The sequence below is a fragment of the Quercus suber genome, unplaced genomic scaffold, assembly GCF_002906115.3.
Source record: "Quercus suber isolate HL8 unplaced genomic scaffold, Cork oak 2.0 scaffold_745, whole genome shotgun sequence".
In the NCBI taxonomy this organism is placed as follows: domain Eukaryota; kingdom Viridiplantae; phylum Streptophyta; class Magnoliopsida; order Fagales; family Fagaceae; genus Quercus; species Quercus suber.
The window spans coordinates 1-71,112 of NW_027070182.1; the positions used below are offsets into that span (position 1 = coordinate 1).

Sequence of the window (71,112 nt, forward strand, 5' to 3'; positions counted from 1 at the left end):
CTAATTGAAACTGTTTCCCAGCACATTGCTTTTGTCAGTTCCTTCATGGCTGCAAATATTACCCACAAAATGCACAAGTGGTTAGATTCAATCAACCAACTCAATCTTTGTCAAGGCTTTAAGACATTAGATTTATGTGTAACCTACCACTCCATATTCCAGCGTCCTCAGCGTTCTTCTGATAAACTGGAGTAGCAGACCACACAAAGAAACCACCAGGTCGCAACACACGATTTAGTTCCAAAAGAAGTTTACCACCTGCATATGGCAATTAGAAGTTTAATTTCCAAAACAAGAGAAATTGCGAAATGGACCCCAGTGGATCAACCGCAATCTATCAATGCCGAGTTCAAGACCCATAACATCAAAATATTCGTTTTCAACAAGATTACAAATTTAGTAAGGGAGAAACACCATTAAGATAAATCTCAAGCTTAATTCAATCACCACTCTCAAACTTAAGCCACCGGAATACCTTCTATGTGCCACGGAACTCTACAACGCGCACAGTGAACAACATCAAAAACCCTGCTGGGGTAGGGAAGTCTCTTTGTGCCCATTACAGCAGATATTGCAGGAATTCCCCTTTCAAGTGCGAATTGCACTTGGGCTTCATGCTCATCCTTTGGAGCAAATGACATAGTAAGCACATCTTTATCAAAGAGAAAGCCTCCAAAGCTAGCAACCCCACATCCCACATCCAATATTACACGAGAGCGTTTTCCCCAGGCAATATCAGGCACAGCCTGCATAAATCAAGATATTGATATTGAGCAAAATTTGTTCAACAATGTCAAGGAAAAGTGTACTAGTCATTTTTCTTCTTCACCTAATAAAATTTACTCAAAGCTTAACTGTCATCCTCATTGAGAATTTGAGATTAAAAAATGCATTGCGCAGATCATATGATGAATATCAACAACCGATCAACCCCCCCCCCCCTCAACAAAAGGAAACAAAAACAATCAGTATTACACTAGAGTGTTTCACCCAGGCAATATCAGGCACAAGCACAACCTGTATCATGCTATTGATGTTGATATTGTGTTTATCAAACAGATGGATATCATCATAACAATAAAAATTTAAGAGGTAGGTAGCAGAAAGATCATGTCTAGTTAAGCAATTATCAAATAATCAATTATAATGTCAGCTGTATTGAATTTTATATATATATATATGATCCAGAACCAGTTGCATATAGATGATAATCAGAGTCGCAAATATAATTAGGAATCATTGTAAAGCATTACATGTTTAGTCTATTTAGGTATTCTTAAGGGAGTGCAGAATCCACCTTTTACATCTTTTAGTGAGGGATGCCTGCTATAAAGTTTCGGATGCCTGCTATAAAGTTTCTAGCTACAAGAATCTCCTAATTAACAGATGGAAGTACTAATGGGAAGGAGTTGTATGAGACTTAAGTTGGGTTTCAAACATGATAATATTTCTGAAAGAAGCAACATGTGCCCATCAACTGCCAAAGAACATTAACAATTTTTATAAAATCATAACCAAAAATGTCCACACATACACACGATTTTCATTGGTGTCCAGAGTTCCAAATGATCCATTAAAAGATGAATGAAACAAAAGTTCTTACAGCTTGTTTGGGAGGAATTAAACGAGTGAAATGGATTTTTAAGGAACAGTTCATTTATTCTCCTATGTGGGAGTTTTGTAGGAAGGAATGGAATAGCTAGGCGGAAATGCTACTTACTTTCCATTCCCTCCTAAGCATTCCTCATAAAATTGGAAGGAACACTCATAATTTTAATGAAATGAAAGTGGAAGGAACACTCATTCCTTAATGAAATGGATGTGAAATATTGATTTTGTCCCTTTCTAAGAAAAGACAAATAAGAGGTGAAGGGTAAAATACTAAAATTACATATTTCTTTTCTTTCCGTTTCTCTCTTTTATTAACTCCCCAACACACTAGAGAAAACACACCATATCCCAATCCATTCTTTTACGATCTACCCATTCCATTCTATATAAACTCCCAAACATAGTTTTATACTAACATCTACCATTACATGAATTAAAATTTAAAAAAATTAAATAAATAAATAAATTTTTTTTAAAGGAAGAAGATTATAATAACAAAGTCATATTTTAATCTTCTGTAGTATGTATCGAATGATATTCCAGTAACACAAGGACAGCCACTTCCACCCCTCTCCGACAAAGAGGGGATTAAGAAGAGAGACAATAAAATGAAACCAGCTGTTGAATCCAAATCAATAGTATAAAGTTAAGGAAGCAAGAATGGGCAGAATGAGTTTATGAGGATCAAATCACTTACACCCTCTATGAATTCAATGTAATGAAGAGCACCATGCTTAAATTGGGTCCCGCCACCAGGGAAAGTAAGATATTCACCACTCACTTTCACCCAATTCTGATGGCCCTTAATTTCCGCAAGCTTAGTGTGGGGAACATTATAGTACCAGATCTGCAGGAATGCACTTTATTAGTTCATCCTAAAAATAGAAAGCAAAAAGTACAAATGCACTTGCATATCAATTTATTGAATACCTTTTCCCTGCTTTTAGGCCACTCAATTGAACGTTTATATCCTTCGGGAAGAGAAACAAGGCAGGTGGGGGCTTGTTCAGGACAGTGCCTCTCTCTATGTTCATAATGCTTAGTACTTCTAAGACTCCTTATTGCTTGCAAATTGTCAAGGCAGGGGATGTAATCAGACCCAGCAGTGACATTGCAGACTTTCCAACTATAACCAGTCTGTTCTGTAGGAGCTTGAGCCTCCTTTTCATTCTTTGACTCCGTTGCTTGAGTTGACCAAGCCCCATTTTGAGTGGTAGTTTCATTCAAAAGCTCTGTCTGAGCCCCAGAAGGAAATACCTCATTTGGACTCTGGTTTTTGGGCTGTTCATTTTCCTTTTTCTCACCTGAGTTCTCATTTGACTCCTTGTTATCATTTTGCTCCACCTTCTCCTCTATCTGACCATTCACCTTCTCTCCATCCTTTGCTTCGCCCGAGTTCTCTGATTTCTTCTCAGTCTCATTTGAATCAGATTTCAGCTCGACCTCTTTGGACTGGGATTTTTTCTCACCAGAACCCTCTTCAGAATCACCTTGTCCGTCAGAACCATTCTCACCTCCATCTTTTTTGGTTTCGCCCCCATCTGAATTCTTCTCTTCATTATCTTTTGTTTTATTTTCTCCATTTCCTGTTTCAGTGTTTGAAACATCGTCTGGCTTGTTATCGTCATTTGTTTCAGGCTTTTCCTCTGGCTTCTCTTCAGACCTTTCCCCAGGTTTCTCCTCAGTGTTTTCCTCAGACTTCTCTTCTATCTTCTCTTCAATCTTTTCCTCAGGCTTATCTTCTATCTTCTCTTCAATCTTTTCCTCAGGCTTCTCTTCTTGGGTTTCTTGTGAATTAGAGCTATTCTCAGAATTCACAGTACCATCCCCTTTTGTCGCATCTTCAGGCAAATCACCTGGATTATCCTCAAATTGCTTAGTATTACCCTCATTGCTCTTGTTCACTGCTTCACTCACCTCATTCTTACTCTCCTGGGGCACATCCACATTTTGAACAGGAACCACCGACGAGGATGTCATCATCCAAACCCCAACCAAGCAAAGCCCCACAAAAATGACAATCGTCACCGTCGAGCAGTAACTCGACGACGAGGATCTCCTATTGTCTACTCTACTATACTTCCCTAAAGCCATTTTCTCTCACCACAACTACTTCTGCAAAAAATTTAACACCTGTAAATGGGAAACAAAATCAAACCCATCTCACATAAACCAAAGAGAAAACAGAACACCACAGATCCAACAGAATTGCCTTACCATTGATCTAATTAGTTCACAACATTAATAGCAAAATCAATACAGACAGGTCCAAAGTTTGTAATAACAAAACCCCATTAAATGCATTACCAAATTCAAACATTTAATGAAGACATATCAACAGAAAAAGACAAAGACACACGCCAATACCAATTACACAATCAAAATGGTAGCTGTTAATCAATAAGATTCAAAAAACTCGAAGCTCAATACATGCAGCTTATTCAGAATCATATAAAAATAATAATATACCAAGAGATGGCACCTAAATAGATCTACAACGATCTTAGCAAAAAATCGCAATAGCAAGACACTGAAACATTCTCTACCACCCAAAAATTAATATAAAAAAAAAAATTGAAAATTTGGAATGAGAAACAGACAGAAGCAACGAGATTGCATTAGATCTGGGTGAGAATTGTGGAAATGAACAAGATTAAAGAATGAAAATGAGAAAATCTAGCTGAGAAATGTGAGCATGCAAACAAAGGAAATGCAAAAATAAAAAGCTGAATCGGATGAGAGACGTAATTATGTAAAGATTAATGTGGATTTTAGAGTTATACCTTATGGGACCCAAAAAAAAAATCAAAAATTGAAGCAGATCTGAGTGGAAGCAGATGAGCTTGAAGCTAGTCCTCCATTTCCATTATTCCTAGATAGAGAGAGGAATAAATGGTTGCTTGTAAGGAATGAAAGAAAGAGAAAAGGAAAAAAGAGAGAATTTATAGAGATAGAGTGGCTTGGTATTGAATTAAATATTTTATTCAGTTTTATTATTATTATTTATTATTATTGTGATTGTTGAATTTGAGAGAGAGAGAGAGAGCCACAAGAGAAGCGTGAAATCAGTGGGAGATTGGAAAGAGGAGAAATAGCTTAGATTGAAAGGAAAAAACAAGTCAAAAGGATTTATTAAAGACAAGAAGAGGGATCATAGGATAGCCTAATCGACTGCCTTAAATTCGTAGTGAATTCGCGAACTAGCCGCTACTTATGCTTTTCTCTGTTCTTTGTCGGATTCTAACAATACGACTTCCAAACATATTTTTAGGATCCTTTTGTTTCTTTTACAAGTATTTCTAATTTCTTTGTAAGAATATATTTTTGTATTGATTTATTGGATTTGAAAAAATATATAAAAATCAGTACAAATATGGTTATTTTTATAGAATTGTAAATAAGTTAATTTTTAGATGTATAAATTAAAAAATTAGGTCTCTTTTCAATTAAGATAACTAGAAGTTGGTTGTGTTTCTTTGATAAATTAGGGGGGGTTTGGATTCCGCGTTTGCGTTTCAGCAAACGCGTTTTCTCCCCTTTTTTTTTTTTTTTTTTTTTTTGCCGCATTTTTTTACTTTTGGGAGACAAAAAAGCTGTGCATGAACAGTGCGTGCACTGTTCACGCACTGTTCATGCACTGTTCATATAATAAAAAATATTAAAAGTGGGTCCCATAGTACTATTTACACATTTAAAAATTATTTTGCTACAGTGTTTTCAGTTTTCAGTTTTCAGTTTTCAGTTTCAGCAACAATAAGTTCAATCCAAACACACCCTTAATCTAGTTCATTTATATTAATAAAAATGGATGAGAGTTTTTGGTTTTCTTAGTAAAAACTAAAAATACAGTTCTTCTTAAAAAAATTATAAAACCTTTTTTTATTGATTTATTGGAGTTAAAAATACATTCATTTGAAATACGGTTATTCTTATTCTTAAATAGGTTTTTCTTTTTGGGGGTGACAATAATTTTAGTGCTGACAACTCAAGTCACACAAACAATAACTCTAGGGTTGTTTAGTAAACCCAAACCACTTGTACAAATGAATTAGACCTGAGTTGACCGTCACCCAATCCGACTACTCTAGCGGTCAATGCTAGGTGTCTTCCTCCAAAAACCAACACCAGCAAGTTGAATGGTGGGTCTCTTCCTCCAAAACTCAAATCACTTGAACCGATCGATGAACCAAGCATTTTCCGACAAGATTTGCTAGTTTCAACAAGATCTCTGCCATGTTTGGCAAGACCTCAGCTAGATCCAATAAGATTTTCAACCAAATTTGGCAAAATCTCACTAGATTTGGTGAGATTTTTTCCAAATCTAGCATCTCACCAAATTTTCACCAGTTTTCGCTATTATATCGCTTGATCTTTGCCATTTTCCAGATCTCCGATGTTGAACAACCCGACCGCCAGCTGTTGAAAACCTAATCTGCCTAATTTGATCATCCTCTTTGGTCGACAATGGGTTGAGATTTGCTTTACCCAATTAGGTCGGGTCGGGTGCGGGTTGAGCCCAAACCCAATCCAACTCAACCCTCGGACATCCCTAAATAACTCAATAGCATTTATTATTTACATCAAATCCAATGGCAATTTTTGCCACATTTCATTATAACACAAGTTTTTTTTTTTTCCTCTTTTCAAATTTTTTTATTTTTTGTCATAAATTTTCTCACATGCACAAATAACTCATGTCTGTTTTTGTAATTATTAAAAAACTTATATCGTACTCTCAAAAAGTACAGAAGATGTTATAAAAGAGTGCTAAGGATAAAATAACTCAAACTCAGTACAAAAAGATAGCCATAAAGTAATTGCTTAACCACATTGTAAGACTTTTAATGGATGCTTTTAAAACACAAATTTGTGGATCTTATCGATTTTATACGATACATCAGTATATGCATGTAATGAATTTCGAGTGTAATGGTAAATCACCACCTTTAAATAGTAGCACTCAAACACCAGTGAACAAGCGAGTGAAGCGACCCCACCAAATTTGTATGAAAACAGTGGGAAATTTTAAAACGTTGTAGTTCATATATACTTGAAGCCCCATATATGTAAATTAATCTTTTTGTTAAGAAATTAACGTTATACATACATGATACTAAATCTATTGTCTAGGGTTAGACAATGATCGATGTTGACATAATTTCGTGAAGATTATAGATGTGTTACCATGTAATTAATTATGTTATGCAGTGTAGGCAGTTCATAATGATGTGCAAGGGATAATGATAGCAATGGTATAACAGCTACAATGAGAGAAACATGTAACATAAAGGTTCACCTACCATTGAAAACAAGAAACTCACGCAAACCCACTCTGTGGTCAATTTTACTAAAGAAGAAAGAAATCAACACTGATATCTAGCTAGCTTTGAAAACGGCATGGCAGCGACTCTAACTAGACTTGTAGGGATATTTATGTTGTTTTTGGTCCAAGCTATAGTATCGATTTCACTAATTCTTACCCTCCACAGAATACGATATATGTTACATTAGCCTAATCATTAGAATTGACTGTTCATCTATCACTAAAAGGTGACAAATATTTTGGGGAATTGTTAAGATTGTCTTTTGGCCTTTTGGAATCTGTAGTCTCGCAGAGGAGTGAACTCTAGTGATAGGGGTAGCGTTGGGGGTGTTTGGTATGTGTTTGAAAATATGTGTTTTATTATTTGAAAATATGTGTGGAAATATGTGTGAATAAAAAAGTGTAAGAAAATGCGTATAATATTGTTTAAAAATTAAAAATATATGTTTAAACATGTCTACCAAACAACAATTATTATAGTTCAAACTGACATTTTATCGTGTTTTTAATGGCTACATCTACAATTCAATTAATTCTTTCTATTATAATCATCAATTTTTTTATTGAAAAAAATTACAGAGGGAGCTTGATTTCCTTGGTTTTAAACAATAATATTCATTTGGAATTTTTTTTTTTTAAGATTTTCTATCTTATCGTGGTGTATAACTGTACATATTATACATCGATAAGTGGGGTGAGAGATTGGGAGAATTCAAAATTTGAATATCTTTGTTAAAAACACAAGAAAGTGCCGACGAATTGAGCTACAAGGTTTTTTTAACTTACTGTATTATTTGTTATAACATAACTTTTAGAGAAATGCTATATGTCAACAACATTTTCAATATAAATCCTAAATAGTAAGTTGTTATGGGCTGTTATTGGTGAAATAAAAGAGTAATTTTAGTGGTAAGTTTAAATTTGAACCAATAACAACTAACTACCTATAATGTGATTCTCAAAAAAAAAAAAAAAAACTACCTATAATGTGTTGTAAAAATATTGTATAAATGTTGTGAATATAACATTTCTCTAACTTTTAAAGTTATAATGTATTTTCATACTCCACGTAATCATGCGTAACAAGTGGCTTGATATATACTCTAATGTGATTTTACATCATTCTAGGTGAAAATTTTGTAAAACTCTTTTTGATATATTTTCGATTAACAAAAACAGAAAAATACCAATGTTCGTGATCTAATAATATATTGCCTTTTTTTTAAGACCTAATCAAACACCATGAGTAGTTAAGCATCATCATGATTTATCCAATAAAAAAAAAAATCATCATGATTCATGACAATATATACGCGGTTAATCAAAAGAAAACAAAAAAGGGGTTCTCAAAATCAGTCAATTTGTTTTTGTTTTATACTAACCTTTTTCTTTTATCTTAAAATATAAATTTTTAGACTTTTAATTGGTGCCTTTGGTCATGGTAATGAATGTCGGTGCAATGATACAGAATTAACCGCTTTAAAAAAATAAATAAATAAATAAATAAATAATAAGAAAAAAGGCACTAGGAAAAGCCATGTGCCCTCTAATCAAACAAACACCGACTAATTAATTCATGGCCCATTTTCTAGAAAAATCAATTGAAAATAAAATCATCATCTTGGACTTTTATTAAGAGAGAATGTAAAATGGGCGACAGCAGCACTGGTGGGTCCCATGATTTGTGATTATCCAAAAAAAATTCTAAACTGGGTCCCACATATCTTTACATTCCATTATGATCTCACGGCGGTGATAGGTCAGCTCTGCTGTATACAATCAAAACTCAAACGTGCCGGCCACTGCCTGCTACTACTTAAATGCAGGATCCAGATCCAACACTGCATGTATATTTTACTCTTTCTGTCTAAGAGTGTCTTTAGAAACGGTTTATTATGTTAAAATTAAAAATTTATTATTAAAAGTATTATAAATAAATGTGAAAATTAACTGAAATAGTACAATGAGACTTATAAATAGTAACAAAAATAAGCTAAACAGTGAAATAATTTTTATTTTTCATTAATATCCAAACAGATGCTAAGTCCAGATCCAGAGATGTTAGGAATAACAACAGAGGTAATCTATATATATAATAATTGGTGAAGCAGAGTGAGTGTGAAATTGAATTCCAAATTAGAACTCTAATTGTGTGCCATGTGTACACACCAAATTAGAATTCTAATTTTGTGCCATGTGTCTAGAATCTGAAATTGAAGTTGAATTTTGCATCATGTCGCTAAATGTATGTGGACTCATTCTCATTAAAACCACTTTTATGTATCGAGTCAAATGAGTTACTGTGCTAATTAAGTTTTTTTTTTTTTTTTTTTTTAATTTTGCAGTTAAATGTGAAAACCAAAGATATTAATATCGGTGATAAGAACTTGGTTTGGGTAAATTGAAGTTGAATTTTGCATTATGTGGCTAAATGTATGTGGGCTCATTCTTATTAAAACCACTTTTATGTATCGGGTCAAGTGAGTTACTGTGCTAATTAAGTTTTTTCTTGATTTTGCAGTCAAATGTGAAAACTAAAGAGATTAATATCGGTGATAAGAACTTGGTTTTGGTACATTGCATAATTTCAAAAAAAAAATAGCAAAGCCAGAGTTTGCATTTTTGTTATAAATTGCTTACAAAGTTTGCATCTTTACATTTCACTGAGTTTCGGATTAAAGTGCTTTCTTCTTAGTTCTGATACTGAGTTTTGTTTACTATTCAATTACAAAGTTTGCATCTTTACATTTGTTATAAATTGCTAATATATGATTAGATGCACATTATGCCTAAAATTCATTATCCTTATATTTGGCTTTTTGTTCAGGTTTGATACCTATAACAATGAAGAAAGCACTGTTGTGGACCGATGGATGATATTTTTTGCAGCTACAAAGGAACTTAGTGATCAATGGAATCTCACGCTAATTGGAGAGGACCCGACTGTAGATGTCTGGATGGCAGATGTGAATCACTATGTTCTTAGTTCTGATACTGAGTTTTGTTTACTATTCACTTACAAAGTTTGCATCTTTACATTTGTTATAAATTGTTAATATGTGATTAGATGCACATTATGCCTAAAATTCATTATCCTTATATTTGGCTTTTTGTTCAGGTTTGATACCTATAACAATGAAGAAAGCACTGTTGTGGACCGATGGATGATACTTTTTGCAGCTGCAAAGGAATTTAGTGATCAATGGAATCTCACGCTAATTGGAGAGGACCCGGCTGTAGATGTCTGGATGGCAGCTGTGAATCACTATGTTTTTAAAATTTTCAGTGAAAGTAAAGGTTATGAACAATATAAATTTTCCGGATAGAGATTTATTATTCTATATTTACACAAATTTGGTCGCCTTCTTGGAGTGGATCACTCCACCCTGTCTCTCTACTATAATTTTTTATTCAGATTGTTACAATTTAATCTGAAATTTTATTTGAATTTTCCTATTATTGTTACTATCATATATTATCATTCCAATTGTTCAATTAGAATCTGAAATTGGAGTCCAATTTTACTATACACGTGTACAATCTAATTATTTTTAATTTTGCTGTCATGTGCAGAAACCAATGAGATGAAATTAATAACACATTAAACACTCATGCTTTGGGAATCGATAGTACCAATCTAAATCCATTGGACCTGCTTCATGATAATACAACTATGAAGGATGTATGAAAACACGCACAAACTCATCTCTATATAAAAAGAGATTGGAGAGAATTTCTTTTATCAGCCATGAAACTTCAGAGGTTTTTTCTTCACACAAATGCCCATCATGTTACAAAATGACCCATCGTAAAACTACAAAATGAGTACAACTTTGAGGTTTTTTTTTTTTTTTTTTTCATTTTAAATTTTTTAAGCTACAACAATTTCAATCACCAATAAAGATTGAAAATTCAAAAGTGTGAATGGATCTTTTGGATAAACATTGTCACCAAGGTTCATCTTCCTGTGTAAAATATATATACTGCTAAGTTTTGTTAATGAAATTTTCTGGTTAATAATATGAATTTAGACTTAACTGAGTCTTTTAAACATGAATAAGTTCATGATTAATAATATATCCATTCTCGTGCGGTAGCACAAGGCAACATACTAGTAAAATATAAGAAATGCTAGTAAATGCCCTTAGGACAATGGTCATTTTAAGAAGAAGAAAAAAATTAATGTTTTGAGAGTTTTTTTTTTAATTTCCCATAAAAGTGATGTCAAAACTTTCATAAAATGGATTTTTAATCATTACCTTAAGGGAACTTGTTAGCATGACCCATATAATATTAATAAAAATACGTTGCACAACATTTTTACAATAAATCCTAAATTATAGAATGTTTCTTGTTTTTAATCTAATTCATTACTAATATCATTTTTTTAACCATTACATCCTTTGTTATAAAATTGTTAAGTAAATGTTTTGAATTAATAGAAATCACCCTATATTGTAACTCTGGAAGAACCATCATGTTGTGCAGATAGCACCCCAGGACTCAAATCAATAACAGTAAACAAGCAGAAATTAAATAACAAGCGCATACAAAGAACACAAGAATTTACGAGGTTCAGCAAACTGCTTACCTCCACAGCAACGATGGAGAAAATTCACTATAAAAAAAATAGGGAGATACAATAGAACACAAGAACACTTTCAAGAAACCCAAATCTCAATTTCACCCTAACACTCTCTCACAAAAACAATAAGAATAGAAGCCGGTTGCCTCTCTTTTCTCTATTTTCTCTCATGTGCCTGCTGCTCACTAGGTTAATTGGAATAATCTCTATTGCTCCTTTAACACAAACCTAATATATATATATATATATGTGTCATTGGTCGGCTGTTATTAGGAATTGTATTCCTAGTTGTATTTGGTCATACTTGACCAACATACAAATAGTGGGCTTGGGCTTCAGTGGCAATTCAAGCCACCCACGTCAACACATCAACTATGAGGTTTTTGATCCTAGGCTGAAACTTACATCAAAATCCCAAGAGATGGACATGCATACTTATCATAGCCAGCAAAGCAAAAATAATAATAAAATTGTCAAAAATTTGCACATAAATTTAGAACAAGCCCAACTAAGATTCTATCTTCCTACCTTAACTAAAATACAAGTTTTGCAACTGATAAAGGGAAGACACAATATATCTTAGATGCATATATATCAAATATGTTGTCCTTATTAGAGAGACAATTCGTAAAGAGTAATTAGTAATCAATATCAATATTTGGGACGGGATTTCAGGTAGTTCAATCAGTAAAATCTTTATTCATCGAGTAAGAAATTTGTGGTTCAAATCTCACTCATATATAAAAAATAAAAAATAATTAATGTCTTAACTTGATGATAAAAAACAATAATCATGTAGAAGTGGTTGCCATAAGTTTATCGAAAATCAAAACACAAACATACATCACAATCAGAATAAGCATAATTTTGGAAAATTTTAACATAAAAGTCACTTTAAAAAAAAAAAAAAAAAAAAAAACTTGCAAGTTATCTTTTCAAACCTACCTATCGTACTCTCTTTTTCACCAAACCACCAACACAAATCATCACTTTCATGCCATTACTTAGGGGTGTGCATGGGTCAGGTTAAGTGGATTTTTTTACCCTAACCCACCATAGTAGGTTAAAAAAAAATTCAACCCAACCCACATAAGTTGGGTTGGGTCGGGTCGGGTTGAACCCATGAATTGAACAATTTTTTTATTACTGTTATTATTAAATTGAGCATAAAAAAATATAAATATAAATATATTAAAAAGCTCAAAAATTAATATCAATGTAATTCCTTAAAGGCAAACAACACTAAAGACTAAACAACAATAGTAAAAACAATAGGGGGTGGGCCAGACAAAGACAAACCTGCAAAGCAAGATAGAGTGAAAGGGACATAGCAAGTCGGCAAGAGAAAATATTATAGAGTAAGAAATAGACCTATAAGTTAAGACAAAGCAAAAACATTTAAAAATCAACCAAAAGAAAACTAAGAAATCAACAGAGCAAAAGCTAAATATTGATCCACCACGACAAGAGAGATAAGTAGATAGAGCAAGAGAGAAGAGAGAGAGAAGCTAGAAAAAGAGAAATAGAGTAAGAGAAAGAAACCCAAGTATCTGCACCTAACACTGGAAAAGAGAACCACCAAGGTAAGAAAGAGACTTGTGGTTGAGACAACGCAAAATCATTTAAAAATCAGTAAAAAGAAAACTAAGAAATCAAGAAAGCAAAAAATAAATATTGATCCACCACGAGAAGAGAGAGAGAGAGAGAATATTGAGAAACTTTACCTAACACCTGAAGAGAGAGCTACCACCGGAAAGATAAAACCACCACCAAGGTGGTGATGATAGCTAATGGATGGCAGTGGCTCAGCAGAGGAAGAAAGGGTTAGAGTTTAAAAGAGAGTGAAGTGGGATAGGAGAGTGGGAGGTAGCACATTAAGAGAAAATGTTCTAGGGTTTGTGTGAACTAATTGGCGATAGGAAGAGTTGGTTATTTAAAAAAAATGATTAATTATATAATATATTTTAAATATATGGGTGGGTTGGGGCGAGTTTGGCAGGTATGAAATTTTATAACTTGAACCCAACCCGACCAGCTATCAAAATTTTTTTTGTAACCCAACCTAACCCACCAAGCCCTAAAAACCAAGCTAACCCAGCGGGTTGGGTTGAGTCGGGTTGGTGGGCTGGCTGCACACCCCTACGGTGTTACCCAAAGCCACAACTGACAACCACATTGCCACTAATTGCTACCACCACCCACGATGACCATAAACATATGCATTCTTCCTCAACCACAAAAAAACCTAATTGGAGATCACATTAGGCAAAATCAACATGGTGAAAATTACAATGGGGCAAAGGCAGAGTAGGCAAGACCACCACCATCTCCAAATTGGGCTTCTCCCTTGCTTGCTTCAACCTTTTCCTCATCACAATCAACGTTGATGTACATAGCTTGTTGCAATGTCAACCTCTTCCATGCTTTGAAAACTATATTGATTACACAATCATCAAGGTCTTTAACGAAGATCATTGCCTCAACTAAGCTCTTGTTTATGACAAGCCCAACTGTAAAAAAGAGTTGTATTCACACACACACACACACACACACAAATAAACAAACATTTAAAGTGTTTTTGCTAAGCTATAGTACATGCCAAATTTTGCTTGCTATCATAGCTCGTTGTGGGGTTTTTACTGGCGTAGAGCATAGTTGTCAATTCCATTACATTTTTGTCAAAATGAGTGGAATATTTGATACCAGTATTAGAACTAGTATCCTAAACACCTTCATTCCATCTTGTTTCAAATTCTAGTGTGTTTTGGTGCATTCTGATAATTTTGGTTTGTTTTGGCCAATTTTGAGAAAAATTGAGATTTTATATGGGATGATAATCATCTCTTGTTTAACATTTTTCTTGGTTTTTCCACTTGTCAAATGCCACATGGAAAATGCTAAAATCACAAATTATTTTTACAAATTTTTGATGTGGTGAATGGTTATTGTAAGTAAAAAAATGATGTTAGTAGTGGATCTAGATGAGAACCAATAAGGATTTGTTATATCAATAATTTGTAAAATTGTTTATGGTTGTAGCATTACTCAATGCCACATTACTTTTCTTTATATATTTTTTTCTCTCTCTCTCTCTCTAAATATTTTCCCCCATTTCCTCCACTTTTCACTCTATTTCTTATTTTCTAAGTGATTCTAGGACCACAAACTAATTTCACAACTCTGATGTGACAGACTATGAGTAGTTTATAACTTACACATGAACCCATTAATTTTTTCTTCACTATTTACACATTGCCACATCACAGCTATGACAAAAAAGTTGTGTAATAATTTATGGTACTATATTTTTTTTTCTTTCTATTTTTCTTATTATATATAAGCAAATAGTATGTGAATACAAATTTTTATGCTAAATTTTTAAATTGATACGATGTTAAAATAATTTATTAATAGATTTTGAATTGATATGATACGAGCTTGATATTAAAAAACGGAGAGTTGTGAAAGAGATGAATTGGTATAATGTATAGAATAAAAGTATACCACATACTCAGCTCAAAACTTATAGTTGATAATAAGTACGTTTTGAAAGCCTCAAAAATCCAACTTTATAGCCTTTATAACTTATTTTATCAGCCCCATCCTGAAACAAACATTTTATCCTCAGTTCAGTCTAATATACATCAACTTTAGTGTAATATTTGAAAACAAATGATTTTAATGTCTTTAATCACAAGGGTTCTTATATCATCTTTTTTCCCTTCTATTTTTCTTCTCAATCCAAACATGCCAGGGAGTTAGGCCTACGGTATAAGACCACTCCCTCTCTTTGTCTTTGGTTGCATCCCATCCCCCTATTTAGAAGTTTTTATATACATATTTTTTTAAGTACATAAATTCGGCAGGTTTCATTTTAGACGTGGCTAGCTAGATGCACATGTACCAACCCACCCAAGGAAAAAAACACAGAAAAAACAGAAGCATGTTGCATATTGAACCGCATCTACACGAATTTTGGCATAGCTGATTCATTGTTTATTGATTAGTACCAGAAAAATTCCTTTCTTATGGTCACAGATTCATCATCTTTTTTTTTTTTTTTTTAAATAGTTAATAAGAAGTCAAATTCATCAATTTGGCCACTATCACATCATCAAGATTGCTAAAGCTTAGGGGAATGGTTGTGAGTTGTGACGAATGACTTGGGGAGATTGATTGGTGCCTTTGTGATTGTGAGATGTGAATAAAATAATTCTATTGTATATACCTTTATTTATTATTTAAACAACAAGATCGATCCAACAGTTGGTCTTATTATTAATTTACTACAATCCGTGCAAGGCTTATTACAGTAGCAATTGACACTGTATAATAAAAGTGTACATACATAACGGAATTTAAAATCAAAGTTCTCCCTTTTTACCTCATAAAAAAAGGGTCTTCTTTTTCCTATATAATAGAGCTTTAAAATCAAATTCCTTTCTACTTTTATAACTAAAAGCCCAAAAAAAAAAAAAAAAAGAATAAGGAAAAGCTATAAATTTTAGGACAAGGATTAAAAAAAACAGAAAAAAGGAAAGGAATGGGGATTGAGTTTAGATAGAAGTAAGTGTTTGCCTTTAATGTTGGGTTGGCAGATTGAAAGGTCATGTGTCGCATATGATAATGTTGAAATCTGGACAGGACATAAAAGCACCACCAAAATGTCTCTTGCGTGCGCATTGTACTATAGTTTTTCTTCATTAAAAAAAAATATCTTAATTGATTGAACATTTTTTATGTTTCTTTTACTTTATCCACTCAGAAAGCAAAGTATTTCTATTGTTTCATCATTCATGACTAGATTTTTTTTATTTTTTTATTTTTATTTTTATTTTCTAGTTTCCATCTCCAGTGGCATTAAATGAATTTCCACTTATATATGATGATTAATTCTAAAGAAACCTGCTTCACGGGTTTTGGACTTGTTTCATATCAAGAAGTTGATGAAATTTACTATGACTCGTTTCATAAATTACTTTGGGAAATAATCATTACATAGACAAAAATGATCATGAAATTTTTTGACTCGTTTTACCAATATATATGAGTCAGAATTATTTTTGATCATAACGGTATCAGGCTATCAAGAAGCTACAGTACTAATTTTGGATAGATCATAATTCAACTATTTACCTATGAATAGTTGAACAGGAGGAATGCAAATAGAAGTTGAATCCCCACTTTCTTTCTCGCTCTTCTTCTTCTTCTTCTTCTTCTTCTTCTTCTTATTATTTTTTTTTTTTACATAAATTACTTTGGGAAATAATCATTACATAGACAAAAATGATCATGAAATTTTTTGACTCGTTTTACCAATATATATGAGTCAGAATTATTTTTGATCATAACGGTATCAGGCTATCAAGAAGCTACAGTACTAATTTTGGATAGATCATAATTCAACTATTTACCTATGAATAGTTGAACAGGAGGAATGCAAATAGAAGTTGAATCCCCACTTTCTTTCTCGCTCTTCTTCTTCTTCTTCTTCTTCTTCTTCTTCTTATTATTTTTTTTTTTTTGGGTGGGGGAATAAATTGAATTGAAGGGGAAAAAAAAAAACTAGCATACACAATTTGTTTTACACACAATCTAAGAATACACTAAAAACATGATTTGATGTCACGTTTTCAAATAAAGTCACATTTATAGTATATTTGAGAGCAGTGTGCTTTACATATATTGTGTGCAATAAACACAGCCCTAAATTGAATAGCTCATGCAACAAATATATATATATATATATATCAGATAATTATTGGGCAAGTTGCACCTATTTTCCATGCATGAAGCATGTGGTACTATTTTTTGGCTTAGAAAGAATGAGCTGGAAATAGAATTTATAAATTTGATTCTCAATTAATATAAAAATAAATTATAATTTTTTTAATAAATAATATAATTTGATAGTCACAAGACTCACAATAATTGAGAGAGATTCATTTGAAACTTTGTTTTTTATATTAAAGGAAAATAACCTATATATGCCATTAACTTACAACATCGTATCCAATCAATAAGACTCACAACTTGCAACTTATCATTTTTGTTAGAAAACACTCGTCATACCTCTTTTCTCGCTTTTATGGTATAGATTCATTTCCCATTTTAACAAAAAGAAAAAAAGAAAAAAAAAATTCACATGCATGCATTGCTATATATAGGCATTATAGCCCAAAGAAATAGCAATAAATAGCCGTTAATGAAAAAAAAAAAAAAAAAAAGATAATTGGGCAAATTTTGGCCCTCTGAGGCAGATTATTCAAGGTCCTATTCCTTGTGAAAGTGTTGATCTGAAGGTCAGGGATGTGGTGTCAGCAAATGGGTGGGACTGGTCGACAACCTCTTTTGAGCTCCCAGATTTAATAAAACTTGAGCTACAGGCCATTCCAGTTGCAATGGCATCACGTGGGAGTGATAAATTGGCTTGGAAGGACTCGGAGCATGGTATGTTTAATCTCGGGTCAGCGTACAAGATAGCTGTGAATCAGGTAAGGCTTACTAACTTTGGGGGTCAATGGATCTGGTATGCGAAGTTACCTCCTAGGATTCAATTTTTGTGTGGCGTTGTTATCACAATAGCGTTGGAGTGAAGGAGTGCCTGGCTAGGAGAGGAGTCATGACAGAGCTTAGGTGCCCCCTCTGTCAGTCAGGTAGTGAATCCATTTTACATGCGCTTCGGGATTGTAATGTTGTAAAGTCTGTTTGGGTCCAGCTAGGTGTAAATGGCCCTAATAATCAGTTCTTTACAAGCAATGTCCTCGACTGGCTTAAAGAAAATGGTACTAAGCAACAGGTTTTCGGTCACCACTATATCCCTTGGAGCACTATTTTTCTCTTCGCTATTTGGATAATCTGGAAGCACAGGAACCGGGTTTTATTTGAGAACCAAAGGCTGAACCCCCACCTTGCAAGAGAAATCATGCGAAATGCTTTGGATTTTACTTTTTGTGCTGCCCCTATCAGAGAGTCTTCCATTCGTGTTCCCAGACCTGTTCGTTGGATAAGACCAAATTTGGGCTGGTTTAAATTAAACACTGATGGATCTTCTCTTGGTAATCCAGGTATTGTAGGAGGTGGAGGGCTGATCCGTGATGATCATGGAAACTGGATAGTGGGTTTTGCTCGCAAAGTAGGGGTGACTACTTGTTTCCTTGCCGAGCTTTGGGCCCTCCGTGATGGGTTGAGCCTCTGTATCAGTCAAAATTGCCAAGCCGTTGAAGTGGAGATAGATGCAAAGGCGATCGTTGATGCTCTGAGTAATCCAAACTACTCCAATTTATTTGTTTCTGCCCTCATGGATGATTGCAGGAATCTGCTTTCTCAAATTCCTCGGACGTGCCTGAGACATTGTTATCGTGAGACGAATAGATGTGCGGATGCTTTAGCACGTAAAGGTGGCTGTCAAGTTGCAGATTTTGTTATCTTTGAAAGTCCGCCTGTGGACATTACTAGATTATTAGATTTTGATTTGAGCGGTTTGTACTTGAGCAGGCTCTGTCCTGAATCGTTTTTGTCTTTCTAGTTTTGCAATTCCCCCTGTTAACCAAAAAAAAAAAAAAAAAGAAAAAAAAAAAAAGAGGGAGAAAAATCAAGGGACGTTGACTATCCCTCCTTTCATACGTGCATCGTATTTAATTTCTCTCTCTCCTGTCCTCCATTCATTCTGCATTACATCATTTTTCATAATTTACATCCTCCAATAAAAAATTGCCACGTACAAAAAAAGCCATTTTAGTAACTTCATCGACAAAAAAATTCACCAACTTTCTAAATTAACCATGTATATTTTAAGCAAATGACGAAAATACACATTCCGTGTGTCTCTAGTGTCGAAATGTGATTGGTTGTTAAAGAGGGAAAGAATCACAGACTCTATAGAGAGAGAGAGAGAGAGAGAGAGAGCTCTGAAGCTTTTGGCACTGCGTGCCTCTCTAAAAACGAAAGCGAACCTGTATCTTTAACGCTCACTTTCAGACGCTCTCTCTCTGTTTATGTTTCTCTTTCTATGTATTTCTAAGCTGTGGATCTAAGATTGTGAAAAGGGTTCAGTAGCAACCTTAATAAATTTGGGCCATACAAGAAAAGCACTATAGGATGCTACAAAAATACAGGTACTAGTTCTTGTTCTTATTTATTTCTTTTATCAAAAAAAAAAAAAAATTGCAAATTTTTTATTTTCCTTTCTGGGAAGCTCCTAATGCATAATTTGGTGCTCAAATTCATCTGGGTATTTGGAACTGTACACATTTGTGTCATAATTTAGTTTTTGTTATAGGAGTAAGAATGAAATGGTTGTAAATTCAGTTGGGTATGTGGGTTTTTTTCTCAAATACCCAATTGGGGTTCTCTCCTAGGTAATTTTTTTGGTACATTTTATGAAAAATTTAAAAAAGAAAAATGGAAAAGTTCTTGACTTTAAGGTTCCCATTGGAGTGGTGTGGTGTACAATTTTTTTTTTTTGGGTGGTTATCTGGGGTTGTTGTGCTGGTAATTGTGAGTACATATAGTGCTTCGTTTAATGTACTATGGGAATGGTCCAATTTTAAAAATCTGGATTTCCTTTTTAAGGAACATTATTTAAGCTTATCTCCAGCATAGGAGGGTGCAATTGTTTTTGATGGTTTATAAACAAAGTTAAACTTAGCTTCAAGACAAGGTTTTTGCTTGTTTGCTTTTAGAAATTCTTGATATGTATATGGTGATCTTTTCATTTTTTTTTTTGGGGGGGGGGGGTCAAGTGGGTTGGGCAATCAAGTATGAAATTCAACAATGTTTTTCAACTATAGCATTCCTGTGATTTCAACAATGTTTTTCAACTATAGGATTCATTCATAATATGTTACTCCTGCTTTAGTTACTTAATATTATCCATATACCACGCAGGATCCTTGATTTGGATTAGAATTTATTTTTTGAACCATTAAGGACATCATCCAGTGATGAAATTCTAAGTGGATGCTATAGAATCATCTTTACTTAGTTCATTTCATGAAAGTTACTAGAGAATATGAACTCGTTATCCTGTCTTGACTGATGAGTTGGAGTGCCCATGTCTTATGATTATTGACTTGTTTTGGATGCAGTTTATATTGCTTCTGTCCATATGCAAACTTTAGCACTGGATATAATATTTGCTTGAAAACCTTGTTGATACATATATTTTTTCTAGTTGTACTTATATTGCTTTAGTGACACCAGCTGCAATAGCTTGCATTTCAAACAAGATTGCCAAAGCCCGTCATCATTTTTCATTTTTATTTTTTCACCTGGTGTTGTGAGTGCAATCAATTATAGCAGGTCTATGCAAAAAATAAATATAAAAAAAGAACAGGACAAACGATGGTAGAGGGAGCATGGAGTGTTGTGTGGTTTGGCTTTAAAAGTACATCCATGGCTGTGTTGAGAAGAAAGTTTCACTAACAAACTAACAAAGTAGGGAGATTACAATGGTATCCAACCAAATCCCAAATTTACCAAAATAACCATTTCTCACTAGTTCACAAGAGAATTTCTGCTTTGCTTTGGACTCTCGCTGCATCTTGAAACTCTGAGAATGCAATCAAAAGGCTAAACACAAACACACACACACACACACACACACACACATCTCCAACTGAAGCCAGAAGTTGTCACTTTGTATCCTCCTCTTTATGTTTAATAAAGCTCTAATACTTTCAAAAATATTATGAACATCTACATGACCTTGTTGAGTTGTTTGAACCGAACTTGTTCACCATTTAATTGCATTAATTGAAACATGAATTTATTTCTATATCACCAATCATTAAATTTTTTTTTTCTTTATCATTTTATGTATCCTTGCAATCGTTCCTAATATTGTATCAAATGGATATTGCTTGATTAAAAGCACTCTATCAAATTTATGTACTTATTTCCTATCTTCATTTCCTATCCCTGCTTCTGTGGCTAACCAACTTCAGTGGAATTTCATATGGGGTGGTCTAGGGGATGAACCTAAATTTCACCTGGTTAAATGGGCTACTATTTGTACACCTCTTTCTTTAGGTGGCTTGGAGATAAGGGAAGTAAATTTTTTTAATGAAGCTTTGCTTGGGAAGTGGCTATGGAGATTTGGGCTTGAAAGGGATGCCCTTTGGAGGCAAGTGATAGAGGTGAAATATGGATGCGTATGGGGTGGTTGGTGTACCAGTCCAGTTTCTGGTTGGTTTGTGGAAAAATATTAGTCGAGGATGGCCTTCTTTTTCTTGTTATATTCTGTTTGATATTGGTGATGGGACGAGGGTGAAGTTTTGGCAAGATTGTTGGTGTGAGGAGACACCTCTTGCTGTTTGCTTTCCTGAATTATTTAGATTTTGCCGAGATAAGGAGGCAAGTGTGGCTGAGCTTATGAAGGTCTCTAATAGGGTCATTTTTTGGGATTTGAGTTTCTTTAGGGGTTTTCATGTTCAGGAATTGGAGGTTGTGTCGAGCTTCATGGATATTATATATGGCTCCATAGTAAAGGGGTTTGGGGAGGATAAAATGAGCTGGAAGCCGGATAGAAATAAGGGATTCATGGTTAAAGATTATTATAGTCTAATGGGCTCTAACGATTGTTGTTTCCCTTGGAAAAGCATTTGGAAGCAGAATATCCCCTTTCGAGGGACTTTCTTTGTTTGGATTGTTGCTTTGGGAAAATGTTTGACGATTGACAATTTTCATAAAAGGAAGGTGTGGATATTGGATTGGTGTTATATGTGCAAGTGTAATGGTGAATTGGTTGACCATCTCTTCCTTCATTGTTCGGCTGCTATGGATTTGTGGTCTATGGTTTTGGATTTATTTGGTGTAAGTTGGGTTATGCCTAAGTTAGTTGTGGGGCTCCTTGCTTGCTGGCAAAGCCGATTTGGTCATCATTGAAATAGTCATAAATGGATAATCGTTCCCCATTGTTTAATGTGGTGTCTTTGGAGGGAAAGAAATAATAGATGTTTTGAAGATTCTGAGAGATCCAGTCCTGGCCTCAAGTTATTTTTCTTTAGAACTTTTTTGGATTAGTTGTTTGCCTTGCAAAACCAATCATTCTCTTCTATCTTTTATTTCTTGATTCTTGTAATTTCTATATTTGACCCTTGTACACTCTCTGTGTACTAGGGTGTCCCTTTTTGATATCAATAAATCGTATTGCTTACAAAAAAATACAAGGGATATTGCTTGATAGGTTTATTGTGCAATTCTTTCATTATTTTTCCTCCTTAAACATCCATTACATTAAGATTGCAATTGCTTTTATTAATCTTCAAATAGCATCTATTAATCACTTTTTTGCATTTCATCTAGCTTCATTTGTTAGAATTTCAGCCAATGGACTATGGCTCAACTGTCATTTCTCTCATAATAATTGGTTGGAGGGTGAGGTCGTAGGTTCAAGACCAATTAGGCGCGTGTGTAACTTGCCTCTCTCTCTCTCTCTCTCTCTCTATATATATATATATTTAGAATTTTGGAAAGTTAGGCAGGAAGAGTCAGGTTCAGTAATAGTCAAATATAAGGGGCTTGAGGACACATCTGGATATCCGTATGGTGTTGTAGATTGAAATTTGTTAGGAAAAGGTTTAGATTGTATAAAATTAAAACGGGCTTAATAATTTTATGCTGTCTACTTTCAAAGTTTACATACATCAATATGCTTAGTGCATGGTCTGCCATAAGTCAAATTGATTCACTATCATAGGAAGGAATTTAGAATTAGTTTTCCAGGATCCATGTAGTGTTGGTGTAATGCATTTAAAACTTGTTTTTGGTAAGAGTACTTAAACCACTTAGAAGAGTTCATGCAACATCAAGAGTTAACAAAGAATGCCTGATTTTAACTTCCATCAAGAGGAGCCATTGCTTCTAACACCAATAACACTGGCATCCATCTAAAGCATTTTTCTAACCATTGGGTATGTGTCTATAGATTTAACTTTACTCTTAGAGTTTAAATTCTTGATTCGAATGATAGCTCCTAGAAAGAAGCTATATTCTTGGTCATGAGAAAGAATCCCTCCCTCCCCCTCTAAATTTGTTGCTATTAGAAAATGATAGTTGTGCAAATCAAGAATCTGTGTTGGAAATCAGTAAAGAATTCCCATGTCCTACATGTTTATACAATTTATATTAAACGAGATATAAGCTCCATTTAAAACTACCTCATTTTCTGTGCCAATCTGATCTATTTCTTTCTTTTCGTTACCTCATGCAGATGAAGCCTGCAGTAACACAATGATTGCCTTTTAGTAGATGATGGACTTTTTCTGAGCATATTCCACTTGGAAAAAGCTGGATAAATATTCTGGTCAGGGGATCTGTAATTGTTGTAGTGTGTATAAGCAGAGATGAAAGCTGGCAACAATCATAGGTTGAAGGGGAGAAGTCTTTCTCTCACACTGGTTGTTCTCGTCATTACAACCATAGCACTTTGGGCTTGGGAAAAAAATCCTTTTGCTAATACGCTACTGTTGGCCCAAGACTGGTATATAGCGCCTTCTTCAGGTTTGTGTTAGTGCATACATGTATACACAAATTTGCACTTGTATCTTTCTTCTGTTATTAAAGTAATTCCCACTAGAATATAAAGAAGAAAAATGACAAAATATGTGACTTATTAAAAATAAAAGGGTGCATGGAGCCTTCCAAGGAACCTATGAACAAGGCTCTGATATGAGAAGATAAACTTATGCTCTGATAATTGGAACTAAGAAGTTTTTTGTGGTGCATTGACTTAGGTACGCATGCTGGCCATGTATGCCAGTCATTGTCTCATTTTTCTTGTGTAAATTCCAACCTTTCTAGTATTTCCATCCCTCTTCAGGATGCACTCTGTGACCTGGATTGGAACTAAGAACTAAGAACATTCTGTGGTGCATTGACTTAGGTACACATACTGGCCATGTATGTCAGTCATTGTCTCATTTTTCTTGTTTTCATTTCCAACCTTTCTAGTATTTCCATCCCTCTTCAGGATGCACTCTCTAACCTGGATTGGAACTAAGAACTAAGAGCTTTTCTGTGGTGCATTGACTTAGGTAAGCATGTTGGCCATGTATCTCAGTCACTGTCTCATTTTTCTGGTTTTGTTTACAACCTTTCTAGTATTTCCATCCCTGTTCAGGATACATTCTCTGACCTGGACTGGAACTAAGAACTAAGAACTAAGAACTTTTTTGTGGTGCATTGACTTAGGTACGCATGCTGGACATGTATGTCAGCCATTGTCTCATTTTTCTTGTTTTATTTCCTACCTTTCTAGTATTTCCATCCCTCTTTAGGATGCACTCTCTAACCTGGATTGGAGGCAAGCCATGAAATTGGGAGATGGCTGCTTTACATCAAAGTGGAAGTTCAGATCTTGTTCCCTTGTAGCATAGGAAACATATAGTTGGTTGTAAATGGTATGAATTTCCAAAAACTCGCGCAAACCAGGGGCACCCACTAGACCTGACAAGATTCAGCCAGTTTTGATGGCTTTGGTGGTCAGCGGTGGGTTAAATGCTTCAAAACGCAACTTGGTCTGGTTGAGTGTTGGGTTTTCCACACGAGAATCCAACACACCCAACTTGTCTGACCTAGATTTCAAAGTATCACCCTTTTTTTATGAAGGGAAAGGGGATCTAGAGATCTCTATCCAGATTGAAGGGAGATATAGGGTCCGTTTGGATACAACTTATTGTTGTTGAAAACTGATTGTTGCTGAAAACACTGTAGCAAAATAATTTTTAAATGTATGAATAGTATCGTGGGACTCATTTTTAATATTTTTTAATGCATAAACAGTGCATGAACAGTGCACGCACTGTTCATGCACAGTACTTTTTGTCCCTCAAAAGTCAATAACTCTGGCTAAAAAAAAAAACTGAAAACGCAGGAACAAAACGCAACGCCATATTAAGTGCTATCCAAACTTGCACATAGAGATCTCCTCTTTGTTGCCAAATCCGTATCGTTGTTGCCCATCAAATTGTTGTCTTAACCAGTTTTGACTGCCATCCTTGGAGTTCCATACGATCGAGCCACCATTTCTACTGGGTCGGCAGCGGGTTCCTTCCCCCCCCACCCAATGTGGTCAAGACAAGTGACGGGTTGAGCCTTAACCTGCTGACACCCCTAGTAAATGGATATATACTGTTAAGTTCTATCCTGATTATTGACTTAAAGCTTTGTTGGTTTCCACGGGCTGTTGCCAAACTTATGGTATTGATTATTGTGAGACCACCTCTCTTGTGGTCTCTTCTATTTGAGTCCTAATATCGCTTGCAGCCAATCTTGGTTGTAATTGACATCAGGTAGATGTTAAAAATGCATTTTTCCATGATGACCTTCTTGAAGTAGAATATATGGAGTAACCACCTGTGTTTGTTGTTCTGGGGTAGTATCAGGGCAATGTTTGCAGGTTGAAGAAAGTATTATATGGTCTTAAGCAGTCACCAAGATTATGATTTGGGAAGTTTTGTGAAGTTTTCATGGATTTGGACTCCACTGTTGTCAGATGGATTATTCAGTTTCCATTTACGCACAGATGCTGGATGCATATTACTTGTTGTCTATGTGGATGATAGTAATTATTAGGGATGATTAGAATGCAGTTTTATAACTACACTTTCACACCAAAGATCATGGCTTTGATACTTTTTAGGAATTGTAGTTGCAAGATCAAAGCAAGACATCAATTTATCTCAAAGGAAGTATGTATTTGATATCCTTGAGGAGACTTGATTACTGGGTTCTCATCTTGTTGAAACTTCTATGGTTCCAAATCGGAAACTCTTAAAATATGAATGAAACTTATTTCAAATCCTAGCTGATATCTTCGATTGGTTGGGAGGCTTAGTTTTCTCACTATCACAAAGCCATACTCTTCATATACAATTAGTGTTTGTTTGGGAACAACTTATCTAACTTTTTTCTGAAAGTGTGCTAAAGTATACTTTGAAAAAATAAAAAAGTAAGAAAAAGTAAGATTTTAAAAAGCTATACATAAAAGCTAAAAGCTGAGCTTATAAGCTTAAGCCAAACACACACTTAGTGTGATGACTCAGCTCTTAGAAGTCCCAAGACTCTAACATTGGTGTGCTACCCTAAGAAAGCGTGGCCATCTTAGGGTAGAAGACTTCATTGATGCAGATTGGGCTGCATTACCTTTGATAGAAGGTCCACTACGGGGTTTTGCTCCTTGGGAGGAAAATTTGTAACATGGAAAAGTAAAATGTAGTTTTTTAGTCTAGTGCAGAAGCATAATACAGAGCGATGACATGTACTGCTAGTGACAGGACTTGGTTACAGCACTTTCTTCTAGAATTATGCAGTGCCTAGTCCTATCCCACTATCATGTGATAGTCAAGCAACTATACATATTGTTTCCAATCTTGTGTTTCACGGAAGGACCAAGCACCTTATAGGAGTCAATTAGTATTTTTGTTCCAAGCTGGGTTTATATGAGATATATGCTCCAATTGAGGGGGGACTTTTAGAAAGAAAGATAATTCTATCCTTGTAGAAAGATACCATAGGTGAGGTGTCCCTATTCTAGACTCTTCTAGAAGATATTATTTATGATGTGTCCCTATCAACTATCACTATTAGAATATAATTTTTTGAAAAAGACCATATATTATATACTGTAAATTTTCTTTTGTATATATGGAGTGGATTGGGTGAGGGCTTCATATATAGAAACAATCCATTCTCTTTCATCTTTTTCTTCTTATTTGTGATAAATTACCAATTGTAACTGTCCCAAAAGCTTAAGCGGTTAGGAAATTTTGAATTCAATCATTTAACCATTATTCTAATACTACCTCTCATGTGTGGGCCTAGACTCCTACTTAATAAGTGGGGTCCAACATGTGAGATTTTTAACATTTTGAATGGGAGTTAGAATGGATGCATGGTTCTAACTTAATACCACTTATTCTAACACCATGATAAATGACTAGTTGTACCAAATGCTTACACTGTTAGGAAATGGTGAATCCAATTATTTAAGCATTTTTCTAATAGTTTGCCTCTTCTTTTTCATTAACAAAAATAAACATGACAATCTTCCTAAAATACTCATAGGTGGGCCAAGAAAGGTTGATTTAAATTTATAAAAAGGAAGAGGGGGGAGGGGGGGGGGGGGGGGGGGGGGGGGGGGGTCAAATAGATAGATGTTTTTATTTTTTCAAAAGCCCATATATTTTGGGGACAAACCTAAAAGGAATTCATCCCATCTACTTAGGATGGAGAGAGTATTACAGTAGGAGTGGTGTATGTATTGCTCCAATCAACTTGATATTTTGCATGTTAAAAGTAGTGTGTTTAGTGAAACATGTCCTCTTAACTTATGTTGTGGTGTAAGCTCAGCGACATCACCAGTTTAAACTTGATTTGATTCTGACTGGTAATATTTTTAACATCCACACATGTTCTTGTTACGGTCAACATGTTTTTAACTTGCTTTTATAGGTTTGTAAGCCTGCTAATGACTTATTTTTTGTTGTGGCATAGAGTTTCATGTGGATGCCCGAAATGATTCTGTAGTATCCATGAAGCCAACAGAGGAAATTGTGGTAAATATTTCAGATTCCATCATAACAAAAGCAGAAGAAAACTTTGGTACTGCACCAGTAGACTCTATATCCACACTCTCTCCTGAAACGATAGACAGAAATGAGGATATGACATCCTCCTCGGAAACTAAAGGTACTTTTATTTTTATACTTCAATATAAGCATGCCTCTGACATATTTACACTCTTGTTTTGCAAGTACAATATTTTTTTCCCCTCTCATTTAAACCCTTTATGATTGGTGCTGCACTTATGATTAGATTTGCTTTTCAATTTTTTTTTTCAAATTTTTATAAAGGAGAAAAGTCTATATTAACAAAGCTACTTTATGCAAAAAGAGCAAAAAATAGAGGTGCATTTAGGTGTCTGTTAAAGGGTAATAGCCAGTACTTTCTTAAGAGTCTTCATGGTATCAACTCTCAATTGTTTTCAGTAGTGTCAGGGGCTGCAATTTTTAGCATCTGGCTCACAATATGTCAAATTGGGAAATAACAAAGAGTATGGCTTCAGATAGAATAGAATAGAGGAAAAGAATACATGTGGAACTAATTTGTCAATGACCCATAGCCGACTCCAAAAATTTGGGATTAAAGTTTTGTTGTTGTTGTTGGGAGATGAAAGGGGTGGATTTTCTAATGGATTTGTTATATTCTAAACTTCCCTTTGTTAGAAGCACCGTCTGTATGAGATGGGTTTTGAATACGAATGGTGAATTTAGAGTTTGATCTTGTTATGAAATCTTGAGAATGCTATTAGAAAGTGTTAATTCGTGTGGACAGTAGGGTTGCATAAATTTTTGACTATAGACAATCTTATAAATAGGAATATAGCATTGGTTGGCGTTGTATGTGTTATGTATGTAAATAGTGAACACTAGAGACCCTGTTGATCATCTTTAGCTTCACTGTTTAGTTGCTCAAATTTTTTTTTTTTGGGGTGGGGGGTGGTTTATGGTGCAGTGGGTGATGCTGCAAAAAGTGAATTTATTCATTCATACTCCAAATGTAATTGTTTGGTGGAATTGTTGAAACGAAGTGTAACAAAATATAAAGCTCTGTAAAGTTCTAACTTATCAAAAAAAAAGCTCTGTAAAGTTCTAGCTTCACACTTTTTTATATATTAATTGTTTATGTGACAAGTCTAAATTTGTTACGAAGCATCCATCGACCAGATTTAATTCATGCATACTCCAAATGTAATTTATTCACTCTTCACAAATGAATACTAAGGTTGTCTGGTTTTCACCTCTGCAGTCTGCAACTATGCCAAGGGTAGATGGGTTGCTGACAGTCGAAGGCCATTGTATTCTGGTTTAGGATGTAAGAAGTGGTTATCAGCAATGTGGGCATGTAGATTAACACAGCGAAAAGATTTTTCTTATGAGGGATATCGGTGGCAGCCAGAAAGTTGTGAAATGCCAGAGTTTGAGCGGTCTGCATTCTTGAGAAGGTAGGTATCTCTTCTTCTTATTATTTGAAATTTCCCTTCGTCTCTTCTCTATCTTGTGTATCATATGGCTGTTATAATTCAATTCAAAAAACTTTCAATGGCCTTGGTATAATATATCTGATATCTTATTTATTAGATTTTCTGTTTTTCCTATTTTGACAAAATCCTGACTTGAGCACAGAATTTACTTTACTACAACCAAGTATGAGCAACATAGTTGACTTCTTTAATTTTCAGATTGCATCAATTTTAGTATGAAATCAAATATTAAACTGATGTTAATTTATCATTGATGTCAGATGCTTTATATTGCACCCTGCTCAGGTTTAGTTATAACTTTGAAATTTTTAGATTTTTCTCGCTTTTTATTGGGGAGTTATTAATGATCATTTAGGCAATAGTTTACTGACTCCTAATATGTAGTTGGACATGATTTAGTCATAAGTTTGAAATTTGATGCTCTGGTTATGTTCATGATATAAAGTGTTGCTGTTCATATCAGAATGCAGGACAAAACAATTGCATTTATAGGAGATTCATTAGGTAGGCAGCAGTTCCAGTCTTTGATGTGTATGGCCACTGGTGGGGAAGAGAGCCCAGAAGTTCAAAATGTGGGAAAAAAATATGGTCTTGTCAAAGCTCGTGGAGCCATACGTCCTGATGGCTGGGCTTACTGGTTCCCAAAAACCAATACCACCATTTTATATTACTGGTCAGCAAGTCTGAGTGATCTAGTGCCCCTTAACACCTCAGACCGAAACGCCAATGTGGCTATGCATTTGGACCGTCCACCAGCTTTCATGAGACAATTCATCCATTGTTTTGATGTGTTGATTCTTAATACAGGACACCACTGGAACAGGGGGAAGCTTAATGCAAATCGATGGGTGATGTACGTGGATGGAAAGCCCAATGAAGATAAAAAACGTAATGAAATTGGGAATGCCAAGAATTTTACAGTGCATAGCATCGTCAGATGGCTTGATTCTCATCTTCCCTCTTATCCCCATCTCAAAGTTTTCTTTAGGACCATCTCACCGAGGCATTTCTTTAATGGAGACTGGAACACTGGGGGTACCTGTGATAATACCACTCCCTTGTCCGGAGGAAGTAAAGTTACGCAAGATGGATCAAGTGATCCAGTTATTGAGGGTGCTGTAAAGGGTACAAAAGTAAAGATTTTGGATATTACTTCTATTTCTAAACTGAGGGATGAGGGTCACATATCCCGCTACAGTATTAGAGGAACAACTGATGTAAATGATTGCTTACATTGGTGCCTACCCGGCATTCCTGACGCATGGAATGAGCTCCTTGTTGCACAAATATAGGCTCAGCCATGCCGAGTATGCATCGGCAAAGACAAATTGAAACATCTATTCTTTATGGTCTAAGAAGACCATTTTTCTTCATAATTAAAATAAAAAAAAAAAATGTAATTCAGCTTTCTTACCTAATATTTAAAGCACCATGTTCAAATCCAAATCACATGGGAATGTATTCTTCAGTGTTATAGTTGTTTTTTCATAGGATTTTATGGACAAAGAGACTGCCAGAACAAAGAATACCCGATGGCTTCAGCTCCCCTCTCAGACTAGTGACTTTAGCAGTTTAAGGGCTGTTGTATGTATCATCAATTCATCACATTGTTACAAGAAAATATCCACGAGGCTTCTCCCCCTTTTTCTCTCCAGAATTTTTTGTAACATATATGTTAAAGGCTCTTTTTTTATTATTTTCTTTTGTTTTGAAAACAGCTTCAGCCTTCAGTGAACAAAACAAGGAGGCATACCAGATTAACAGACATAAACACAGTCGACGGAAAACGAATACTTGGTACATTGAACCTTAAATCTTTATCTCTTCCTTCTCTTCTATGTATCCGTTTGACATGATTAATTTATTCATTTATTTTATTATTTAGCTTATTTTTGCTACTATTTATGGGTCTCACTGAACTTTTTGGTACTATTCATAGGTTTTATTATACTATTTCAACTAATTTTTATCTTTATCTACAATACTTTTAGCAAAATTTTTAGTTTCAGCAAAATAAACAGATTCCAAACGGACTCTACATCTAAGCTTTTCCTTTTTCCCTTCTTTTGGGAATAAAATTACATTCTTCTTTCATATTTTCTACTGGAAATAAAAAACATAATCCACAACAATGAAGGTCCCCCATAGTGTGTTTGGATTGTTTCTGTGGTCTCTCGTGTGCTAATCGTAATGAAAATTGGCCTATAGAGTTAAATTTTTCTTCAACTTCTTGTTTGTTCACACCCTTTTCTGAATGAAAAAAAAAAAAAAAAAAAAAATCCATGGTCAATTAGTTATTTTATATCATACTTGAGAAATCAGGAGAGTATACAAAGGTGGCAAAGGCAGCCGTGAAGAAAATGAAGAGAGCTGAGGAAGATTTCAAAAGCCTGTTGGTTAGATATAAGGAGGCAAAGTGTGAGATTGAAGCACTTAATGGTGAGCTATCAGAAGCGTACACGAAGGTGAGGTTTCTCGAGCAAGAGGTAGTACAAGCTCATGCCAAGGTAGATAGGGTCTCCTCCAGGAAGCTAGATGATGTTATTTCATCTCAAAGACATGCCTCAGACAAGTCCGGGTTGGGATATACCGGAGGGAGTAGCTCATCAGCCAAAGTCACCAAGGAAGTAAAGTTTGTGAAAAACAAAGAGACGGTTGTTGATAAGTCTACTCTAGAGATAGTTGAGGCTGAAAAGAAAATGAATGTGGCTAATCAACGGATGTTTAACAAGTCCCGAAACCAATTTGAAGTTAGATTTGGAGCTAGAGGAAGATCTCTCCCAAGACAGCAGCAGGGTCTTAGAACAAACTATATTTGTCACTATTGCGGATTGCAAGGACACACTAGACCAAACTGTCAAAAGCTAAGAGCAGACAACAATGCGAGTGTACCTCGGTCCCGAGGAAGAAGAAATGACTTGAGGGCTTGGGGTGGTAAGCAATCAAGAAGTCAAAACCGGGATTCCGGAATGACGGACGTGATGAAAATGATTGGCGCCTTCACCACTTGCTTGGAGAGCTTCAACAGAAGGTTTGAAAGTCCTAACTCCAGCACCCAATCCGTCAAGGATATCATCCCAAACGCACGTGACGTGTGGGTGACAAAGGGTACTCATGCATAAGCATTATAACATGTCCATGCATCAATTCTTCCTATGCTTTGTGGATATGATTGGTTATTTGCATTCTGTTTTTGAGTATCTGTTTATTTTGTGGTTTGTTTGTATTTAAAATACTTTCTCATTTTCTTGTTTTTGATCATTCTTCTACTGCTTTTGTGTCAAAAATCCAAAAACTCATAAAAATTTGAAAATCCAAAAAGTTCGATCACTTTGTTGAGTTTTGTCTCAAAGCAAGTTTAGCCTTGTACCTTTGTACCAATGGCTTTGTGCATTTAACGAGCTTAGCTTGTCTCTCATGCACTCATATCATTGTGGAAGAAATTCTAAATTCTATGTGGTTGTTGTAAATAGATCTTCAACCTTGTCATGAATGATTAGTGAATGGTTTTGTTGATCTTGAGACATGCATAGACTCATGCCTATATATCTTCTCACTCTTTATTTTTATGCTTTAAAAGAGCTCTCTAAATGTAAATCTCCAAATGAAAAGAGATATTGAGCTGCAAAAGCCTGTCGCACATACAAGTATTTGACTAGGAAAAAGGGAAAGCGACTAAAATAAAATGTATGACAGATGCCCAAAAAGCCAAAGGCTAACTCATTAATTGAAATATCAAAAATTTCAGGCATCTATCTCTCAATGAGAGTTTCTTTGCTCAAAATTGGCAAATGATATGTTGTATGTGGAGCCAAATGAAAAGCTTCAAAGAGTTGTTATTAAGTTTTTGTGGGAGGTCATATATGCATGCTTCTATAATTGAGATAGGTCACATGATCTAGTGCTAGTTGTGTATGCCTTGATTGAATTGATCATTGAAGCTTCACATTGGACTAAGGACCATCTCATTTTTGATATCCACACACAACACACAAGTCTATGTTCAACGAATGCCATATTCATTTGTGTGATTGTACTTGATTAAATGTGTTTTCACATGCTCAATCTTTGTTGGTCAAACACAAAAAGATTTTTGAGTGTTTTGTTTTGTTTTTGGAAAGTACTTTGCTTTTACAAAAATGTGAAATTTTTTCAAAAACAATGTTGCCCTGTTTTGGCGACTAAGTCGCGGGTTGGCACAGTCGTAAGCCCCAGTCGCGAGCTTAATCAGAGATTTTCGTGACTTACTGGCGAGTCAGTACTCTAGTCGTGAAAAAGACTTAGAAAATTTTTGAAAAATTTGAGTTTTGCTCTTTTCGCGGCTCATTTTTGGCGGCTTATTCGCGGGTGGAATGTCCAATTGCGAGGGTTACTCAGAGATTTTCGCGGCTAAGTTCGCGACTCCTTCGCGGCTAAACCTTCCAGTCGCGAAAAACACTTAGAAGATCTTTCTAGAATCTTACCTTCACAGTGTTTCGCGGCTTGATCTGGCGACTTACTGGTGACTTGGTTAAGTCGCGAAAAACGCGTGTTTTGCATTTTTGAAGACAGTTTTTTTTTTAAAAAATTGTTTTTCAATTTTCCCTCGATTTTCAACGACTGTTCATTGTCTTCTTCACTCTCTCTCTCAAAGCCTTCGATTATCACTGAAGAATTCTTCATTTCTGCATCATTTCTGCATAAATCTTCAAGAAAAAGGTATGAGCTTTCTTGTTCTTCACTCCATTTTCATGTTTTATGTAAAATATTCTTGAATCTATGTGTTTTACTATTCGGATTGCTATTTGGGTATTCTGATCATTTATGCTTAAAAATGTTGTTTTGATGGTTTGGTTTGTTCCCTCTTGATAATGCCTAGTTTCTTGGGTTTACTCCATTATGGGGTTTCATGTTTTCACCTTCTCATTCATGGGTTTTCATGCTTGAAATTTGATATTTGAATGGGTCTACCCATTGGGTATACGGTTGTTGGTCTCTTTGTGATGTTTCCCTAAATGAAATTTGTATTTGCCATGTGTATGATCTTATGTTTATGTGGTTCAACCTGTTCTGTGTGTGTATTTACACATCTTGAGTATGATCCTGCCTCTAGGGATTATCTTGCACATTCCATGTTCATTTGGTTAAGTTTCAGTGATAGTTGCTTTCATCTGTCTGCATGAAAGTGTCATCTTTACAGACTGAACTTGGTTAATCTGTGATTACTATGTTATGTCTTATTTCTCTGTTATCAACTATTCTTGGTTTGTGTTTTTGCCCAACACTCTGTTCTTCCTTATAACTACATGGTTACTAATTTGAGTATACTTCCACATATTGTGTTGTGCCCTTGTTGTGGACTTTTCTGAGAGTTTACAGATGGCTTCCACATCATCTAAGAAGAAGACTCCTGCTAAGAAGGCTGATAAAAGATTGAAAATGGACAACAACTTGTTTAGATCAGTCAAACATTTTGAGAGATATAGAGATCCTTTGTAAAAGGAACAATTATCCAGGAGAGATTTGTGGATTTGCATGACCTGAGGGATACATTCATTCCATAATGCTTTGAAGGAAGAGGCTGGGAGAAACTTCTGGGTGACTTACCTTTAGTGTGTGAACCACTAATCAGAGAATTCTATGCCAATGTGGTGATAAAGGAGGAAGAGTTGAGCTGTTAGGTGAGGAAAAAGGAGTTTACCTTAGATGCTCATGACATTGCTAAGGTTTTAGGACTGGAGGGGTTAGAAGATTATGAATTCACAAACTACAAGGATAGAATGGTCTCTCTAGAAACTATCCAGAAAAAGATTGGTGGAGTTTTAGAAAGGAGATGTCTCAACACTTCTGACTTTCCTAAAGACATAAGGTGTTTAACAACAATAATGATGTACAATCTGTACCCTATAAGGAAGATGACTACGTTGACGAATACCAGAGCCATCTTTCTTATGGATCTTAAGGAAAACACCTTTATTGACATCAGTTCCCACATTTTTGACACTATAATGGATGAAACTAAAACCACCTCGAGGCCCAAGCTAGTGTTTCCAAGTCTTCTCATGAGAATTTTCAAAGAAAAAGGTGTTGTAATCCCACAAGATATCAGTCCTATGCCTCCTCTATCAACCATCAACAAATTTACTCTAGTACGAATAGAGAGTCGTCTTCCAGGTGAAGAAGAAGAGGGTGTCCATGAAGAAGGTGATCCTATGGAGACTGAAGTAGAAGGGGCATGACCAGTTTCCACACCTAGAGTAAGAGTCAAGAGGAGCAGACCTTCTACCTCATCACCTGTTCCTCCTGATACCCTTCAGATCATCCTGGAGAGACTTGATACAATCCGCGATGTTCAGAATCAACAGACAGAGAGGATGACAGCAATGCAGGACCAGCTAGATGTACTTTCTGCCAAGTTTGACAGCATTCATACCAGCCAGGATCACTGACCCTTTGGCCATTCCGGTCAAAAAGGGGGAGAACTTTTGGGGCAGCTCTTGAGGGGGAGTGCTCATTTTGAGGGGGAGTTCAAATATGTGTTTTGTTTTTTTTTTCTTTAAGTTTGATACACTGGTTTTTAGTCTGTTTTAAATATTTGTGTTTTAAGTTTGATACACTTGTGAATCTTTGGTGTTTACTTATATAGTATGATGTGATTCAGTCTTAAGCACTGTTTGATTGTGTTTTGTACCCATTGATGCTTTTGTAAGCTTTGAGGGTTGTTACTTGTTCTTATGCACTGGTTTGTAGGCTTGTATGGTTTGTGCCATGTATTTGCAAAAACTTTGCATATGCAGCCTTTGTGCTTTGTGTTTTGGTACTTGTTAATGCTTTGCATTACCTTAAGTACAACACTCTTGTGCCCATGTAGGATTGTTCCTAGATGCATATATGTTTGTATGCATTGGTTGAGTGTTAGACTTGCAAATGATACTCTTCAATTGAGTTTATCATTTTTGCATGTCCAGATGTTCATTCCTTGTGTGAATGAACATAGTAATCACTTTTGCATAGTGACTACTGGTGTTGATCTTGCCATGAATTATTGCTTTTATGCTTATGTTCATTTTTGCTTGATCATGCTTATTTTGCTCCATATGCATATTAAGTTTTCTGCATACAATGATATTGCTATGTTATTGTGTTTCAGGAGTTACTTATTCATATGTACAAGAGCTTTACAGAATCTAGAGTTAGGTGTGAGTGAGTTTTCCAACTGTTCCCAACTCACGTTTAAGTCTAGAGTCTGTTGTAGGGTTTTGTCACGGAATAGCCAAAGGGGGAGATTGTAAGGTTGAATTTAATCAACCATTTAATTGGCTTTATTTTGTGACCAATTTGCTTGTAATTTAGCACTTAGCAACCCTGTATTTAGGTGGGAAAATTGTAAGGGTAGTGTGTGAGAAGATGTGAAGAAAAGCTCAAGAGTGTGCAAGAAAAACAGAGACTCGCGGCTAGGGCTCGCGGGTGGATCGCGACTGGCAAGCCGCGAAAGGCTAGCACGTGAGAGGCACACTGGGAAGCTGAAGGGTCGCGCCAGCTGTTACGCTACAAGACAAAAGTTCCAGTCTGGCCAGGCCGTTACGTCGCGACTTGGACAAGCCGCGAGACCAAGTCGCGAACTTGCCCTGTTTGGCAAAAACTGACGTTTTGTATTCCCTTCTCACCCTACTATATAAACACCCTTATACCCATCATATTGAGAGAGCTTCCAGAGAGAATTTTGTGAGAGAAAACCCTAGAGAAAAACAAGATTGCTTCATTCCTAATCTTCATCTAAAGAGACTCTACAAATTCCTCTACTCTCTTCCTCTCCATTGTCATACCCTTGAGAGGTCATTTACCAAACCCTTATCTCACCACACCCACGTCTGTGAGAAGGTCCATTTGGTGCTTAGAGAAGCAGTTTGGAAAGGAACCAATATATATTGGTTGATGCTATGGTTAAGTAGCGAAATCCGGCAAGCTAAAGAAGAAATAGGTTCGGCATAACCTCGTTAGAGCAAGAAGCTTGGAGGGCTTAGGTACTTGGGTAGATTAGGCTTGGAGGGTCTTCTGCTGTTCATGTATCCCAACTATATTCTTTAGTGGATTTTATCACCGCTTGGATGGCGGCGGAGAGGTTTTACGCCGAGGACTTCAGATTCCTCTTCGATAACACATCGTGTGTTGTCCGTGTGTTTGCATCTCTCTTTCCTTTATCTTTTCCTTATATTTACTGTTGTGAATGTGTTTATATTTGGCATAGATTGTATATCAATTTTGTTATAAGCTTGTTATCATATTCCGCACATTAATTGTTTAATTCAAAGCTTGAATTGGTATTTTTGTATCTGGGGTCTAAACGTTCAAAGGTGTTTCATACCCATTTTGAACTTTCACTGTTAAAGGGTAATAGCCAGTACTTTCTTAAGAGTCTTCATGGTATCAACTCTCAATTGTTTTCAGCAGTGTTAGGGGCTGCAATTTTTAGCATCTGGCTCACAATATGTAAAATTGGGAAATCACAGAGAGTATGGCTTCAGATAGAATAGAATAAAGGAAAAGAATACATGTGGAACTAATCTATCAAGGACCTATAGTCGACTCCAAAAATTTGGGACTAAAGTTTTTTTATTGTTGTTGGGAGATGAAAGGGGTGGATTTTCTAATGGATTTGTTATATTCTAAACTTCCCTTTGTTGGAAGCACTGTCTATATGAGATGGGATTTGAATACAAATGGTGAATTTAGAGTTTGATCTTGTTATGAAATCTTGAGAATGCTATTAGGAAGCATTTCCGTGGAGATGCATCTAGATGAATTACATGAACAAGAAAGTGTTAATTCGTGTGGACGGTAGGATTGAATAAATTTTTGACTATAGACAATCTTATAAATAGGAAAATAGCATTGGTTAATTGGAGTTGTATGTGTAATGTAAATAGTGAACACTAGAGACCCTGTTGATCATCTTTAGCTTCACTGTTTAGTTACTCAAAAATTGTGGTCCTTTTTATATGGTACAGTGGATGATGCTGCAAAAAGTGAATTTATTCATTCATACTCCAAATGTAATTTATTCACTCTTCAAATGAATACTAAGGTTGTCTGCAACTATGCCAAGGGTAGATGGGTTGCTGACAGTCGAAGGCCATTGTATTCTGGTTTAGGATGTAAGGAGTGGTTATCAGCAATGTGGGCATGTAGATTAACACAGCGAAAAGATTTTTCTTATGAGGGATATCGGTGGCAGCCAGAAAGTTGTGAAATGCCAGAGTTTGAGCGGTCTGCATTCTTGAGAAGGTAGGTATGTCTTCTTCTTATTATTTGAAATTTCCCTTCGCCTCTTCTCTATCTTGTGTATCATATGGATTTTATAATTCAATTCAAATAACTTTCAATGGCCTTGGTATAATATATCTGATATCTTATTTATTAGATTTTCTTTTTTTCCTATTTTGACAAAATCCTGACTTGAGCACAGAATTTACTTTACTACAACCAAGTATGAGCAACATAGTTGACTTCTTTAATTTTCAGATTGCATCAATTTTAGTATGAAATCAAATCTTAAACTGATGTTAATTTATCATTTATGTCAGATGCTTTACATTGCACCCCGCTCAGGTTTAGTTATAACTTTGAAATTTTTAGATTTTTCTCCCTTTTTTTTGGGGGAGTTATTAATGATCATTTAGGCAATAGTTTACTGACTCCTAATATGTAGTTGGACATGATTTAGTCATAAGTTTGTGTTAGAGATATATACTAGTAAAAGTAGGACTGGGCTTAGGCCTATTACATTGGGCTAATATGACTAATATATATTTCTAATAATAATTATATTTTAACATGGTATCAGAGCCAAACTTCATTCTTAGCATCAAACAAAACATCTCTAGCAAGCACAGAAGAATATCACGTGCACACCACTACCAGAAGTCAAACATGCTTATCTGCTGGATTTAGACTCCATAGCATCTTGCAGCCACCGTGGCTCAGTGCTGTGTGCAAGATCCACAAACTCAAGCATACCCGTGACATCAATATCAGATCTGTGCAAATCGAGGCTTCACCTGATGAAACCAACCATACAGATGTGCTCCACGGCCTCTCGCGACCAAAACCCAAGAACCTGGAATTTAACGGCCGCTGCATGCGCCTCTATGCACTTACAAAGCCTCCGGTTGCTCCTTCCAAGTGCCGCTGAATCTCTCGGATTAAGACTGGATTATGGTACACGCACCGCTCTGTCGGCCTCGTACCCTCCGATCTACAAAACCCGAGAAGCCAAGCAGCCGAAACAAAGACACGCACCCATACGTGCCACTAGAGTTTTTGGCATCTCTTGCACGCGCCGACGGACTACTCGCATGCGCCACACTCGCCGAAAACTGCTACTGATGTCATTTGACGTCATCGGATGACGTTATCACTCCACGTCAGCAGCCATGCAAGCAAAAAGCCGCGTCAGCCCTAGCCACGTCTACAGCCATGTCAGCAAGCCATGTCAGTAGTGTCGCCTCGTCAGCACCACATCACCTAGCTGATGTTGACTTGGACAGACCCGACTCAGACCACCCGGATCTGACCCGTGAGCTCTGACAGTTGACTTTGACCTATCAGTTGACTTTGACTTTTGCGTTGACTTTGACCAAAGTCAAAATTTCCGAAAGAGCCTATCTTGCTCAGTTTTTCACGTAGATTCTGATTTTGGACTCCGTTTCTTCATTTGAAACTCCAAAAATGGTCAATTGACATATTCTTCATTGTGGTTTCTTCAAGGCATCTCCAAGTTATCTTCTCATGCTTATCCAACCTCAAGCCTTCATCAAGCTTCCACCTTGAGTTTGAGGGAGGGTGTTAGAGATATATATTAGTCATATTAGCCCAATGTAATAGGCTCAAGTCCAGTCCTACTTGTATTAGTAGTCTAGGGTTTAGTCGCCTATATATACTCATGTTAGGGTTCATTGTAACATAGGTTATTGTACTACATTCTTATATAATAAAGATGTAGCCCTTAAGGGATTCCTCTGTGGATGTAGGCCGACAAGGTTGAACCACGTAATCCTTGTGTTCTTGGTGTTCCTATTCTATACTTCCTTTTCCGCATCGACTCTGCATACACAACATGGTATAACACATCGTGTTGCTAATAATTCATTTAACAGTTTGAAATTTGATGCTCTAGTTATGTTCATGATCTAAAGTGTTGCTGTTCATATCAGAATGCAGGACAAAACAATTGCATTTTGAGGAGATTCATTAGTTAGGCAGCAGTTCCATTCTTTAAGTTTTATGTGTATGGCCACTAGTGGGGAAGAGAGCCCAAAAGTTCAAAATGTCGGAAAAAAAAAGGCGTAAATGCATTTTTAGTCCTTACATTTTGCACTTTTTCCATTTTAGTCCCTACATTTTATTTTTACTACTTTTAGTTCCTAAACCAATTAACGCCTGATATTTAGGTCCTTTCTGTCACTCAACCAACGGCAAAAACTGACGTGGCAAACGGAGGCACAATAAATGCTGACGTGTCCATTAAAATAATATTAAAAATGCTACATCAGCATCCACGTTAGCTTCCACATCAGCATCTTACCTAAAAAAATAAATTAATCAATTTTAAAAATTATAAAAAACAAAAAAACATAATTAAAAATAAAAAAAATTATGGAACTTAGATCTGTAGGGACTAACTAGAATGAACACAAACCAGATTTAATATGGTCTTGTCAAAGCTCGTGGAGCCATATGTCCTGATGGCTGGGCTTACTGGTTCCCGAAACCCAATACCACCATTTTATATTGGTGCCTACCTGGCATTCCTGACATATGGAATGAGCTCCTTGTTGCACAAATATAGGCTCAGCCATGCTGAGTATGCATCGACAAAGACAAATTGAATCATCTATTCTTTATGGTCTAAGAAGACCATTTTTCTTCATAATTAAAATTTTTTAAAAAAAAATGTAATTCAGCTTACTTACCTAATAGTTAAAGCACCATGTTCCAATCCAAATCACATGGGAATGTATTCTTTAGTTTTATAGTTGTTTTTTCATAGGATTTTATGGACAAAGAGATTGCCAGAAGAAAGAATACCTGCGGGCTTTATTGAAATTGGGAGAGAGAAAGAAGTTTCGGAGAGAGAGAAAAATGAATAATGCTCTACTGCTTATTATTAAGAACTGATTAGTTTATATACAGATTGAGTCATTAACTCATTAACAAACTTAACAAACTAATTAACAAACTAATAACTGACTCACATGACCAACACGTGATGAATTGAACAAGAAATATCAGTAGACATAAAACTGCATGTAGCAGTAAACATAAAACTGTGTGTAGCACAGCAATGACAACCAAACACGTAAACGACTTGTAGCTTGACTGATATTTCAATACTCCCCCTCAAGATGGAGCATATATGTTGCTCATGGCCATCTTGCAGAGTAAGTTGCTAAACTGTTGGTGTCCCAGAGGCTTTGTAAGTAGATCAGCCAATTGGTGTTTAGTTGAAACATGAAAGGTCTTGACTAAGCCATCTTGTATTTTCTCCCTCACAAAATGGCAATCAAGCTCTATGTGCTTTGTCCTCTCATGATAGACAGGGTTAGCTGCTATGTGGATTGCAGCTTTACTGTCACAGTATAGAAGAGCAGGATGACCATGACTAATTGATAGGTCTTTAAGCAAGCCTTTTAACCATACAAACTCATTGACAACAGTAGCCATAGACTTGTACTCTAATTCTGCAAAAGACCTGGACACAATGTGTTGTTTCTTGGACTTCCAGGCAATCAATGACTTACCCAAAAATACACAAAAACCAGTGATAGACCTCCTTGTATTAGGACAGCTGGCCCAATCAGCATCACAGTAACCTTTCAAATGTAAATCTGAATTTGCTGAGAAAAAGAGACCTTGTCCAGGTGTCCCTTTTAGATACTTAAGAATTTTGTTGGCTGCTTGGAGATGTGGCTGCCTAGGCTGTGCAAGAAACTGACTTAGTTGATGCACACTATATGCAATATCTGGTCTGGTCAGTGTTAGGTACAATAGTTTCCCAACAAGTCTCCTATATTGAGAAGGATCTGTTAACAAGTCTCCATGATAGTTTGACAGCTTGGTGTGTTGCTCCATAGGTGATTTAATAGGCTTGGCTGCTAGCTGTCTAGTTTCTGATAGAAGCTCTAAAACATATTTTCTTTGGCAAACACTTATGCCTGTAGAGGATCGAGCCACCTCTAATCCCAGAAAATATTTCAAAGGACCAAGATCCTTTAGCTTAAACTGATCATGAAGAAATTGTTTGAACTCTGAAACTGTTTCAAGGTTGTTGCTAGCTACCAAAATATCATCAACATACACTAAGATAACAATGATAACATCATTATGAACTCTTGTAAACATAGAGTAGTTAGATTTGGACTGAGTGAATCCATGGTTGATGATTGTGGTTGAGCGCTTTGAAAACCATTGTCTGCTGGCCTGCTTCAGTCCATACAAGGAATTGGTGAGTTTGCAGACTAAATCAGGCTCCCCCTTGCTACCAAAACTAGGTGGAGGTAGCATGTATACATCCTCATCAAGTTCACCATGCAAAAATGCATTATTAACATCCAATTGGACCAAATGCCAATTAAGAGCAGCTACAACAACCAGGATAGTCCTAACAGTGACAAACTTCACAACCGGACTAAAAGTTTCATAGTAATCCAAACCCTCCTGTTGGGCGTACCCTTTTGCTACTAGTCTAGCCTTGAACCTTTCAATACTCCCAGCAGCCCTATGTTTGACTTTATAGACCCATTTGCAACCTATAGGAACCTTACCAGCTGGCAAAGGTGTAAGCTGCCAAGTATGGTTTATTTCAAGTGCTTGTATCTCATCAGACATAGCTGCCTGCCGCCGAGGATCTCTTGCAGCCTTAGCATAGGACCTGGTCTTAGCACAAACAAAGAGAGCAACATTGAAAGCTCTATGAGGGGTAGATAGCCTATCATAGGAAAGGACAGATTCAACAGGAAAATGGATAGTAGAGAAGGGTAGGGGTTTGGTTGAGGAAAGTTGACAGTGGAAATCCTGAAGATGAGCAAGTGCTTTGTGAGGTTTGGAGGATTTTCTAGGTGCTGGATGGGCAGGTTGGACAAGCTGGACAGATTGGAAAAAAAAAAAAAACTGAGTGATCTAAGTTGGTGGATGAATGCAAACAAAGAGGCATGGAATTAATAGAGTCTAGGCATTCAGGTTTATCTAAAATGGCAGTATTAAGTGTAGGTAAAATACCTGCAGTGTGAAAAGTACCAGGTGGCAAGGACTTGGTGGCAGGAGTAGTATGACTGATGAGTGTGGCAGCTTGATGAGTTCCAAGAGAAGAATCTTGATTTCCTTGTGATCCCAAGGTATGGGCCTGCAACATGGATATGAGCTGGTGACATTGAGAAGAAGTGAGAGCCACTGTAGTCAATTCCTCCATAGTATCTGTGTGATCCACATTGAAACCCATTGAAACCTGATTGGCTGAGTGCCCCTTGCCTTTGTTCTTATACCCAGGGGGGTAACCATGAATCTTGTAGCATTTGTCCACCACATGGCCAAGAATTCCACAGTGTGAACAAATTGGCCTTTCCCTTTTTCCATTAGGCTTGTTGGTATAATTGCCCTTGTTAGATGAATTAATAGGAGCTCTAGAGAAGAGTGCAGCAGATTCAATTGCAATAGCATTGGAACCAACTCTTCTTTGCTTCTCTTCTTGAGTGATGAGAGAGAAGATTTGATTCAGTGAAGGTAAGGGCTTCATCAGTAGGATCTGTCCCTTAATAGTTGCAAAGGATTCATTAAGCCCCATCAGAAAATTCATAGCACACTCCTCTTCTTGATACTCAACCTTAGCAGCCATTGAACCACAAGTGCAGATACCACAAGAACGTGAGGGAATTGGCTTATAATTGACCAATTCATCCCAGATTACCTTGAATTTTGTGTAATAACTACTCACAGAGAGATTATCCTGAGAGAGATTACTCACCATTCTTCGCAGTTCAAAAATCCTAGAGCCATTGCTCTGAGAGAATCAGTTCTTGAGATCTGTACAAACTTCTTGCACAGTATTCAGGTAAATCACACTTGATATCAAATCCTTGGAATTGAATTGATCAACCAAGAAAGAACCATCCTGTTGCATTTCTTCCAAGCAGGGAAAATTGGATCTGATGAACTTGTTGGAGCTTTGATGGTGTCATCAACAAAATCAGTTTTGTTCTTGGAATCAAGAGCATAAATGATAGCTCGGCTCCAAGTAGCATAGTTCTCTTTAGTAAGAGGCTGATTAACCAGAATCAAGCCAGGATTCTCACTACTATGCAAAAAATAGGGACTAGATGGTTTTTCCCAAGCAGGAAGAGAGGATTGAGAAGTAGATGATACGAAATCTGTATTGGCAGATACGGAAGCCATTGAAGAAGCTTGAACTAGGTTTTACAGAGAACTTAGTTTCAAGAATCAGAGAAAGCAAAGAATTAAAGAAACTTTGCAAGAAAGATCAATGAAAGAAGAAGGAAATACAGAGTGAAGAAAGCTTCAAGAAAAAACCCCAACAATGGAGGATGAGTTAGGAATCGATGGAATGCATCGAGCCAACTCGCTCTGATACCATATTGAAATTGGGAGAGAGAAAGAAGTTTCGGAGAGAGAGAAAAATGAATAATGCTCTGCTGCTTATTATTAAGAACTGATTAGTTTATATACAGATTGAGTCATTAACTCATTAACAAACTTAACAAACTAATAACTGACTCACATGACCAACACGTGATGAATTAAACAAGAAATATCAGTAGACATAAAACTGCATGTAGCAGTAAACATAAAACTATGTGTAGCATAGCAGTGACAACCAAACACCTAAACGACTTGTAGCTTGACTGATATTTCAACAGGCTTCAGCTCCACTCTCAGACTACTGACTTTAGCAATTTAACGGCTGTTGTATGTATCATCAATTCATCACATTGTTATAAGAAAATATCCACGAGGCTTCCCTCCCTTTTTCTCTCCAGAATTTTTTGTAACATATATGTTAAAAGCTTTTTTTTATTTTGTTTTTTTGTTTTTAAACAACTTCAGCCTTCACTGAACAAAACAAGGAGGCATACTAGATTAACAGACATAAACATTGTCCACGGGAAACGAATACTTGGTACATTGAACCTTAAATCTTTATCTCTTCCTTCTTTTCTATGTATCCGTTTGGCATGATTAATTTTGCCAACTTGTTATACTATTTAGCATATTTTTGCTACTATTTATAGGTCTCACTGTACTTTTTGGTTATATTATTTTAGCTAACTTCTACTTTTATTTACAGTACTTTTAGCAAAAAATTATTAGTTTCAGCAAAATAAGCGGATTCCAAACAAACTCTATATCTATGCTTTTCCTTCTTCCCTTTCTTCCCTTCTTTTGGGAATAAAATTACATTCTTGTTTAATATTTTCTATTGGAAATAAAAAACATAATCCACAACAATGAAGGTCCCCGATAGTGTGTTTGGATTGTTTCTATGGTCTCTCGTGTACTAATCGTAATGAAAACTGGCCTATAGAGTTAAATTTTTCTTCAACTTCTTGTTTGTTCACACCCTTTTCTGAATGAAAAAAAAAAAAAAAATCCAAGGTGAATTAGTTTTTTTTATATCATGTACGGAGCCTGGGGAACCATGTGAAAAGAAATCAAGATCCTTAGGGCCTTAAAAGTTGTATTTATTTATTTTAATGAATGAGTATACTTTCATTGAAATAAAAACATAATACAACAACATTTACAATATTTACAAAAGCTTGCCAAGAGCCTTGTAGCTCAATTGGTTGGCAATTATTGCACTTCCTGAAGTTTTTAAACAAGGGTTCAAACCCCCCTCCCTGGTTGTAACTATCAAATTATCAAAAAAATAAAAATAAAAATTACAAAAACTTGTAGCATCAACAGCCTATTCTAGGATCAATGACACACATGGATCTTCCGCAGACTACATAGTACGTAGGGTCCTATTTTGAATAGTGTTATTCACATTTTCACACCATGAAAATCTGTCTTTTATTAACTTCAGACATATTTGCATTTTGATCAATGACTGAATCATTAGTTAGCTTTTTTTTTTTTTTTGCTGAATGAATCATTAGTTAACTTATATATATATATATATATATATTTTTAATAAGAGCAACATGGGAATTTTCAAAAGGAGTCAAATTTTTTTTTTTTTTTGCTGAATGAATCATTAGTTAACTTATATATATATATATATATATATTTTTAATAAGAGCAACATGGGAATTTTCAAAAGGAGTCAATAATCAATATTTGCTTACGGAGTTGTGGTCTAGTGTGAGTGTGACCTAAATATAGTTTATAAATTTTCGAAGTAAAAGGAATGGGGAAAATAGACATTCACTGAACTTGGGAAATCCTTTCCTATTAGACAAACGACTAGACCAAGTCCAAGGTAAATTAATGACAAAGATATGGTAACCAGTAACTTGAACCCTCATCAAGCATGCAACATGTTATGTAAATATGTGTTTGACTTCTGTTTGGGGTATTTTAAAGTACTAAAGTTGTTTGAGATAGTTAATTACGAAACTTATGCCAATGAATCAAATTATTATTTTTGTTGCTAATTTTATGTTTCTTTTTAAACAATAAATTAACATAATTAATAGTTGAAATAGAATAATAAAAATTGTAAGAGAGATAGAGATATAGTACAAAAGAAATTTTCCATTATAAAGGTAGAATGTAAAACAAATAATGTTCATAATCTGTATTAAAAAAAAAAAATTAATGTTGAATTAATATCGAGCAAGACCTATCTTTTTTGCATTAGAGACCCATTCTAAACATGGTGTAAATGATCAGTCATGCGAAGATTGTAGCCGCATGACATTCCCAATGATAAACGGTAAACAATTATATGGCTGTAGGGTGCTTAATTAGCGGTAATAAAGTTGAATATTGTGTAGTAATTTTACATGACTAAAAGCCTACCAAACAACTTTAGTGGGTGCGGCAAAAAAACTTTGAACTTTAATCGATTAATATCTCTTAGTGTTTCTTCAAATCGTTGAACACCAACTTTACTCTTGAATTACTCTATAAAATAGAGATACTTACCAATGATCAATGTTGACAAGAGATATCCATCTCTTCGTCTAGCAATCAATTTTTAAGAGTTGTCCGTACATTTTCAAAATACAAAAGCCAACTTCGCCAACTTCAAAGAATGAAATTGTCTATTGAGGGAGAGTTTGGGAGTTGAAATGTAGCTAGCCAGATTATACAACATAAGATAACATGCATGGTCCTCCTCTAACGTGGTTTTAGGATTTTTTTTTTTTTTTTTTTTTTTCTATGGTAGTAGTTGAGAAGTTTAAATTATTCCAAATCTAATAAAAAGAAAACTTGAATATATCAATATCTAAAATAAAATAAAAAATGCGCAAATGTATAAAATTTTACAAAGTAAGAGAAAGTCTAAAATAATGTAGAGAAGAGGGGAGAATATATATATATATATATATATTCTCTTAGTACCATTTTTTAAGGAAAAATTAAATTAAGGATTATTTTTATAAAATGAGTTATGAATTTGAATGATTAGGAGTCTTTATTTATTTGTTTGAATGAGCTTTTTATTGAATATTTTGTTCATTTGTTATTTGTTTGGTTTAAATATGTTGTTTGAGTTATTTTTTTGTTGTTATAGGACTTTTATATTTTGTATTTTGTATTTTTTTTAAGGGGTTCGGGATTATGTTTGGGGGTTAGGATTATTTTTGTGGGAAATGCTACATTGATAATGTTTTCACAATAAATCCTAGGTGATAAGCAGTTATTGATAGATAAAAAAATTATGTTATTAACGAATAAAAAAATGATGTTAATAGTGGACCCATTTTAAAAATAATAACAGCTTTTCACCTATAATTTGTTGTGAAAAACTGTTAAAACCATTAAAAAATCTTAGGTGGCAAGCTATTATTGATGGATAAAAAAATGATATCAGTGATGGGTCTAGTTTAAATCAAATAATAATTTACCACTTATAACTTATTGTGAAAATATTATAGACATAGTATTACTTTACTTTTGTTGAAACCCAATACTTAGGATTCTCAAGTCAGGTATATATATATATATATATATATTTTGAGTAGATAAAACAAGTTATTTACTTATTTTAAAAGAATTATGTATATAAATATTTTTTTGCAGGTCAGAATATTCATATGAAACATACATGTAAAGCCGTCATTGCTCCTCTTATTGAATGTATCTATAGCTTTTTAATGAGAGATTCTATGTCAAAAGCATGAATTTTTAGGAATTGTATGTGAGAGGGAAGGGGTTTGGTTTTTATTTTTATTTTAAAAATATAATTCACTTTCTAAGTCATTGAAAACCAAATATATAAAAAAAACCAAATCTATATATTGATTGTTAAAGAAAATTGTGGGATTGCTTAATAAATCAAAGGATTGATTTCTAAAAACCAAATCATGGAATTTAATAAATCAATAAGCAATTAAAATTCAATTTATCATTGAATTTTATGTGCAGTTCCGTTTATAAATGTGGGTTCCATTGTAATGTATTATTAAGAAAAGCAAATGAGAAAATGTAACCACTTGGGCACTTGTCTCGTGGATGTAGACCACAAAGTTGAATCCCATAGACTATCATGTGTTTTCATTCATCTCTCTTTTTCTTTACATTATCACAAAATTCTGCATGGTATCAGAGTGGGTTGATTAGGAAATTCTTGAATCTCTTTGTTGGGTTTAGACTAGGGGTGTCCATCCACCCGCTGGACCAAACCCACCCACAATCGATTTGAGAGATCCAACAGACGGAGGTGGGTTCCAGATATTAGAAACCAACTCCAATGGGTCGGTTGAGAGGTTCTCTTCTCTGAAACCTGAATCAACCCATCTGACTGTAAAATCTAGAAAAATCCGGCAACTCTAAGCATTTTTCAGTGAGTTTTTGTAAGAAATCTGTCAGATCCACTTACATTGAAGTGCCTACATTGGTTTTTACTTAGTTATACCTCCTTTGTTAGCTAATTTTCTCTTACTAAAAAAAAAAAAAAAAAAAAAAGAGTGTAAAACTTTGAAAGATGGATCAGATTTGGATTCTATATCTACAAGTTATATATATTTTTATTATAATTAAAGCACAGCTTAAAGGGATTGTTGTTTCTAAAAAAAATAAAAAAATAAAATAAAATAAAATAAAAAAGGGATTGTTGGAAAGTATCAGGGGCAGCGCGATCTTAAGGCCAGATGGTTCGAGGAGGTATAACTAAGTAAAAACCAATGTATGCACTTCAATGTAGGTGGTCCCAGGAGGTATAATAATTTAAAATTTTTTATTTGTCTACCCTTCAAAAAAAATTTGAGAACAGTCTCATTTTTTTTTTTTAATGCCAATAAAATTAAATTTTGCTCCATAATTTGTTCTATATTTAGTGGATGAATAATTGCTTGGTTATGTACATTGAAAGAGATGTAGCTTGTAGCATTGATAATGAGACTATTATGCAATGATTTCAAAATATGAAAACTCGTAGAAGACAATTGTAAACTTTATGTATTTGCGTGTTTTTTTGTTGTTGTTGTTGTTGTCAATATATGGATTTATCTTTTTATTAGATTGTATAATTTATGCTTCTTAAGGAATACCCTGAGAAAAATTTTTGGAGTCTCCATTGGAAAGTATAATCCACTTGTCATATTTTTAAAAACCAAATCAAGATTTTGATTGTTAGAGAAAATCATAGGGTTACTTTAATAAATTTAGATTACAAGTCAAAAACATATTCTAATAAAAAAGTTAGACAGATTAGAATACTCCAAAATGTGGAAAATTTCATGCAAAAATAAAAAAAATGTAGAAAATTTATTTAGAAGAGGGAGTGATTGCACGTGGTCCAAGATGAAAAAAATTGAGTTCAAAGAGGAGTCCATATCTTTGTAACTTTGCTAAAGAGAGTCCATATCTTTGGAACTTGGCTTTCACTGGAGGACCTATGAGATTTTGACAACTGTCCTAAGCTTTATAAAACATTGGGCAACAAATGGGTTTTTACTTTTTACTTTTTCAAAATCCTCAACACGGCACGAGCTCTAATTTTACGAAGTCATTGACCCAACGGAATATTTGGTGCAAAATTATTACGTTGAGAAAGAAGAATAGAGATGTAAACACGTTGAACCCTTCATGTACAAAATCATTACGTGGAGAAAGAAGAATAGAGATGTAAACACGTCGAACCCTTCATGTACTCACTTAAAAAAAAAAAAATTATGTTAGATTATTTATTTTATATTTTATTTATTAAAATATTAATTTTTTAATTATTATTTTTATATATATAAACATTCATTGTCCACTCTTATTATTTATTTTCAAAATACATAAAAAAATAAATAATTAAATAAAAAATGAATAATATTAATGTAAATTTACACAATTACTGTAACTATTATGTATTTTTACACAACTTTAAATAAGCTAACATAAATGAATTTTGAATTTTATAAGCTAAAGGGTGATATTTTTTACTTTGTCCCCCAAATTTGGGGAGGGCCAATCCATCAGCCAAGGGTGGTCAAATTCATCATCCAGAGAAAAATCCATTATTTTAATCAATTTTGGACTCACTAAGATTATAAATCAAAATATATATATATATATATATAAAATTTCATTAAAGATTAAGGCAAAATACAATGTTTAAGATAAACAACCGCTCAAGAATCATCCAATAGCTGGTACAAAATATAGGAAGGGAGGGAGGGGGGAGAAGTGGTCAACAAAATCCGAAGGAGAATTTACTTTGTCCCCCAAATTTGAATGCTGGCGGCTCTATTAGAAGATTGGATTTGGACCCTTTCACACGTGTGTGTATCGTGCCAGATACAAGGTTAATTACTAGTGCTCTTTTTCAAAGTGCTTTGGTGGCAGGGGATTAACCTTAAAAGGAGAAGCATGTGTTGCTCATTATTTATTTCAAATTTAGTAGAATATTCCTTGACGAGTAACCTTAAAAGGACAAGCATGTGTAAACTCAATTTGATAAAGAACATTGTAAAGTTGTTATTTAAAACTATGTATTTTGTTGGCTTTTATTCCGTATTAAACTTGATTGTAATCACTTTCAATTGTTCATACCCTGTATTGTTTGTGGGATTTGTTGTAAGGGTTGTGTGATAGATAGATTGTGTGAAGACTCAAGCATTTGGAGGCTGAAGGATTCTTGCGGGTATGTTGCGACTTAGCTTCCCGCGAAGTGAGTCATGTGCCTTGCACATGCTGGAATGCGAAGAGTCAGGCCAGGATGGAGACAGCTGTGTCTCGCGAGTATCTCGCAGGTAAGGCCTTCCCGCGAGACACTCGCGAGACATTCTGTTCTGCCAGCCTGTACTGACTAACTCACACTTTTTGTACCTATCCTATATATACCCTAATTACCCACAAATGTTGAGGAGTGCTTCAGAGAGAAAACCCTAGCTAAACATATTGAGAATTAGAGATTGTCATCCCCACCTTTCTCTATACACTTACTTGTGGTATTTCCTCAACTCTTCCCTCTCCATTTCCATACCATTGAGAGGTTGATAGCCCAAACACTTACCTCACTCTTTGAGTGTGTTGAGTGACGTTTTGGTGCTGCTGGGAAGTATTGGAAGAAGCCTGGAATGGCAGATGCAACATGGAGCTTGTTGCGGGATCCGGAGAGCTAGACAAGACACGGTTCTGAGAAGCCTTGTTGGAGTAGGAGCTTGGAGGGCTTAGGTGCATCGGATAGATTAGGCTTGGAGGGTCTCTTGCTAACCCATGTATCCCAACTGATTGTCTAGTGGATTGATTTCCGCTTGGAGGGCGGCGGAGAGGTTTTTCTCCGAGTTCTTCGGTTTCCTCTTCGAAAACACGTCTTGGTGTTTTCTGTGTTTGCATCTTTCTTCCCTACTCTTTTATATTCCATTATACTGTTGTGTTGCTTAGTTTATGGATTAGAGTAGCTTATTTGATTATCCGCTCGCATTTACACTATTCCGCTCTTTGTATTAAGTTAGTGTAAAATCTATCAAGCCATAAATTTTATTGGGGGGGTCTAAATTGCTCTTATGTTTTCAACACATTTCCGAGCTTTCAATTGGTATCAGAGCGGGTACACTTGCTGTGGTTTTAATACCTAAGTGTGATCCTAGACCCCTTGGTGTGTGTTTGTAAAAGTGTTTTGGCTAATACCACCATGAAGGATTGTAAAAGTGATTGTGAAAATGACTCAATGAGCATATTTGAAGACTGGTCTAGTAATGCGCTCTTAGAGTTGTTTAAATCAAAGAAACATGCTAGAATTTTCTGTCACTTGCTGAAATCCTTAGTTCATAGGAACCATGATATACATAATAGCCTATGTGAGTCAAGGTCTTTAGTCTATGAATATGAGAGAAGAAATAGACAGTTATGTGATAAACTTGATCATTTAAAAAGGAAACTTCACTCATCTGTGAATGAAATAAGGAAAAATGATTCGTGCTTTAATGGTCAAGAGTGTCTCTCCCATGCATGTCTTTTTGTTCATACTGCATTGAAAGTGTTTAACTCGTGTTTGTGGTATCTCGACAGCGAGTGCTCAAGGCATATGACTGGAGAAAAATCTCTGTTCAAAACTCTCAGAGAGAAGGAAGATGGATTTGTGACATTTGGAGATGGTAGTCATTCACAGATTCTTGGAAAGGGAATGGTGGATATTCCAGGACTGCCTTTGCTGACTGATGTGCTGTATATTAAGGGATTAAAAGTGAACTTGCTGAGTATCACTCAGATTTGTGATGAGGATTTCTTAGTCCAGTTTTCAAAGAAAGGGTGTCTAATTTTGAATGAAAGAGGTGTTCAAGTTTTGAAGGGACTAAGGACCACCAATAATTGTTATGGAGTTATTCCCACACCCAGCATAGCTTGTCGGAGTGCTTGGGTAAATCTCTTAGAGTTGTGGCATCAACGGCTTGGACATGCAAATTACAAACAGGTGGCAAAAGTCTCGAAGCTTGAGGCTGTGGTTGGTCTACCTAAGTTTGGGAAAATTGAGAAGAATGTTTGTGATCCATGTCAATTGGGAAAGCAAACAAAGTCAAGCCATCCTAAAGTGAATGTGGTCGCAACTTCTCATCCGTTAGAATTACTGCATGTGGATTTGATGGGTCCTACAAGAACAGAAAGCATGGGTGGAAAGCGCTACATTATGGTGGTAGTTGACGATTTCTCAAGGTACTCTTGGGTGGACTTTCTTAGAGAGAAATCTGAAGCATGTGACAAGATGGAAAAATTGTGCAAGAGACTGATGAATGAAAAGGGAGTACCTATCATCAAAATCAGGAATGGCCATGGGAAAGAATTTGAAAATGCAAAGTTTGAAGCATTTTGCAATGAACACGGTATTAAGAAGGAATTCTTGGCTCCAAAGACTCCACAACAGAATGGAGTAGTTGAAAGAAAGAACCGGGTGATTCAAGAAATGGCTCGAGTAATGTTACTCAACAAAAACCTTCCACAGAAGTTTTGGGCTGAAGCTGTGAACACTTCATGCCACATTGGGAATAGGATTTACTTCCGATTAGGAACGAAGAAGACCTTTTATGAAATTTGGAGAGAAAAGAAGCCGAAGGTAAAATATTTTCGAATATTTGGGAGCAAATGTTACATTCTCAATGATAGAGAGAATCCTAGAAAATTTGATGCTAAAAGTGATGAAGGGATATTTCTAGGCTATTCAATAAATAGCCGAGTGTATAGGGTGTTCAATAAGCGCACTAAAACGGTAATAGAGTCAATAAATGTGGTCATTGATGACACCATATCTAAAAAGGAAAGAGATGATGGTGAAGGATCGATCCTGAAGAAGGGGGAGGTTAAGGACAACATGCCACAAGATGATGGTATTGAGATAGAATCACCTATAAAAGAGTTCACACCTCCTATACCGAGAAGGGAAACTAGATCTACACAAGGGGCTTCTAGCCCTCTCACCCCTCCGGAAGTTCAACCTCCGATCTCTTGTGATGAAGAACCTTCTACCTCCAAGAGACCGTCTTCAAGGGTAATTCTCAATCATCCATCAAGTAATATCATTGGTGATGTAAATGAGGGTCTTCGTTTAAGAAAAGGTCCAAAATACAGTGCAAATCATGTGACGTACAATTACTATCTTGCTCAATTTGAACCCAAGAAGGTAGAGGAAGCTCTTAGAGACGAGAATTGGATAGAGTCCATGCATCAAGGGCTACATCAGTTTGTTAGAAATGATGTATGGGAACTGGTTCCAAGGCCCAAAGATACCCATGTGATCGGCACCAAGTGGATCTTCAAGAACAAAACTAATGAGGATGGTGAGGTTGTCCAAAACAAGTCCAGGCTGGTAGCTCAAGGATATACTCAAGTGGAAGGCATAGATTTTGATGATTCGTTTGCCCCAGTAGCTAGACTAGAGTCGATTCGTATTCTACTGTCTATAGCATGTGTTATGGATTTCAAACTATATCAAATGGATGTGAAAAGTGCATTTCTGAATGGCTTTCTAAACGAAGAAGTTTTCGTTGAGCAACCAAAGGGATTTCAAGATCCTCACTTTCTGGATCATGTGTTAAGGTTGAAGAAAGTACTGTATGGGCTGAAGCAAGCACCAAGAGCATGGTATGATCGTCTCACAACATACTTGTTGGATCGTGGATTCAAAAGAGGCCAAGCTGATCGAACATTGTTTGTAAAGAGAGATGAGAAGTCTCTTCTAGTGGCTCAAGTATATGTGGATGATATTGTCTTTGGATCCACAGTTGATCATTTGGCTCATGAATTCTCCGAAGAAATGAAAAGGGAGTTTGAGATGAGTATGGTGGGGGAGCTGAACCATTTCCTAGGGCTTCAAATGAAACAAAGGAAAGATGGGATATTCATATCTCAAGAGAAATATGCCAAAAATCTTGTCAAAAGATTTGGACTAGACTCTAAGAAACACACTTCCACTCCAATGAGCTCCTCATCAAAGCTGAGTCGGGATGCAGAAGGTATAGAAGTGGATCCAACGCTCTATCGAAGCATGATAGGCAGTCTCTTATATCTCACTACTAGCAGACCAGACATTGCTTTTAGTGTAGGTGTATGTGCTCGATTTCAGGCAGCCCCCAAAGAGTCACATTTAACAGCAGTCAAAAGAATTATCTGCTACATAAATGGCACCTCTAATTATGGAATTTGGTACTCAAGAGATTCAAATGAATGCTTAGCCGGATATTCTGATGCTGATTGGGCCGGCTGCATTGATGATAGAAAAAGTACTTCCGGTGGATGCTATTACCTTGGAAACAACTTGGTGTCATGGATGAGCAAAAAGCAGAATTCAGTTTCTTTATCAATAGCCGAAGCTGAATACATTGCTGCTGCAAGTTGCTGTGCTCAATTACTATGGATGAAGAAGCTTCTTCATGATTATGGAATCACTCAAGACACAATGTGTGTATATTGTGATAATACAAGTGCCATAAATTTGTCAAAAAATCCTGTTGAACACTCGAAATCAAAACATATCGAGATTCGGTATCATTTCATTCGAGATTTGGTGGAGGAAAGGACTGGGTACTTAGAGTTCATCAATACTGAGAATCAGAAGGTAGACATATTTACTAAACCTCTAGATGGCCCAAAGTTTGAATCTTTGCGTAAGACCATCGGTGTCGGTATCATTCCCTGAACTCTATTTCTTGTGTGAACCTATACTACTCTTTGTTGCATACCTGTTGTTGTGGTTCCACCTGTTTAGTTTCTGGTTGTCCCTCCTTCATCTGTTTCTGGTTTGTTCCAGCTGTTTTCTTGTTGATTTTACTGTTCTTGCTCTGTTTTGGGTGTGTTCAAAAATTCAAAAACCCATAAAAATTGAAAAATCTCAAAAGTTTGATCACTTGTTTTGTGTATGTCACATGTGAGTTTGGCCTAGTACCTTCGTACTTATGGCGTAGTGCATTTACGATCGTGACTTGTTTTATATGCACTCTGCTCTTTGTGGGAAAAATCTTGAACACTATGTGTGACTGTTGTAAATAGATCTTCAAGTTTGTCATGAATGATTGGTCAATAGTCTTGTTTGGTCTTGATACTTGCATAGACTTGTGTCTATATCTCTTCCCACTTTATTTTTATGTTTTTGCAAAAAGAGCTCACCAAATGTAAATCTCCAAATGAAAAGAGATATCGAGCTGCAAAAGCCTGTCACACACACTAGTATTCGACTAGGAAAAAGGGAAAGCGACTCTTCTTAATGTTTCTTTTTATGGTGCTCAAAAAGCCAAAGGCTAATCATTAATGTTGAAATATCATAAATTTCAAGCACCAATCTCAAAATGACATGTTCTTGTCCAAACAAAATAAATTGGACCAATTGTTATGCTTTAAACAGAAGCCAAATGAAAAGCTTTTGAGTTTTGTATTCAATGTGTGGGAGGTCATATATACTCATTTCTATAATGGAGATAGTCCACTGGATTTCGTATCAGTTGTGTATGACTCGATTGAATTGATCATTGAAGCTTCACTCTAGTCTATAGACTATTCCACATTAGATACTCACACACAACACACAAGTCTTTGATTCAATCAATGCCTATCTCATTTATGTGATTGTACTTGTTCAAATGTGATGTGTATGCTCATGAACTGGTTGATCAAACCCAAAAAGATTTTTGAGTGTTTTATTTGTTTTTGGAAGTGATTTTATACTTTCGTACTTGTTGTTTTGTTCAAATTGCATTTTTGTGTTCTTCCTTAAAAACTGGTTCAGTGGTTGTTTCGCGAGAAGCTCGCGACTTAGAGCTTCTCGCGAAAAGAGCTTGAGGGAAATAATTTTTTTCTTCATGTCAAACAGAAACTTTCACGACTGTATCACGACTGTTTCGCGACCAACAGCTTCTCGCGAAATGCTGTTTGGCCAAAAATTGGACTTTTTCAAAATTCAAACAGAAACTTTCGCGACTGTCTCACGACTTTTTCGCGACTTAAAGCTTCTCGCGACAATTTTTGTGCTCTAGTGGCCATCCTTGCGACTGTCTCGCGACCTTATCGCGACTCTCTAACTCGCGAAAATCGCGTGTTTTCACTTTATATGCAGCAGATGTGACAGTGTCTCAAAAAATTTCTCATTTCCCTCGCTCAACCTCCCTCGAACCCTTTTTAAACCCAAATTCAATTTCTATCAAAACCTATCATTTTAAAGTATCTTTTCTGCATTGTCAACTTCAAGGTATGTCTTCTAAAGCATTTTCCTTCAAGCTTCTCTTAAAATTTTTTGCAGATCTTTCGTTAGGGTTTCCTAATTTTAGGGATTTTCAAATAGTTTAATTTTTTTTTTTTTTTGGGTAGAATTTGTTCAAACTCTTTGATTGGGCTGTATCCCATTTATTGTTTGTGCCTCTGTGTTGGCCCCTTGTGGCATTTTGACGTGTATTTTGGGCATGCTTCCACCATGTTCATGCATTGTTCATACTTAGTGTACACTAGTGCATGCTAGGTGTTTGAGAAAATGTCCGAGTGACATTTTTGTGCCAATTGGAATCAAGTAAGTTCAATCTGTGGGTGTTCACTTGTTTGACCATTTCTCACTCAGTTTGAACTTTGGTCATCTGTTTCATTCTCTTTGCCCATGTTAAACACCCTAGGCACACACCTTGGCACCCCTCATGCATCTGTTGCTGCACTTTTATGCACAAACACACCTACCCACACACATATGCACACACATGCACAGTTACTTCGTTTCTTACTTTGTGTTTATGCATTCAGCATATTGCTTGAAGTTAATTATGTCCTGTTCTATGCAGTTATAATTTTTTTTGCTGTAACTTGAATCTAATCCAGTTCTGTGTTATGTGTTGTGTGTGGTGCCCTTTTCCTTTTTGTGTGTTCTGTTGCACAGATGTCTCCGTTCAAGTCTTCAGCTGTGAAAGGTGGCAACAACAAAGGGAAAGAGCTGATCATTGATGTTGATGTCGATTCACCTAGACCAAAGAAGGCTTGTTCTCCAACGGGAATCTTTGATCCTAACTTGTTTAGATCTTTTGCTGCTTTTGAATCTTATAAGAACCTTTTTTGGGATGCTCCAATGCTAGTTGAAAGGGGCGTTGATCAGCCATCACTCAGGGACACAAATATACCCATTTGGTTTGCCACGAAAGATTGGAATTATCTTCTTTCCACTTTTGAGGATACATATGAGAACATGGTTAAGGAATTCTATGCCAATGCCACTGTTGTCGGAGAAGAGATAAAATGTTGGGTTTGAGAAAAAAGTTTTTCTGTCACACCAATGTACTTGGCGAAAATTCTACACATTAACCGGCCAATACTCCCTATACCGCCGGTATATGATGAGCTGAACCCAGATGAAGACTATCTCAAACAGACTTTGGGAGCCAATTTGGAATTCTCCTCCAATAAGAAGTCAATTAATGTGGCATCCCTTTCTCCCGAATTACGTCTTCTCTCAATGATCATGTGTAGCAATCTCTATCCCTTATCCAGCACCGGATATATGAATCTTGGTTGAGCATTGTTTTTGAGTGATCTGATCACTGATGTAGAGATTGATGAGTGCTATCATATTTTTCACATTTTGGCAAAAACAGTTGACCGGACTGCTTCAAGGAATTGTATTCCTTTCTATCGCCTTATTTCTCGGATTTTGAAACTCAATGGTGTCCGTTCATTAGAGGATGAGCATCCATATCCACGGCCAAGTCCAATTAACATTTGATCTCTCCATGCGAGTATGAGCCACACCAAGAAGAACACCAAGCAAGAATGTCATGCACCGTCGGGAACCTCGAACTCTGCAACTCGTAACTTCGATGAATAGTTCAACAATATCTCCGCTGCTCTTCAAGAGATGAGTACAAAGATGTCCGGGCTGGCGACTATCATGTACACTCACCACAGACGTCTTGATTCACAGCTCACATCACTCCAAACTCAGTTGGATGAAATTCAACGACAGCTAGAAAGAATGACTAACTATTCCATGACAAAAATGGGGAGATGTTGATAGGGGGAGTATGGTGATAGGGGGAGAAGAAGCCACCTGTTCCTGTGCTTGATGTCTTAGTTTTACTGCTTATGTTTTTAAACAATCTTTGTTACTCTGTTCTTATTTCAGTAGTTCTTTTATGAGATTGTCTATGCTATGTAGCTTGTCTTATTTGTGCCCATGTTGCTTTTGTAAGCTTTTAGGGTTTGTTCAATTGCATGTTGTTTGTAGGCTTTTATGGTTTGTGCCATGCATATGCAGCTCCTTGCGTATGCAGCCTTTTGCTTGTGTACTTGAAGTTTAATGTCATACATTCTACTTTGATACAACACTCTTGTGCCCTAGTAGGACTGTTCCTTGATGCAAATACTTCGTGTATTTTGCATTGGTTGAGTGTTGGATTTGCAAATGATTCTCTTCAAATGAGCTTATCATTTTGCATATCCAGATGTTCATTCCTTGTGTGAATGAGCATAGTGATCACTTTTGTATAGTGATTGCTTGTTTGATCTTGCCATGATCTAGTGTTTCTATTTCATTTTGCTTGATCATGCTTTTATTGCTCCATATGCTTTTCAAGTTTTCTGCATACAATGATGTTATTGTGTTGTGTTTCAGGAGATACTTGTTCATATGTTTCAAGAGCGTATCAGAATCTAGAATTAGGTGTGAGTGAGTTTTGCCTTTGTTCCTAAACTCACGTTTAAGTCTAGAGTCTATTTTAGGGTTTTGTCACAGAATAGCCAAAGGGGGAGATTGTAAAGTTATTATTTACAACTATGTATTTTGTTGGCTTTTATTCCGTGCCAAACTTGATTGTAATCACTTTCAATTGTTCATACCCTGTATTGTTTGTGGGATTTGTTGTAAGGGTTTTGTGATAGATAGATTGTGTGAAGACTCAAGCATTTGGAGGCTGAAGGATTCTCGCGGGTATGTCGCGACTTAGCTTCCCGCAAAGTGAGTCATGTGCCTTGCACATGCTGGAATGCGAAGAGTCAGGCAGGATGGAGACAGCTGTGTCTCGTGAGTATCTCACGGTTAAGGCCTTCCCGCGAGACACTCGCGAGACATTCTGTTCTGCCAGCCTATACTGACTGACTCACACTTTTTGTACATATCCTATATATACCCTCATTACCCACAAATGTTGAAGAGTGCTTTAGAGAGAAAACCCTAGCCAAACACATTGGGAATTAGAGATCATCATCCCCACCTTTCTCTATACACTTGCTTGTGGTATTTCCTCAACTCTTCCCTCTCCATTTCCATACCATTGAGAGGTTGATAGCCCAAACACTTACCTCACCCTTTGAGTATGTTGAGTGACGTTTTGGTGCTGCTGGGAAGCATTGGAAGAAGCCTGGAATGGCAGATGCAACATGGAGCTTGTTGCGGGATCCGGAGAGCTAGACAAGACACGATTCCGAGAAGCCTTGTTGGAGTAGGAGCTTGGAAGGCTTAGGTGCATCGGGTAGATTAGGCTTGGAGGGTCTCTTGCTAACCCATGTATCCCAACTGATTGTCTAGTGTATCGATTTCCACTTGGAAGGCGGCAGAGAGGTTTTTCGCCGAGTTCTTCGGTTTCCTTTTCGAAAACACGTCTTGGTGTTTTCTGTGTTTGCATCTTTCTTTCCTACTCTTTTATATTCCATTATACTACTATGTTGCTTAGTTTATGGATTAGAGTAGCTTATTTGATTATCCGCTCGCATTTACACTATTCCGCTCTTTGTATTAAGTTAGTGTAAAATCTATCGAGCCGTAACTTTTATTGGGGGAGGTCTAAATTTCTCTTGTATTTTCAACACATTTCCGAGCTTTCAAACATCTTGTAAAGTGATCACTTAAAAGGTTTTTAATTATTATTATTTTTAAACATGGGCAATTTCATTTGTTATGCATATAATTTTAGTGATGTCAATCGATAATACTCATTTAAAAACTATATATAATAAACATGTTGAGTTATAAGTAGGACGAAATTTCCCTTTGTGCTTTTTGGGCAAATTATATAGCCTTATGCCCTCATTTCCAAATTAATTAGGGAAATGCCACTATTTTAAAACTTGATTTATGATAAATCGAGTTTAAAAAAAAAATTTCTGGAGCCCTATAGTGGCGTTTTAAAGAGCCTATAGTGACGTTTTAAGAACCTATAGTGGTGTTTTGTAACTCGACCTCAATGAAATTGAGTTATCGGCAATTTTTTTACCTATAGCTCGATTTCATTGTGGTCGAGTTACAGAATGCCACTATAAGTCCTTAAAAACGTCACTATAGGCTCCTTACAATACCACTATAAGGCCTAACTCAATTTATCATAAATTGAGTTTTAAAAGAAGGACATTTCCCTAATTAATTTAGAAAATGGGGCATAAGGCTATATAATTTGCCCGAAAAGGGCAAAGGGCAATTTTTTCCGTTATAAGTATAATAAATAAAATAGGTAAATACTTAACAATAAATTTACTAATATCTAAAGGAGATAGTGTAACATATTAGAGTTATATTGGGCTATGTAAAGCCTAATTTTGTTTGATTTGGATTATGATCAGATCTAATATAAAAGTGTTTCGGTTTATAATGAGATTTTTTTTTCTTTTTTTCTGAAGCTTAATCCATCGCCCTCGGACCCCGTGGAAAATTTTTGGCCCGTGTTTAGCCCATTATGAATCCTTTATGCAAGAGTGGAATATCGTTATTTTCAAATTAGGGTTTGGTGTATTGTTTTGAGTAAGAAAAAATTGTACTGTCGCATCTTGTATTTTTTCTATGTGAATAGTGAAATCATTACAACTCTATAGACGTAGGCAAATTGCCAATCCATGTAAATATTGTCTTGTGATATATATATATATATATATATATATATATATATATATATATATAGACAAACACACATCCGAATGCATCTATGACATCCAAGGTTTAGATATAAATCTTAGATATCATAGATACATTAGGATGTATCAACTAGTTAAACTATAAGGCTCTTGACTTTTGGTTCAAATCCATTTTCCCGTTGTAACTATCGAATTGTAAAAAGAAAAGAAAAGAAAAGAAAATAAAATCAATATTGTATTTTGGAGTCCAACGAAATCATGAAATCATGAAAGCAACCCATATTGTTTGATTCCAATATCTTCAATGATATTGACAAGGTGTTGATACCACACAATTCAAATTTGTAGGCTATGACTATGACCACACAACATCTAGAACCAAATTTATATGAATATCGAAATCGAAATAGAACCATATTGTCTGAGAGTTAAACTCGCACTAAATCAATAACAAATCAAATATCAAAGTGAAACCGATATTGTTGATGGTTTTCCGAATCAAACAGTAATCAATATATCACTTATATCAATCACGGTACACGAATAATTTATATGAAATCTACTTAGAAAAATGTCATTGGCTAGTTTTGTCATCCAATTTTAATATAAAAATTAACTGAATATACTATCTCATTTAAAGAAGGTGGATTCATAGAACCCAACGTGTTTGTAGATAGCTTTTAAATAAGCATCATTGACTAACATCATTAAGGTTATGTGCATAATAATTGTCTATTTAGAAATAACTTATTTAGTTTTTTACTGAAATTTTTTTGCTAAAAGTGTGCTTAAGTATACTTGTATCTTGAAATTTTTGGAAAAAGTGAGATTTTAAAAAGCTGTACATAAAAGTTAAAAACTAAAAGCTGAGCTTATAAGCTAATATCAAACAGACAATTAAATATACTATACGTTTTTAGACCCTTTAAACACAAACAGATTAACCTAAAGTTATTTAACCAAGTGATTAACTTAGGTAAATTATTCAAACCTAGGTTAACACAGATAAATCATATCATTGAAACAGTGTGGAAAATAAATAACACAAAGATATAATAATCTAGGAAAACCAAATTGGTAAAAAACCTGGGAAGGATTTAACCTAGCTATCCTCAAGGTAAAACAAATCCACTATGAAAGAATTGAAGTTTATACAATAGCAACTTAGACCACTAACATCTTATTGCTACATCGAGTAGGAAACTTACTACCACGACCACGTGACAACTCCGAGTCTACGGACTACTTCTTTCTTGGATTCCCAGCAAGCACAAGCACTCACGCTTGTATATCTTTAAGCTCTTGAATCTGCAACTAAATTGATCACCAAGCTCTCGACATCAATCTTGAGATTGGAAACCCTAAGTGTATGTGAAGGCTAACACCTCGTGATCTCATAAAAGATTCACACACACAGCATAAAGAGCAATCTCAAAACGTGGTTAGGGTTTTTCCTTTTATACTTAAGGCAAAACATAAAACCCTACACGTCAAACGAGCTTGGGCTGAGTTGGAAAATTCTGCAGAAAAACAATTTGCACGAGTTTCGATCGATTAAGTCTAATTTTTGATCGATCAAGCCAGGCAGATTTACACAGTAAATCCTGCAGTACACTCGATTCCAACTTTACACTTTAAACATACTTTGAGCAAGCCTAAAACAAGACTAAACGTTTTGATCATGGTTTGCCAACATTACAAATTTAAGTTCTAATACATTTAAACCTAAAGTCTTAGAACCCAACATATACACAAACCTCTCATACTTTTTTTTATAAAGAAAATAGGAAAATTGTGATAGAAAAACATTTTAATTGACAATGATCACTATATAAGGTGTTCTTGATGGATCAAGTTCAGTATATGTACTTGTTATATTACATCTACTTGTTTGGTTAAGGTCACCACATCAATGATGGAGTAAATCATCCTAGCATATAACATAATGACAAGTGTAGGTTCTAGTGGTGATATTCAATAAATATTTGTAAGGTTGAATTTAATCAACCATTTTTTTGGATTTATTCCATGCCAATTTGCTTGTAATTCAGCATTTAGAAACCCTATATTTAGGTGGGAATCATGTAAGGGTAGTGTGTGAGAGAGAGAGTGTGAAGAAAAGCTCAAGAGTGTGCACTCAGCAGGGCCTCGTGACTGGAACTTGCGACTGGCTCGTGGCTGGCAAGTCGCCAAAGGAGGCATACGTGTGAAGCATGCAGAGGAGATGAAGAGTCACACTAGCTAGAGCACTACAGGACAAAACTTCCAGTCTGGCCATTTTGTTAGCTCGCGACTCAGACTCGTAACTCGTTCCAGTTGCGAGGTCAAGTCACCAGACCACTCTGTCTGGAAAAAACTGACCTTTCGCATTCCAAACACACACCAGTATAAATACCCCTTATACCCACGTATTGTAGAGAGCTTCTAGAGAGAATTTTGAGAGAGAAACCCTAGAAAAAAACAAGATTGACTCATCCACAATCTTCATCCTTGATTCTCCAAATTCCTTTACTCTCACCCTCTCCATTGATACATCCTTGAGAGGTACATTTGCCAAATCCTTATCTCACCGTACCCATATCTGTGAGAAGGTTATTTGGTGTTTGGGAAGCAGTTAGGAAGGGACCAATTGATATTGGTTGATGCTATGGGCTATAGCGAAATCCGGTAAGCTAGAGAAGACAAACGTTCGGTGTAACTTCGTTGGATCAAGAAGCTTGGAGGGTTTAGGTACCCTGGGTAGATTAGGCTTGGAGGGTCTTCTACTGTTCATGTATCCCAACTTAATTCTCTAGTCGATTATTGACCGCTTGGAGGGCGGCAGAGAGGTTCTACGCCAAGGACTTCGATTTCCTCTTCGAAAACACATCGTTGTGTTGTCTTTGTGTTTGCATCTCTCTTCCCTTAATCTTTGTCATTTAATTTCTGCTCTGGTTGTGTTTTTATTTGGTTTAGATTGTTTTATTAGTTTTGTTTTAGCTTATTTTCATATTCCGCACATACATTGTTTGATAATAAGCTTGAATTGATCATTTGTAATTTGGGGGGTCTAAACGTTCAAGGTGTTTTTCACACTATTTGAACATTCAATTGGTATTAGAGCGGGTGCACTAACTGTGGTTTAATTATCTAAGTGCGATCCTTGACCCCATTAAGATGGATCGATCTCAATCTCTAAATGCTCCACCATATTTTGATGGTAGCAACTATGCCTATTGGAAAGTTTGGATAAGGGCATTCCTATGTTTAATCAATGAGGCTGTTTAGGATGTAGTAGATGTAGGATGGACTAGGCCGGAGGCCACAAAATCCACATGGGATAAGGCAGCTCTCGCGACAGCTAATGCAAATAGCAAAGCACTTAATGCTATTTTTTTTGGTGTATCTCCAGATGAGTTTCACAAAATATCTCACATCACAGTTGCCAAGGAGGAGTGGCAAATATTGGAGACCACGTATGAAGGAATAAAGAAGGTGAAAGACACTAAGTTGCAGATGCTAACCACTCGGTTTGAAGAGCTGAAAATGAGTGAAGATGAGTCATTCGACTCATTCTATGGCAAGTTGAATGAGGTAGTTATTGGCAAGTTCAACTTGGGTGAGAAAAACGGAGGTCTAAAAGATAGTGAGGAAAATCCTTCGATCATTGCCGGGGAGCTTCCGTGCAAAGGTTATAGCAATTGAAGAGAGTAAGGACCTTGATGATATCAAAGTTCAAGAACTAATTGGCTCACTTCAAACATATAAGCTGTCATTGCCATCACAAAGGAAGAACAAATCCCTTGCTCTTAAGACAATTAATGAGAGAGTGGAAGCTCACGACTCATCAGATGAGAATGAAGTCAATAAAGATGTGGCATATCTTGTGAAGAATTTTTGAAAGTTATTGAAGTTCAAGAAGAATGGAAAGTTTGCTGAGAAGGGAAAATTTCCAAATTTCAGAAAGGAGAAAAAGGATTTCAAGAGGAAAGATAGGAAGGACTCTCAATCCTCTCAAGGAATCACGTGCTTTGAATCCAACGGACATGGACATCTCAAGAAAGAGTGTCCCAATTATTTGAGAGCGAAGGGCAAAGTGTATGCCACTACTCTGAGTGATTCAGACTCCTCTAATTCAGATTCAGATGAAAGCTGTGATGGAAATGGAAACTTCTCTGCATTCATGACCATTGCTCCTGTGGAATCTTCGGATGATTTGAGTGCGCTAGTGGAAGAGCTTGGTGAGCACACTAGATTGGAGTCAATTAAGATAGTTGAGGAATCTGATGATGAGGAAGATGAAGGAACAGTAGGACTGCAAGAGATCTACAATTCCCTTCTTGAGAAGACCGGTGAATATGCAAAAGTGGTTAACGCAGCCATTAAAAAGATGAAGAGGGCAGAGGAAGATTATAGAAGTCTTCTAGTGTGATACAAGAAGACCAAATGTGAAATGGAGATGCTGAATGGAGAGCTAATCGAAGCCTCCTCAAAGATAAAATTTCTTGAGCTTGAGGTGGTTCAAGCTAATGCTAAAGTAGAGCGAGTCTCCTCCAAGAAGCTTGATGAAATGATTGCTCATCAAAAACTATTCTTCGACAGAAGCGGATTGGGATACACCGGAGAGAGCAGTTCGGCTACTGATATATCCAAGGAAATGAAGTTTGTGAAAGCAAAAGAACCGATGGTAGCTACCACGAATGTTGAGAAAGTGAAGCTGGAGAAGAAGAGAAATGTGAGTGACCAACGGTTTATGACTAAGCTTCCTAAGCAATTAGTGGTCAAACCAAAGGGTAAAGGGAAATCTCTCCCAAAGTCACAAAGAGGTTCTGAAACTCAACACTTCTGCCATCATTGTGGAATTCCAAGAGACACCAAACCCAATTTTTATAAGCTTTAAGCATTGAATAATTCAAGTTCTCAAAGGTCGAGAGGACAAAGACATGGCAAAGGAAATTGGACTGCTGAACAATCAAAAGGTAAAGAAGGTGATCCCGGAATGAGGGATGTAATGAAGATGATTGATGCTTTTACCACCTGTTTGACAAGCTTCACCAGAAGGTTTGAAAGTCAGAACAATGGTACCTAATCCTCTAAGGATATCACCCCAAACGCAAGTGTCGTGTGGGTGAAGAGGGGTACTCATGCATAAGCATTATAACATATCCATGCATTAATACTTCCTATGCTTTATGGCTTTGATAGTTTATGTGACTTGTGTTATTTCTCCAGCATGTGTTGAAAATTGTTTGTTTGTTTGTTTTTTACTTTGAATGTTTTTACATTTTTTTTGGGTCAATCTTTTCTTCTTTTATGTAAAAAATCCAAAAACACATAAAAAGTACAAAATCCAAAAAGTTTGATCGACATTATTGTTTATTGTCACAAGCATGTTTGCCTTATACCTTTGTATTAATGGCTTTGTGCATCTACGAGCGTAGCTTGTTCTTCATGCACTCATATCATTGTGGGAAAAATCTTAAAATCTATGTGACTGTTGTAAATAGATCTTCAAACTTGTCATGAATGATTAGTCAATGGTTTTGTTGATCTTGAAACTTGCATAGACTTGTGCCTATATATCTTCTCACCCTTTTATTTTTATTTTTTTGTTTAAAGAGCTCAACAAATGTAAATCTCAAAATGAAAAGAGATAATGAGCTGCAAAAGCCTTTGTACATACTAGTATTTGACTAGAAAAAAGGGAAACAACTTTTGTGAAAGCCTTACTCTTCCTAATGCTCTTGAGATATGTTAGGCATTTATGCTTTATGTGACCGAATCCATGACATTCAAAGCACTTTGGTCCTGTAGAAACAGTGTACTGACCACCATCCTTAGCATCCTTCTTTCCTTTGTCTTGACTCTTGAACTGAGAAGAACTGGATTGTCTACGGTCCTTGTCGAAATTCCTCCCATTGACATTCTTCATAAACTTCTTGAACTGCCTTGTAATGTAGGACTTCATCTTGGAATCTTCATCATCGGAAGACTCATCTGTATCACTACTCTTCCCCTTCAAGGCCATGCTCTTGCTTTTACCAGTTTTGCCAATCCTGGAGAGTCCTAGCTCATAGCTCTGCAAGTTTCCAACCAGCTCAGTCAAAGGAATCTTGTCAAAATCCTTTGATTCTTCTATTGCCGTAATCTTGGCATGGAATCTCTCAGGTAGAGATCTGAGCACCTTCCTTACAACCTTGGGTTTAGGAATGGTTTCCCCAAGATTGAAGGCGGAGTTCACTATGTCCTTGAGCTTGGCATAGAACTCATCAAACGACTCATCCTCCTCCATCTTAATTTCTTCAAAGCTAGTAGTGAGCCTCTGAAGCTTTGAATCTTTGACAGCCTTTGTTCCTTTATAGATTGTCTGGAGGATGGTCCAGGCCTCCTTAGTAGTTTCAGTTGAAGAAATCTTCTTGAACTCCTCATTGGTGACTGCGCTAAATAGGGCATTTAACGCTTTGCTGTTGAAGTTAGCTGCCTTGATCTTTGCATTATCCCAATCGGCCGGTTCTTTTTTTGGCTTAGTCCAGCCAATCTCCACAGCTTGCCACACCTTCTCATCTAAAGACCGCAAGAAAGCTCTCATACGTACTTTCTAGTATGCATAGTTAGTGCCATCAAATAAAGGAGGTATAATTGATGACTGTCCTCTATCCATGACAAACAGGGGTCAATGGATCAACACAGTAAATATTAAACCTAATCAGAGTGTGCCTGCTCTAATACCACTTGATAGGCCATAATCTGAATGACCCTTTGTGATTAAACCTAATTAATTAATTAGCCAAGTTGTTAATTAATCAATTAATCATGCAATTGCGTGGAAGCACAAACAAATCACCAAAAACTAAATATGCAGCGAAAATTGAATAACACGGTGATTTGTTTACGAATGGAGAAAACCCTAACGGCAAAAACCCCACCGGGTGATTTTCAGGTTACCACTTCCAAAACTTCACTATTATCAAATCAAACGGTTACAAGTAAAGGAATCCCAAGTACCTTACCAACCTACAGTTGAACTCTTACCCCAATACCCAATTGGACTTGATCTGTAGCGACAGTTCCCACCTTTGATGCACGGCTCCCAAGTGCGTGACTAACCAGTTTGATGCGCGGATCCTAGTACGCGGCTTACTCCTTTGCACGAATCCCAGTACGTGACTAACTCCACAGCAACCCTTTGATTGTTGTAGTTGATTTGCAGTAGCTTCACAGAGAAACACCAATAAGATCTTCAATGTTGGTGCAAGAGACTTTGCTTGGTCACAAAACCCAAAGGCGCACAAGAAACGCAACAAAAACTCTTTCTTCTGTAGGAGGAGGCTAGGGTTTCAAAAAGAAAACCTTATGAAGCTCTTTAGGGTTAGGTTTTTCTTTTTCCCACCTCTTTTAAATAGGAGCTTATGGGCTCTTCTATTCCAAATAGGTTTACACAAACCTTAGGCTTTTCCTTGTCCAATAAGTATTATACAAACCCATAAACAAATAGCCTTTTAGAATAAAACATTGTTGGCTATAATCTGAAAACCCGTAAGCTCGATTGATCGAGACATCTATCGAGCTTTAATGAATCTCGACAGATCGAGATTCTGTCGATGAGGTATCGAGACCTACAAATTGCACTTTTCTTGGGCAGTTCTTGAGTAGACTTCATGGCTTCAATTTAAGCACTTGTAATGATCATCCTGAACCTACTTAGATTTACCCAAATACAAGTAAAGTGCGTTTTGTCAAAGGATATGCCAATTACATAAAAATATGTCCCCAACACCATATGATGATAGACTTCCTAAGGTTCAAGATATTCTTCAAATTCTTGGGACAGATCATGTGATTTCATCCAAAGGCACGTCCATTGGAATAGCAAAGTTTGCACCTGATCTGACAACTCTCAAATTGATTATGTTCTTCAACCTGTATCCACTCTCGAACACTGCATTCATCAACCTTGAGAGAGTGCAATTTCTATGTGATCTCATCACCGGAGTTCCGATTGACATTTATGCCCACATTTTTTAGACCATTGGGAAAACAGCAGCTCGAACGGTAGCATGAACATGTCTTCATTTTTGTAGTCTTCTCATGAAGATCATGGTCCTTAAAGGTGTTCGTCCACCAACAGATGAAAAATACTGCCACGCCATCGACCAATATCCATGATATCTCTTCAAGAAAGTAAGAGTCACTCCTCTAAAGCACCTAAGAGTGAATCTTTCCATCATGCTACCTCTTCTGGTCATGGCTCAGCCACTCACACTGTTAGGACATATATGTTTTAACTTGTTTAAGAACATATGTCACTTAGTTATGTATATTGGCTAATCCTTTGACAAAACGCACTTTGCTTGTAATTGGGTAGTTCTAGGTGTTTTTAATACTTCAAGAAACAATGTTTCAAGGTCAAGTGTTGAAGTCATCAAGTCTGTCCAAGAGAAAGCAAGTTGAAGTGCAAAATTTATAAAGCTCGACACCTCTCGACAGCTACCTCGATACCTGCTATCTGTCGAGATTTAAAAAGTCAGATTTCCAATCTGATTTTCTTGGGATCCGTGAATATGTTTTTGGGCCCTCTTTTCTTCTAACCCTAAACATATAAAAGGATTATTTTAAGAG

The 71,112-nt window shown here is 36.0% G+C and overlaps 2 protein-coding genes across 4 annotated transcripts; one reads left to right on the forward strand and one right to left on the reverse strand.

The window, feature by feature from the left end:
* Positions 1–5: 5 nt before the first annotated feature.
* Positions 6–4,766, reverse strand: LOC112030662 (probable methyltransferase PMT26; the record flags this gene model as incomplete). Its single annotated transcript, XM_065766795.1, has 6 exons — positions 4,395–4,766; positions 2,542–3,744; positions 2,309–2,458; positions 476–746; positions 148–258; positions 6–49 (listed from the first exon to the last, which is right to left on the reverse strand). Coding segments are annotated over exons 2-6 (1,740 nt in total), but the record flags the coding sequence as incomplete, so codon positions are not given.
* Positions 4,767–19,373: 14,607 nt separating this feature from the next.
* On the forward strand, positions 19,374–31,466 carry LOC112030715 (protein trichome birefringence-like 14). 3 transcript variants are annotated; one of them, XR_010626316.1, is made up of 6 exons: positions 19,374–19,636; positions 23,734–24,023; positions 28,017–28,211; positions 29,331–29,526; positions 30,029–31,149; positions 31,284–31,466. XR_010626316.1 is itself a non-coding variant. In XM_024063383.2 (5 exons), the coding sequence occupies exons 2-5, from the start codon at positions 23,867–23,869 to the stop codon at positions 30,855–30,857; spliced, it is 1,377 nt and encodes a 458-aa protein (XP_023919151.1). In that variant the 5' UTR covers positions 19,374–19,636; positions 23,734–23,866; the 3' UTR covers positions 30,858–31,466. The 3 variants fall into 3 exon arrangements, 2 of the variants coding, with proteins under 2 accessions (XP_023919151.1, XP_023919152.1); XM_024063383.2 differs by having other exon boundaries at positions 30,029–31,466; XM_024063384.2 differs by lacking the exons at positions 19,374–19,636; positions 23,734–24,023 and adding an exon at positions 24,492–24,556 and having other exon boundaries at positions 30,029–31,466.
* Positions 31,467–71,112: the final 39,646 nt, after the last annotated feature.

Bases quoted from the DNA above. Each gene is read 5' to 3' on its own strand.
- LOC112030715 (XM_024063383.2), top strand. From the start codon at position 23,867: ATGAAAGCTGGCAACAATCATAGGTTGAAGGGGAGAAGTCTTTCTCTC. The intron at 24,024-28,016 runs GTTTGTGTTAGT...GTTGTGGCATAG, and splicing joins GTATATAGCGCCTTCTTCAG to AGTTTCATGTGGATGCCCGA. The intron at 28,212-29,330 runs GTACTTTTATTT...TCACCTCTGCAG, and splicing joins ATCCTCCTCGGAAACTAAAG to TCTGCAACTATGCCAAGGGT.